We start from the raw sequence: 72,089 nt of genomic DNA, 5'->3' as shown, positions 1-72,089 counted from the left end.
CTGACTTCGACTCAGGTCATGATCTCAGGCTCATGCGTTTGAGCCCCGAATTGGGCTCTGTACTGACAGCTCGGAGACTGGAGCCTGCTTTGGATTCTGTATCCCCCTCTCTCTCCTCCCCTCCTCCACTCATGCTCTCTCTCTCTCTCTCTCTCTCTCTCAAATATAAATAAAGAAACATTAAAAAAATTTTAAGAAAAAGGCAAACAATATGAACAGGCAATTCACAGAGGAGGTAATACAAATTTTCAGTAAACATAGAAAGAGGCTCAGTTGTACCATGTACAATTGTTTACCATGCTAAAGCACAAACTTTCATGAAATACCTTTCTTCACCCATCACATTGCAAAAGATATTAAAATTTGATTTTTAATTTAATTATTAGCAAGTGTATGGGTAAAGGGACTTTCTCATGTGCTGTAGGTGGGACAAAAAATTCCATAATATTATAGAGGACAATTTTAAAACTTAGCATAATTTAGTGTAATTTTAAAAATTAAAATAAAACATTTTATGATCCAGAAATTTAAATTTTTGGTGTTCATTCTGGATAAATACGTGCATGTGTGCACAAGGAAGCGTATTTAAGGCTGTTTATTAAAGCATTGTTTGTAACAGGAAAACCTTGTAAGCAGCTTAAATGCCTAACAGAGTTTAAAAAAAAAAAGCGTATCTACCTATCATAACTATGAAGCAGTTTAAGGAAGGTTATGGGGTTTTTGTGGTTGTTGTTTTTGTTTTGTTTCAGAGAGAGAGTTAGCGTGCAAGTGGGAGAAAGGCAGAGGGAGAGAGAGAGGGAGAGAGAGAGAGACAGAGAATCTCAAGCAGGCTGCACACTCAGCACAGAGACCAATGTAAGCTCTAACCCATGACCTTGGGATCATGACCTGAGCTGAAATCAACAGTTGGCCGCTCAACTGGCTGAACCACCCTGGCTCGCTTTGAAAGAGAATCTCGTATTTCACTCATGTGACCAACCTTATCCAAATCTGGATACAGCACAGCTCCTTCCTGTTTCCCCTCACTTGCTGTCTTTCTCAAGGAACCCTCCTGTTGACATCTGGTCACCCCAGGTTCTTCACTCTGCCTCTAATTGTCCAGTCTTCTATGCTTCATTGATGCTTACCCATCCTTTGACCCATTCTTTCCAGTGGTTACCTGACTACTATGATAGACTAATTTCCTATAGGGAAACTCGAGTTAGCAGCTTACTGTATTATCTCTCAAGGATGAATTGTGTAACTTAACAGGGATTTTTGGTGCATTATCTTAAAGAATGGATGAATGGCGATAATTTTAGGAAAGTCGATGTGAAAGACATTTGGGAGAAAAAAGAATCCCCTTCATCAAAATATAAAGTCTGCCTTCCATTCGTATAAATGACTCTCATTTTATTGACTATCAAGTTTGTTTAAAACTGATTCATACAGTGAATCATAAATGTGCAAAAATATTCTTGCATTATCTATGAACACTATAAGTAGGAAATAAGATAAAATTTATTTTGCAAAGTATGTATATTAGCTTTTTCAGTCTTCCAAATACGGACGGTTTTAATAAGCTATACAATTTATACTTATGCATTCAGTGTGGATAAGTTTTCCCTAGAGGTCCTTTCAAGAGACATAAAGCAGTATAGTTTTATAATAAATATAGCTGATATTTACTCCTTTTTTTAAATGCTTGGTATGTACCTTCTGACATGCTAAAACATCAGCATGCCTTAGAAAAATTTGGAAAGCCTTGAAGTAAGCTTGTATTTTGAAGAAATTGTTTGTTAGACCATTAGATACAGTGGTTGCTTATATATATATGTGTATATATACATATATAATTAATATATTATATATATATAAATTAATTAATTTTCTCAAACGCAATACTTAGTGTAAATAATTCAAATGCAACAGTAAAACACAAAGGAAAAGAAGTAAATATCTTCAAAATCTGATAATCCAGAATCTATCATATCTTAAGGAAAAAGAAATCAATCATTTTTACCCTGAAGAGAAGCAGGGTAAATGTTTTATCGTAATATTAAGTTAAATTAAGTTACATGAATTTGGGGGATTAACCCAGCCTGGATGACCTGTGACAGCGTCACAGAGGACACTGAGGTTCCTAAAGCAATAGGATGTTTTGGCCGGGCAGGAGCCTAGGGCTCAGATAACTTTACAAGTGGAATTATGAATTATCCCGAAATCCTTAACAGCAACTTCTCCAGCTGTCAGCGTTACCATTCTCTTGAATGTCCATATGGCAATGACTCAGATCGACCATGTAAGTGACGGCAGAGAGTGCAGTTTCTGAGTTGCCCTTCCCAAGTTATCTCTAAGAGTCTCTAGAGGTGCCTCCGTCCAATCAATGGATTGCGCTTGTTCCTTGCTATCTGCCCCCTGGGGCTTCTCTCCCTACCCCGCAGGGATACACCTCTCTTCTCTCCCTCCCAATTTAGGAGGTGTGGACCCAGGCATAATCTAAGTCCCTACAGCGCAGTCGCCATCACCCTCTGATGTTTAACAACACGTTGCTCGAGGCTTGGAAATCGTAGCAGACAATGACAGCTGAGAGAAAGAAAGACCATGTAAAACCAGCTGAGCCTGCTCCCAAAGTCTGTAGGTCAGGCTTCCCCCCATGAAGGGGGCTTTTTAGTTCCCATCTGGCTGCCCTGTTGTAAGGGCTACTCTATCCCCCTCTCCTCCCCCCACCCTGGGAGAGTTACAGAACAAGCCTTTTTTACCAAGGAAAAGTAAAAAGCATATTCACCAAAGGGAATGACCTCTACGAAGGAGCCCAGGTACCCAAGGTATGGAAGGAACAGCTTGGACATCGATATAATGAATGGTTCCGATCCTCATTTCTCTAAATTTTGGTTTTGGAAGCAAACATTTTCCTTGCATTTGCATAACCAAGGACTCTTCTTAAGTTCTTTTCGAAATTAATTAATTAATTAATTAAATGATAAAGGGGGGAAAAACACGGAGCAGGATATTCAAGCTTCCGTGCATAGATAAACAGGAAAATCAGCAGCAGGTTTGAAATGATGTTTCCTTCGGCTTATAAGGTATCAAAAGTTGTCAGTGTCCAGTCTCAGGAAGACGCTCCTGGGTCTTGGCTGTTGTTGGCAGGTTGACAGACCGAGATTGTCTCACCTTCCAACCATCTACTATGATCTACAACTTTATATAGGAGTCTCTTCCTGAAAAGGAGACGGGCACTTTCACTCTCTTTGAGGGTTAGGTATAACGTACATGATTTACGGACTGGGGTGGGCCCTGATTACAGCAAAGGGCCACAGAACTCCTAAAGGGACCATTTTCGAAGGGAGGAAGGACACTGAGCCAAAAAAATCGGACCCAGAACCAAGACTAGCTGTTGGAACAAGGATAGTGTTGCAGGTACAGCATGGGGTTGAGATTAAAATCCAGCACGGCTCTGTCCCACTGGAAGGAAATAGTTAGGTATGTGTGAATTCGAAGAACCCAAGTCCGCAGGATCGGGCGGCTTTGCCACAGGCCCTCTTGGCTGGTCATAACACAAGGACGGTGCATCCTTCTCCTTCCTTTGAAAGGGATAATTTGAATATCTAGCATCTAGAGTGGCTGTGGTGTCAGATCCGCTGTGCAACGAGGGTCGCAGTAAGGACGCGTGTGCAAACCGTGCAACTGCTTTAGTAGTTGGCAGTATTTCCCCAAATGGAACAAATATGAACCTGATGCTTCAGCAATCAACTGATCGACCAACCAATATTTATATGTATAATTCTATGTAAATATGTGTATGCATTCCCAATACATGCAGTGATTTCGCGGTTAAAGTGACTTTGCGGTTAAGTACATAACCGAGAAAAATGAATGCATGTGTACTGAGTGTGGAGTTGTGGGAAAAAGCACGCATAAGAATATTCAAAGAAGCTTTACTTTTAACCTGGTGTAGTACAACGGAATGGAATGCCATTCAGCAATTAAAAAAAGAATAAAATCAGATGATGTGCCACACTGATGACCCTCACAGAAATAATATCGAGTGAAAGAAGCCAGACAGAAGAGACTACCTCCTGCTTGGGTCCCTATATTTGGAGACCAAATGCAGTCCAAAACAAATCTGTAGTGATACAAAGACATTTTTGCAGCGGTTATCTTTGATGGATTGAATGAGAGAAGTTCAGGGAGGCTTCAGGAACACTGAAAACATGGCATACCTTGATCTTGGTTGTGGTTGTGTGTGTGTGTGTGTGTGTGTGTGTGTGTGTGTTTACTAATCTGTACGCTTACGATTTGTGCAATTTATTGCATGTGCGCTTTGAATTATTTTTTTAATGTTTATTTATTTTTGAAAGAATGAGAGACAGAGCATGAGCGGGGGGCGGGGGGGGAGGTGCAGAGAGAGAGGGAGACACAGAATCCAAAGCAGGCTCCAGGCTCTGAGCTGTCAGCACCGAGCCCGACGCGGGGCTCGAACTCACAGACCGCGAGATCGTGACCTGAGCTGAAGTCGAGTGCTTCACCCCCTGAGCCATCCAGGTGCCCCCAAAAACTTTTAATAAACTGAGGACAATGGGAAATTTTCCACAGCTAGCATCTTGCCTTAAGGAGACTGACCTTAAGAGTAAATTGTGATTGTCCCTTTCCCCAACAGGTGGTAAAGGAAACAGATTCACAGACACGTAAAACTCAGGGACTCTTCAAAATGTTTGGGGAGGTGAAGCCTAAGAAAAGACTAGATTTCTAATTACTCAAGCAGATGGAGACTTCGAGTATTAAGAATTCGCTAAATTTTCATGATCGCATTGTAACAAGGGGCCAAAGAGAACCTCTCTGAGTCAGCTATGCATGAGATCCATGTTTGACCATATCTAGTTTGGCTGTAAAGCTAGCTCAGCTCATTTCTGATTTTAAAAGGCCTTACCGAATGATTCATCAGCCAAATGCTTTCACAAGAATGAACAACTGATGAAGAGAAATGGCTTGGGTAGCTTGCGCTTCTCCGTTTACAGGTTTCCAAAACAGCCCTTTCTGCCAAATAATTCACTTCTCTCTCTGATTTTTCTCCTTCACCTGTACTTTATGCGGCTGTAGTGGCTCGCAATTCATTTAAAGGGGATCGGATTTGAAGGCAACGGACCCAGTCAAGAGTATATACAAAGGCCTACGTGGCTACCCTTTGCTGTAAGTTTTCTGCCTTCTCCAATAACCTCTGCTTCTGTTTAGAGCTGCCAGGGATTTTTTTTTTTCAACGTTTATTTATTTATTTATTTATTTGGGACAGAGAGAGACAGAGCATGAACGGGGGAGGGGCAGAGAGAGAGGGAGACACAGAATCGGAAACAGGCTCCAGGCTCTGAGCCATCAGCCCAGAGCCTGACGCGGGGCTCGAACTCACGGACCGCGAGATCGTGACCTGGCTGAAGTCGGACGCTTAACCGACTGCGCCACCCAGGCGCACCATCCAGGGACTTTTTAATGCATAGAGAGACAGAGCATTTGGTCTACCCCAAGTTCCTCGTGTAGTTATGCAAATGACAACAACAATGACCACAAGAACACAATAGCAGCTTGTTGTTAGCAGCAAACTCAGTAATAGTATTATCGTTTAAGGGGAGCAGAGTTGCTTTGGAGCATCTTGTTTCTGCCCTGAAGGGACGCAATTTCTCAATATAAATATTTCTGAGTTCCAGTCCTGGATCAGCCATCCATTTATTAGTTATACGACCTTGGGCAAGTTATTTAACTTCACTGAGCCAAAGGTTTTTTCATCAAAAAAAAAAAAATGGGAAAACAATATCCCACCAGGTTTTATGAGTTGGAAGTGCCTTAACACTGTAGGAGTGTCTCTCGGGGGCAGTCATCAAGGAGACACGACTGCCTGTTGACCCGTGAGACGGACTCTGGCAATTGGAGACTTCTCACCCCCTCCCTTGTCCTTGGAATGTGTGTTCCGCTTGCCTTCCCTGTTCCCAGAATCTGCCCCAAGGATACAGCCGTGAGATAGAACATGTGGTGTGGAGAGTATCTAGATGGTATGTGATTAAATCTAATTAAGGGCTTTTTAGGCAAACTTTTACGATTTGATGGCTGGGTGTGGAAAACTCTCATCTTGTGCCCACGACAAGCTTTGTAAGTCACTTCCCTTGCTTATTCCTAAAGCTTCCATCCACCTGTCTAGAGTGGTTTTCCTCTTTCTTTGGTCTCTCCCTGCCCTCTGTGTACGGGGGCGGGCTTCAGAATATACTCAGAAGTCTCCCAAGGAGGTTACAAGCAAACGGTGTCTCGTCCGTAAAAGGCAACAAATGTGCTTTCTTTCCTTTGTCCCAGCTGTATCCTGGCACCTTTTTCTGTAAAGGCAACATCCAACTCTTCCCCAATGCGCACATCAGTCGTGCTGCTTTTAGACTGTTGTAGCCTTAGCTGAGGACCAAACGTTTTGCCTTCTTGCATGAGGTCACTACCTGACAGTCAAGGGGTAGGTGTGGACTCCTCGTAATGTGTGTGTGCAGCAGGGGTGGACGAAAACGTTCGAAAATAGGGGCACCCGGGTGGCTCGGTTGGTTGAGCACCCGCCTCTTGATTTCAGCTCAGGTCATGATCTCACGGTTTGAAAGATCAAGCCGTGCGTCAGGCTCTGCGTGGGCAGTGTGGAGCCTGCTTGGGAATCTCTCTCTCCCTCTCCTTTTGCCCTTCCCCCACTCATGCCCTCTCTCTTTCTCGCTCTCTCTCAAAATAAATAAATAAAAACTAAAAAAAGAAAATGTTTGAAAATATTTTACTGTATCAGAGCTTCTTATTTTATAAACTAATGATGAAATGAAAATATGAAAGATGAGAAGCTGGCTTATAAACAAGAGTGGATAGGTCTTATAAACAATACATTTGGAACAAAGGCGTAAACCGTTAATCATGCCAAAGCTGGGAATCTAGGTGTTTTTGTTTTTTTTTTTTTTGAGAGAGAGAGAGAGACAGAGCATGCGTGGGGGAGGGGGAGAGAGAGAGACGGAGACAAAGAACCCGGAGCAGGCTCCAGGCTCTGAGCTGTCAGCACAGAGCCTGATGCAGGGCTCGAACCCACGAACCGCGAGATCATGATCTGAGCTGAAGCCGGACACTTAACTGACTGAGCCACCCAGGCGCCCCAGGAATCTCTAGTTTTGATCAGATATTCATTGGCCTATGGCAGTTCACTCAAAAGAATGAACAGAACATTCGAAGTGAAAGAATGTTTGTGATACGTTGGAGCTGCATCATTGTGTCTAAAGGCAAGGTATGAGTCAGATTTCTACAACGTTTTTAGGTTTGAGGGAACAGCCTTGTCCTTGAAATTAAAGGACTGGCTATAATGATTTCATTCACCACATATTTAATTATGGGGTCAAGGATTCCTCACTTTTACCTTAGGTCCACTTGAAAGATTGGATCCCTCAATAAATAAACTAACAACTTTTACTGAGGGCTTCTTATGTTCAAAATACTCAGCAATGTTACTCAAAAGGAAGCAAGAACCATTTTGGGAGCCATCTTGGTAGCAGGATATTCGGCTCCGATCTCTTGCTACTCCTCTCCTGCAGGCAGAGGCCTGTCCTTTCCTGTTCTACCAGCAGCAGTAATGGCTTAAAAGGGAAATCTAAGAGGATTTGCATGAATCATGTGGACTTCTCAAAATACAAGCAACTAAATCCTCTTAGAACACTTGCCGCCTCATGGGAAATTTGTTGCCCACTCTGTTACTGCAGGAATGCTGAAAACTTACCGGAGAAAATGAAGAAAAGTTCTCAGAAGCTGCCAGTTGGGGAAGAATCATGAAAAGGCACTGGCCTGTTACAGAAGGAAGCCCTGGAAACATTAGGCATCCTCTGGGGAACAGGGACTCAGGAAACACTGGAAGAACTGAATTTAATTGAACTCCACTTGAGGTGCTCCACTTGAGGTGAAGAGGCCAATTTAAGTAAGGGTAGTAATTTTAGCTCCAAGGCCCTGTGACCATTCTCATGTGGTGGCACAACATTATCCTCAGCATCTCCTGAGGGCCAGGCACTTTTCTCGCCTCATGGAGACATTTCCTTTATCCTTTCTTGGTCCGATTGGGTCTCTCTTCTTTTCAATTCTTCCTTCTTTTCCCCTGCAAACACAGAAATGCACCCCCGGTCCCATTCCCTTATAGAAAAAGTGATGGCCAATCTAAAAAAAAAAAATGTTTCCAAAGTATATGTTCTATGGAAGGTCTTTCTCCCCTTCATTCTCCCGAACAACCCAGTACTCCCAGTTACCATCTTCCAGCCTTATCTACTGGTCCCCCAGAGCGACTTTGTCCCAGAACTGCACACGTTCCTCCTGCTTGGATGTGATGTGCTCGCAGTTTTTGTATGTGCCTGTTATTTTCATTTGAATTATTCGCCTTCCGAGCACTTTGCATTTAAAGAAAACTTAGCAAGCTACTTCAAAATATTTGTGACTCTGCCCTAGCTAGTGTTCCCTGCAGAGAAAAGTTTCCCCATTATGGAAGAAAAACATGTTAATTCTGTATTTTTTGCAGCAGAAACCGGCCTTGAGAGTATTAACCTAAGAGTTCACAAGTGATTATCGGCATAACTCAAAATAACACCAAATCCTTCCAAGGGGAACATTCAGTTACTGGAGACTGGTGATCATAATTCTGTCCTAATTGCTTTTCATAGTTATGGCACAGTTGAAAATCATTGGCTATTCTTTTTTTTTTTTTTTTTACTTTACTTTCTTTAATGTTTATTTATTTTTGAGACAGAGAGAGAGATAGAGTGTGAGCGGGCAAGAGGCAGAGAGAGAGGGAAACACAGAATCTGAAGCAGGCTCCAGGCTCCGAGCCATCAGCACAGAGCCCGACGCGGGGCTCGGACCCACGAACCGTGAGATCATGATCTGAGCGGAAGTCGGACGCTTAACCGACTGAGCCACCCAGGCTCCCCAAATCATTGGCTGTTCTTGATTGGGATTTCTTTTTTTGCCATTGGGAGACCATGAGGAGATTATGTTGGCAATGGGGAGCTTTTGGGCCACACTGTCTTCTGAGATGTATACACCACTCCAGACAGGCCAGGAAATGTGGGCATATACCAGTTTGAGCTAATAAAACAGCCTGTCTGGGAGAAGCACAAGGGCAACCAGTGTGGACTAGACTGTCTCTCTAGCTTATAAACAGAGAATAAGTGACTCCCCAGTGACTCATGGAATGGAGTGACCTACTTTTCTCAGACACTCCATAAACTATTGACACTGTATCCTCTGAAATACACGGCGTCACAAAAACATTTCTGCAGTGGGACGCAAAAGCAGACTTTCGGAAAACAAGCTGCAGTGGTACTTAGAAATACTTGGACAAGAATGTACTCTGGGAAAAACTGGGAACACAGAAGTGTGAAAGATAAAGTTACCTCCACGGGAAAACTGAAATGTTTGTGATAAAGACATCAGGAAGCAAGAGCCTCAAAAACTCACACTGAGGGATGCCTGGGTGGCTCAGTCGGTTAAGCGACCGACTTCGGCTCAGGTCACGATCTCGCGGTCTGTGAGTTCGAGCCCCGCGTCGGGCTCTGTGCTGACAGCTCAGAGCCTGGAGCCTGCTTCAGATTCTGTGTCTCCCTCTCTCTCTGCCCCTCCCCCGCTCATGCTCTGTCTCTCTCTGTCTCTCAGAAGTAAATAAACGTTAAAAAATTTAAGACAAAACAAAACAAAACAAAAACCTCAAGTAGACTGAATTCTGGATTGCTTGGGCAGCCTGGGACTATTGTTTATTGTTACTGTTAGTATTTCAGAAAGTCCAGGTGTCCCAAAAGGATGATAGAATTAATATAATTAAGTTAATTCTAAATGTCCAAGATCATTTGTAGCTATAGATAACTTCAACGCAACTTTTCGCACACAACCATAAAAGGAAAACTCGAATGAAAATAGGCAAACTAAAAGTTATTCTTTTTTTTTTTTTAATTTTTTTTTCAACGTTTATTTATTTTTGGGACAGAGAGAGACAGAGCATGAACGGGGGAGGGGCAGAGAGAGAGGGAGACACAGAATCGAAAACAGGCTCCAGGCTCCGAGCCATCAGCCCAGAGCCTGACGCGGGGCTCGAACTCACGGACCGCGAGATCGTGACCTGGCTGAAGTCTGACGCTTAACCGACTGTGCCACCCAGGCGCCCCTAAAAGTTATTCTTAAAATGGCACTCCACTCTTCCCCTTCTCCACCCGAACAATTTGGTCCAAAACCATCGGCTGAGGTCGAGCCGGTTGGTGTCCATACAGGTTGGGGTGGGGAGCACAGTGGGACGTCAGAGTCTGACCGTGTGTGCAAGCTGTCCACAGGAGGGAGTGGCAGCTTGGTGTGAGCTCTGGAGCCAACAGGAGCTTAGAGGGTGCCCCTATAGGAGGGGGACGCGACTTGGGGGGGGGTCAGAGCCCGAGGAAGGGGAGTAGGGCCCCCACGAAGGGAAGAGGCACGAAAAGCAAGACGACATAGGTTATGTACCGAGAATTGATCCAATAAATAAATATTTAAGGTAAAGTGAGGAGGTTTCTCAACTGTTGGCATAAGGAGGCACACTTATGACCGGGAGACAATAAGAATCTACTGAATTGGATATAGGGATGTCAATGTAAATTTGTTTTTTAATCTAGATAAATGAGAGAGAGAGAAGTCTCTGTCTCCATCCACTAAGAGGTCTTGGGGGCAGTGACAAAACCCAGCAAAGCAGTACAATGCATCACCCACCATCCAACCTTACTCTTTACGTACCATCGTCCACTAAAAGGAACCAGGGCTTTCTGGATAAATGGCTGAGTCCAGCATTAGGTTCAAAGATGCTCAGAGAACATAGGACCGTGTTTCAAAGCGCGTAGAAATCTGATGAAAGGGGCTCTCACATACCAAATTGGGGACAATTAGAACACCAGAATAGATAATAATGGTAACATTAGAACTTCTTAATGGATGTGTACTGAAATAAATGAATGAACAAATAAATTGAACATTTAATGAGAAATGGTATATTCACGCAGCCTCCTCCGCCACCCCCATACAACAAATACTTATCAATGATAGGGAATAAAGAGTAATTTTACAGTGGAGAAGGCTGACAGAACCATCTTAACAAGTGATCGAAGTTAACTTTGTTAGTAATAGGACAATCTGAAATTCCGTGTCATCTAATTAGAGTGTAATGAGAACATATCGTTTCTGTGATATTCCTGCCAACGATGTGTAATCTGCCTGGACCCATGAGGAAATATTAGACAAACTGACATTGAGGGACAGTCCACAAAACAACTGGCCTGAAACCTAACACGTCAAGGTCATGACAATCAAGGAAAATACAAGGAACTTTCCAGATTGAAGGATACTATAGAGATGTGTCAACTACATGCAGGACGTGATTCTGAACGGATCTTTTTGCTATAAAGGACTTTCGAGTAAATGGTAAGACTTGAGTGAGGTCCAAGGATTAGACAGTACAAGTGTATCAGTGTTAATGTCCTGATTTTGATGGTTGATTGTGGTTATGTAGGAGAATAGCTTTGTTTATAGGAGTACTAAGTGCTAAAGTATTTGGGGGTGATGGGGCAACGTCATCAGTCATTTACTCTGACCTTGAAGCTTTTCATTAAGTTTGAGATTGTTTCCCAAATGTGAAACAAAATAAGGTAGAATGATACATATGACAGCAGTACAAAGAAGGTTCTTCCAGTCTTTTAGTTTCTCAAAGACTGCCCAGAGGATAAGCAGGAAAGCTTGATTGAAATGAATTTGAGCTCCGGGGCACCCGGGTGGCTCAGTCAGTTAAGCACTTTGGAAGTTTGTGAGTTCAAGCTCCGCCTGAGGCTGTCTGCTCTCACTCAGCACGGAGCCTGCTTCAGATCCGGTGTCACCCCTCCCCCCCCACCGCCCCTCCCCTGCTTGCGCGCAGTTCTCTCTTTCTCTCTAAAAAATAAATAAACATTTAAAAAAAAGAAATGGGTTTGAGCAGATCTTACAAATTAAGCACCTGGTTTGAAAGACTGGAGACCAAGTTCTACCATGAGGACAGATTTTGCTCCTGATCTGATTTGCTTTGGGTTTCCCCTCTCTGCAAAGAGATATCCCTAAAGTCTCTTCATCTTCTCCTGCCATCTCCTCACACCGGTGACAGCGAAACATCTCTTTCTTTCGTTTTGCCAAGCTATGAGGCCTCCTTTGCCAAGGCTACTATGTCATCAGCCATCATTATGAAGATAACTTTTCAATCTGAAAAAAAAAATCTCTACTTACATTTTATTTTAATTTAATTTAATTTAATTTAATTTAATTTAATTTAATTTAATTTTATTTTATTTTATTTTATTTTATTCTACTTACATTTTAATAAGATTGGTAAAGCCAATCAAAGTAAGTAGATTCCCACTTTTTAAGTAGCAAACACAAAGGAGCTGGAAAAGAATAAAGACTATGCTATAAATAGTAGAGTGTCTTGAATAAGAAAAAGTCCGGGGGCGCCTGGGTGGCGCAGTCGGTTAAGCGTCCGACTTCAGCCAGGTCACGATCTCGCGGTGCGTGAGTTCGAGCCCCGCGTCAGGCTGGGCTGATGGCTCAGAGCCTGGAGCCTGTTTCTGATTCTGTGTCTCCCTCTCTCTCTGCCCCTCCCCCGTTCATGCTCTGTCTCTCTCTGTCCCAAAAATAAATAAACGTTGAAAAAAAAAATTTAAAAAAAAAAAGAAAAAGTCTGGAAGGAGAACCCCCAGGCCCCGATCCTGACCCTGTCACCTCCTAGCTTTGTGCCTGGTGGCCAGTTTCTCATTCTTGCCATGTCTCAGTAGTCTCGTTTTTAAAAAGGGTTAAGATTAATAGTCTCCTAATAGAATTTGTAAATGTAAAGCACTTAGAATAGCAAGTAGGAGATAGTAATTCTTCAACAAGAATTAAGTATTAGTAGTATTATCTATCAACAATTTTAGGGATGCCTGGGTGGCTCAGTTGGTTAAGCATCTGACTGTTGATTTCAGCTCAGGTCTTGATCTCATGCTCATGAGATCGAGCACCAAGTAGGGCTCTGTGCTGAGTGTGGAGCCTGCTTGGGATTCTCTCTCTCTCTCTCTCTCTCTCTCTCTCTCTCTGTCTCTGCACCTCCCCCACTTGTGTACGTGCATACTCTCTCTCAAAATAAATACAATTTAAAAAGAAAGAATTTTCTTTAAAAATTTTTAAAAATATTTATACCTTATGATTTTTCGATTTTCCTTTTAGGCTTCACCTCAGAGAAACACCCGTGTACAAGGGTGTCCCCTGCAACAATGTTTGTATATAGAAAAATTTTACACCTTAAATATTCACATGCCTACACAATTTTTTGTGCTGAAAGTAAAGTGAGTCATTTTCATGTCATATTGTGAAATGAAAAGGCAAGCTGGTACACCCGATATGGTATTTATGTGCTAAATAATGCTATACATCTGTGCGGGTCTACCTGTATGTAATGTTTAGCAAGATATCTGGAAGGATATGGGGCGCCTGGGTGGCTCAGTCGGTTAAGCGTCCGACTTCAGCTCAGGTCACGATCTCGCGGTCCGTGAGTTCGAGCCCCGAGTCGGGCTCTGGGCTGACGGCTCAGAACCTGGAGCCTGCTTCCGATTCTGTGTCTCCCTCTCTCTCTGCCCCTCCCCCGTTCATGCTGTGTCTCTCTCTGTCTCAAAAATAAATAAACATTAAAAAAAAAAAAGGTATCTGGAAGGATACCTAAAAAATTGTTAACCATTTGTTACCTTTTGGGGAAAAATTTTGATTAAAGCTATAATCAAAGGGAGTTTAGTTTCTCTTCTAAATCCTAATCTTCTACACGGAGAATATATTTGTATATTATCTATATAATTAAAGATTGGTGATAAAAATCATGTTACATTGTTATCCATGCTATTGATATAAATCTTCTAAGCACGTGATTGATTATTGATCAGCATCATAAAAGAAAGGGAGCAACCTTCTTCAGTCTGAAATGTTGAGTTGGAGAAAACACTTAACATGTTTTACTCTGGGACCTAATACATGCTATTTGCTCGTTTGCTTTTGCTCCAGTCAATTTCCAGCTCTGTGTCTGACAGAGGCTAACAAAAAAAGTTGTCCATGTCCTGACCTTAGGCTAACGGGTGATCTCTAGCCCAGCTGGGAAGAACGCGGGTCGAGAGAATGTAACATGTGCTGTAGATCACCCTAAGCTTTAGCTAAAAGGTGACGATTTCTTTCTTTGCTTTTTGTTGCTGCTGCTGTAATGTGAAGCACTGGACTAGTACAGATTTTGTGTTCCAAAGGTGGTTGTGTTGAGTGGCCCTTGGAATTTCAGTGACGAGAATGACCTTGGAAGTGAACAGGTTTGGTTTGCTCAGGGGTTTTCCCTCCCCTGTGCTCTTTGTCATGGTGAGTACATGTTTCAGAATGGGGAGCCGGGCCCCGGGGTGGCTCTAGTGGCTACACATCCGACTTTGGTCATGATCTCCTGGTTTGTGAGTTCGAGCCCCACATCAGGCTCTGTGCTGACAGTGGAGAGCCGCCTTCGGATCCTCTGCCTCACTCTCTCTCTGCCCCTCCCCTGCTTGTGCTCTCTCCCTCTCTCTCTCTCTGTCAAAACTAAATAAAAACATTCAAAAAAAAAAAAATAGAATGGGGACCAAACTTGTGGTCATGCAGTATTACAGCTCAGACCTTGTCATGTTTGTTGGGTGCCCCTTTGGCAGATTTTGCACCACTACAAGGAGTTGATTTGTAGCACAGAAAGGGGGATGACCTTGTTGGTAAATGGTGATGGGAAACCAACAGCAATGGCCTCAATTCCTGGCTTGGGAGATTACTTGTGCTTTTAGCTCTGGGACATTTAACCTCTCACTTTTCCCACTTGTAAAATAGGAATGATAATAGCACCAATAAATGTAACCCGATGCTGCATCTATACAGCACTTACAACTCTTGGATAAAAAATAGCTTAGAAAATGTCTCCGCGTTACTCATTGGGATAATGGACCAGGAATATGCTTCCTCTGAAAATGTTAAACTAATAACACTTTTACTGGTTATTTGATCTCAACATTTGTGCCAAATGCAATGGAGATAATACAATTTCTTATCCTGCTTACATTTTTATTACTAAGCCGTAGAAAGTTCAAGTCAAACCTCTACCTATTTTTGGAGATGGAGAAAAGCAAAATGAAGCAATTGTCCATATATCCATGATAAAATTGAAAGCTTTGACTTCAACGAAAATACAATACTTATATCCATTTAGTCAAATGCCTTAAAATAAGACTGATTTAAGGGACATGAAGTTAAGGAGTTGGCAAAAATTAGAGACAAGTGTCATGCCAGATTTCTTGATGGGGTCCAGGGAGAAAATGGGATGGAAAAAGCCAGAGAAACCCAAAGCTTAAGGGTGAAGCAGAAATCATTCATCCACAGTCGGTCTCAGAAAAGCTGAGTTTGAGGGACAATGTCAGTGTCTTCAGTAGGTTTGACACTTACACTATGTCCAGGATCTTCTAGCTCTGCTCCTTGTCAACTTTAAGGAATTATTCTAGATTCCTGGGCATTTTCTCATGGAAAATTACCTTCAGGTTTGGATTTGGAAGTTGGTTCTCATCCACTAAAGTTTACTAGCAACTTTTTTTATTTTTCTACCTAGAATTTGGATAGAACTCAGTGCAATTAGTCTGTACTTTCAGACAAGGGCTGGCATATTGTCTCTAGAGAAAATGTTATGAACTGGCCATGTGCTTACATGCCAGCAACTGGGGAGGATTTGCTCTCCTCCTGAGCCCAGTAACTATACCACATCGGCATCAACACAGATTTGCATCCACAGTAACTTATTTTGATCCTAGTGATCCTAGGTTTGGGTAACTTCTACCTGAGCAACCACTATGTAAGTGCCGGTAGTAGGTGTTTGCGGAGGGTTTTGGATGACACGGAAGTTATCCTGCCCTCAATGACTGCTTCAGACTGCCCCTGACAAATGAGAATCTATCCTATTTATTTTTATTATCACTTTTAAGGAAGGATGTTATGTTTAGCCATTCCCCAGAATGCATTCCAGAGTTGACTGAGCCACAACCCACACTGTTGGAAAATCCTTCTGTGTAAAGAGACACCTGGCCTCTCACAAGTGAATTTGGGTGGGGTTGGGGGACATGGGGTGAGGAAGACCAGGGGAATGTCTATTTCCAGAATGTGCCCCAGGCCAATGTGACACGTGCTGTAATATTGGTTGAAAATAAATGCTGTGGGGCTCTTTCCAGAGAATTCCTTCATCCCAGTTTCCCTGATGATTCTGCTGTGAAACATCAGTGACTGAAGTCAATAGAGCTCTTATCAAGCCTCTAAGAGAATGGGGTTTGGTCTCCTTGTCTCCCCTGGAAGTAGCCTTTCCAAGCAAGTGAACTACAAACATGGAACTTCTCTATCACAATTAGTTAAAATAGTCATCTGAATGACTCTTCCCTTTTCTTGTTATAATTGTATTTTGCATTTCTTAGTTATTTCAAAGAACCCCAATAAACTTGTGTTTAATAATGTTTGGGCAGAAAATTTTAATGGTAGATTAAAACAATAGGTTATGTATTTTATATACTTCTAATTTTTTTTTTTTAATTCTCAACATCCCTGAGACACCATTGGAAGTGTAAAATGTTTAGAGCTGGAAGAAAATGTGGGGGTTACCTGCCCTGGTTCCTTCCTGATCCAATACTGCTTGCCCCCAGAGTAGTTACAGAGTGTGATGGGTAATTTTATGTGTCAACTTGACTGGGCCAAGGGATGCCCAGATAGCTGGCAATATATTATTTCTAGGTGTGTTTGTGAGGGTGTTTGTGGAAGAGATTAGCATTTGGATAGGTAGACTGCGTAAAAAAGAGAGTCCCTACCAATGCAGGTGAACATAATCCAATCTACTGAGGACATAATAGAACACAAAGACGGAGGGTGAATTTTCTTTCTTTGCTTAACCTGGGACATCCATCTTCCCTTGCCCTGTGACACGGCCACTCCTAGTTCTCGAACCTTCGGACTCAGACTGAAGTCATTGCTGGTTTTCCTGGGTCTCAGCTCGCAGAGGGCAGGTTGGGGGACTTCTCAGTGACTTGAATCACATGAGCAAATTCCTATGATAAATGTCCTCTTCTGCTATCGATACATATCCTATCGGTTCTGTGTCTTTGGGGCATCCCGGCTAACACACAAAGCCACAAGATGGTCATGTCAACTTTGAAGATCTCATCACCTCCTCAGATGTCTTGGAAGCCGACCTCCCTATGGTTTCCACCTGTCTTGCTGCACAGCGCTGCAAGATAAAGTCAATTCTCCTTCCGCACAAAATATTTATGCACAGCTATCAAGCTCCCTGTCTGCGCACCCCCTTCGCTGCCCCCCTCGGGCTAAATACCACCTCCAAACTTCTCCTTTCCCGGCTAGCCATTCCGTTTTTCCTTATGAAATCTGGTTTCGGTATCTTTTGCACACTGCTCACTTCATCGGGGTGGTTTCCTTGAAATATACTGCCAGAAACAAAACCTTCTTCTACTGGTACCATTTCATCAGTAATAATAACTTTTCTTTCGGATGCAGTATTTCTGGTAATCAGTCTAAGAGTGCACTTGGTTTTGGGAAGCTTAATTTGCACTCGACTAATACTAACACTGGGATTGAAATCTATTAAATTGTCTAATTTCCACAAGTACTGTCAAACCCGACCTTTTCACTTTTATAGTCGTAAAATTGATTCTTTGGACTCTTATCTGAAACTTCATATTTCCTTTTTTTTTTTTTTAACCAATTCTCATTTTGCTTAATGCTTTCAGTAACCTTCTTGAATTCTGACTCTGTCATACGTCATGTTATAGTTCCTTTTTTTAGCCTCAAGTTTTAATGTCAGGCTATCGACTTGTTGGTTTGTTTTGATTAATTGGCCAGTTGTCGCGAATCCAAGTTTTATCATTTCCGCTTTTCTAGCAAAGAGATTTTTTTAAATGTCTGTGAAATATTACACAAGTGAATCACTCATTCGTTTTTCCAACAAGCATGTATCGAGCACTTGCTATATGCTAGGCATATGGGTACTAGGGTTTTAATAGATATCAGAAGATAAAGTCTCTGCCCTCAGGGAGCTTATATTCTAAGAAGAGACACAAATACATAAATAATGGCCCAGTGTGGGGTGATAAAGGGAATAAACGTGCTAGGGAGACAGAATATAGAGGAGATGCTTTAGATAAGGTAGAGTAATAGGTAACACAGCCTTTCGGAAAAAGAAAAGTACGAATGGAAAACCTGGAGACAGGCAACAGCCGGACCACTACGTCTAGGGCCTGAGATACATGATCTGGTTCGGTGTCTGTCTCTCTGGTCCCAACTATAACCTTGGCCCCCAGGACGGGACTTCTCGGGTCTGCTCCTGGCTTCACATTTCAGAGCACGGTGAAGACGTCTTTCCCCAGAGCACAGCCCTGAGCACAGAAGGCGGGCTGACTGCTCAGCCCGACCCTTGGCCCTCACCTGGCAAACTCAGGACTCCTCTCTCATGGGGGATTTTCATTTGAAAGAGCACATGGAATCGCGGATTCCAGGCTGAGCAGCCACTGTACAGAAACAGTGCGAAGTATCCCTTTTTTTTTTTTTTTAATTTTTTTTTTTCAACGTTTATTTATTTTTGGGACAGAGAGAGACAGAGCATGAACGGCATGAACGGGGGAGGGGCAGAGAGAGAGGGAGACACAGAATCGGAAGCAGGCTCCAGGCTCTGAGCCATCAGCCCAGAGCCTGACGCGGGGCTCGAACTCACGGACCGCGAGATCGTGACCTGGCTGAAGTCGGACGCTTAACCGACTGCGCCACCGAGGCGCCCCGCGAAGTATCCCTTTTGAAAGGTCCCAGCTGGTGTCAGAACTCAGTCCGGGTATGCGTATGCGTATGTGGGCTAGCACCTGTGTCCTATTCCTGCTTTACAGCATACAGTGCACGGTGGCAGGCATAGGCCTTCCATTAACCTTATTACCTATTTTCAGTCTTCTAATGCCGCAGAGTAATGCCAACTCAGCTGCAAAGTCATCTGGAAAATTAATATCAAGGTCTAGTGACACCGGTCTCTTGCCCAGATTAGCTTTGACTTCCAATTTTCCTCTTCCTTCCATATCATATTAAATAATAAGCACATGAGCCAAGGAGGGACCATCCAGTGGGCCCTTCTCAGAAGTCTAGGATACAGGGAAAAATTACAAAAATGTGGTCAGAACTTGAGAAGAAAGAAATATTAATAAAAACTTAGTAAGCATGTATGTCCCCAAGTAGACAATATAAAGTGATTTCATATTATTTTATTTTATTTTAACTGAGTTGTTCTGATTCTAGTAATGTTCACAGAAGGATCTGAACCTCCCCAACTTTCCCTATAAAAATGAAGAAGAGGTTGACATTGGCAGTCTTCAATTTCCTGATGTCACATAATGTGACTGCCAATTGGCGGGATATCGTACACAGTGAAATATGTTCAAGGTCATAGAGGAGCATTTTTCATTGGTCACTCTTCTGACTGGGAAGTGATCGAAATATGAGGGCCTCTGGGGTCAGCAGGACCTGCCTTGAATTCTTTCTTTGCCATTCCCTAGCTCCGAGGAAAAGTTATTTATTCTTACCATTTTCAGCGTCTCCTCTATAACTCAGGGACAACGTACTTACCTGATAATAAGATAATGCATCTAACATCCTTGTAGGTTTCAACAAATGTTAGCACTTGAATCTTTCCCTCCTTTCTGAAATATTTTGAGTTGTATGTACAAATGTGTGTGTGTTCTTATAACTGGAACAACACGTGATACATTTCCTCTGCTCATATGTAAAATAAGGGAATTATTTGGAAGTCTGTCTGCACGGCAAGACTTGTAACAATTTTGAGAAGTCTTTTCTGTTAATATTGTTTAGCTATTCCGCAGTATGCATTCTTTTCAATGGGATCTAAAGAGATGCAACCCAGAGAGTGAGAGTCATAGATTTTAGTTCCATTTCACCTTTTAACTAGTGGTGAGACCCAAGCTAGCCAATTACGCATTGCTTCCTCCTTCAACTGACCAGTTGGATTTATCACATCTGTTTTACTCCAACTCTTGGGGCGAATAAACGAGAATTTAGATATAGTCACTGGATACCTTTGAAGAATAAGTGGCACACATTTGCATTTCCACATCATCATGCCATACACGAACGTCTCAAAATTACTAGCTTTCTCTTATTTTTAAAAATTTACTTTAAAAGTTTTTCTCATTGCTTTAAACTTTATGTTCCATTTTAGGGGTCAGTAAATATGAGTGATGCAATAAAAGTCATATAACTTTTGATCGCATGATGCTTTAGGCAAAAAAAAAAAAAAATTAAGTAGGCTCCCCGTTAAACATGGGGCTTGAACTCACAACCCTAAGAATCACACGCTTTACCCACATGCTTTAGCCAGCCAGGCACCTTTAGGCAAAGCATTTATTAATCGCCTATTATATACCTTGTGCTATATTAGCCATGGCCTTCCCTCTTCAAGGTAGGTGTTATTATCTCTATGTGACAGAAAATGAAAAGTGAGTGTCAAGGACTAAAATCATTTGCTGAATGTCACAAGCATAGAAAGAGATCACAGGATTTAAACCCTGGTTTCTGACTCCAAATTCTACCATTTCTCACCGTTATGCTATAACATGGAGGAAATGCCTTTCTTCTTCCCATGATTGTCAGATTTAAACAAAAGAGCTTCAAACCCTTCTGTTACAAGCCCCCTGCACCCCAAACACCCAGATATACATGAGGAAAAATTAAAACTCTTGCTGTTTTGGGGGAAAAAAAGAAGAAATAAATATTCTCATTTTCTGAGCTAAGTGAGGCAACATTTGTGTGGTTACTTAATTATCGTATGTTTTTCTCATTAGATTTCCAAGCTCCGTGAAGCCAGGGACCACATTCCTTTGCGCTCATCATTGAATCCCTAGCACTGGGCATGATGCCTAACATCAAAAACATGCAATAGATTTTTACGAAGGCATTGATATGTGTACAAACGAGTGAACTACAACAAGAAAAATTTCAAGTGTGGACTCGGCAATTTGAACTACAACTTACGTCAAGAAGGAAACAGGCCTCTCCAACAACACCCCCAGGTTGTTCCTCTTGCGTTAAATAATAGCTGGGTTTTAAGGCAAACACGTGGGTTGCAATTTTGACAAGAACAGCCACCCAGGGTGAAGCATCGCAAGGAAAATATGGGTTGTGCTCTGATCTTCGGCTCCTTTTTTTTTGGTCCTGACTGACTTATGAAAAACCTCATATAAACAATTTTTATAAATCAAAAATAGGGAAGAAATATACCGACTGTGAGCCAAAGGCCTGAGTAACAGTACCTGTAATACAGGTAATGTTTACCACCTGAGAACACTTAAAAACATCAAGCATTAGTGTATCCACTGGGTGGCGCTGCAGGCTGATGTTGATGTCATTCCACAAATTGTTAAAGGCAATCGGGAAATATTAATAAGACAGTCATGCCTTGTAATGAAAAACTCTTCTCATTTGAATCACACACCAGTTCTAGGAGGAACGAGGAGTATGTGTTTCTATCTCTTAAACGCAGACCTTACAAACCATGGAAACATGAGAAAACTGCCTCTCAGGGGATTGATGGAGCCAACCCCTTTAAAGCAGCCCATTTGAATTTGAGCTGCAGATTCCAAAGTTATTTACCGGTGACCTTCGGTTCCTTTTTCCATTTTCAAGTGTCCGTCTGGAAACCCAGCGATCTCTACGGAAGGGAGACCGGACCAGCTGACCTGGACATTCCATATGGTGGCTCTTGCTCTCACCACTCAGTAAACATGCCAGAATGCTTCACGAGAGGCTGTGAAAAGAGAAAGCCTCTGGGGTCAGAGCAGTAGGTTCAAGTGTGACTCTTTCACGTATTTCATGGGTGTCTGCTCAGGTAAACTTCTCAGAGCTTCAACTTTAGCACATGCAAAAAGGGAATAGAAATACGTTATCTTGTTTGCTTCTCCCGTCTTATCAGAGGATCGCGTCAGCAGGTGACAGAGTGCGGTGCTTCGTGGATGTAGGTTGTTATCACGTTCTCTGGAAGCTTGGGCCACGTTCATCAAAATCCTCCCCATTCCCCTAATCCTGCAAACCCCGTGCAGAAGACTCTCTGAGCTTTGCAAATCAAAAGTTTTCTCTCAACGTGAGGTATCTGCTCATTAATTAGCTAATCGATGACGTGATAGTCTTTGATTTTTTTTCTATTAGGTTTATAGTTTTGTCTTTCAGTTTTAGGTTTTCCGTCCATCTGATGTTTATTTTTAAATGTAACGTGCAGTAGAAATCTAACTTTTTCCCCTGCATATGATGAGCTAAATTTCCTAACGTTATTTGCTAAATAATCCATCGTTTCTCCATTGATTTGTGGTGGCACTCATCTCATATTCTCTATGCCATCTATTCCGGCCCATTTGTCTGTCCATATGCCGATTGCAGGCTGCTTTAATACTGTTTTGATGTCTTTGTAATATGTTTTAAGATCTGGTAGGTCTGCTTTACTCTCTTTCCTTTCCATTTTCTGTTATCGTGGACCGACTTTCATGTAAATTTTATATGAAATATTAGTGGAAAGATGTAAGCTTTCATGTATATTTCAAAATTGATGATTCAGTTCCCCCTTAAACAATCCTTTTGGAATTTTCGTTGGAAATTTACTGAAACCTGTAGATAGATTTTGGGAGAATCAATACCTTTGCGAAGTTGTGATATCCCATGCATTAACATAATACTCCCTTCATGTAATCAGTTCTTTTAATAGAGGCAATTTCCTAACCTCTGTTAGGTTACTTAATTCCTAGGTTATAATTTTTGCTATAAATATAAACAAACTATTTTTTTTCTGTTGGGTTATTACGGAGTAGAGATACATTATTGAATTGTGCAGGTAGATACTATGCGAGGCAACCTTACTGAACTCCCCAATGAAGTATTATAGTTTGTGGATCTCCTTGGTGTTGTTGTAGAATCACATCATCTGCATCATTGACAATTTTGCCTTTTCTTTCCTGATACTTTTACCTCTTATTACTTTTTCTGGTCTTTTTATGTGGCTGGGTCCTCTAAAACTATGTTAAATATGTTGCATAGCAAAAAGGATTCATATTATCAGGATCTCTCTCTCTCTCTCCCCAGTGTGTGATTTTCATTTAAATAAAACTGAAAGAAAAGTAAGATAATGATTTATTTAGTAATCATTGTCTTTATTTAGTAATACCTTTTATACCTTATATTGTATTTTATTTTTTTAAGTTTATTTATTTATTTAGAAAGAGAGAGAGCGCACACACAAGCAGGGGAGGGGCAGAGAGAGAGGGAGGGAGAGAGAGAATCCCAAGCAGGCACCATGCTGTCAGCACGGAGCCCGACACAGGGCTCGATCTCCTGAACCCTGAGATCATGACCTGAACCGAAATCAAGAGTCCACCGCCCAATTGACTGAGCCACCCAAGCGCCCTTATACCTTATATTTTAAATTGGTTGTTCACATACAAGATTTCATCATGTTAAGGGTTAGTAGAATGAAGAACAATTCTTCATCTCTGAGTTCGGGGAATTAATTCCTTGAAAAACCTTCCTGATTTTAGATGGGAAGAATTTTCAAAGGCGATTCAAATAAGCATATGCATTAGATATGTTTAAAAAGTAATTTCTACTAAGTAACAAATCTCTCAGTAGGACAACCTATGAAGAAAGTCTTAACAGACTCCTAGAGGTCTGAAGAATTAAAATCGAAAGTCATGTAAACTGGTACAGTTCAAGGCAGGCTGTTTCCTGAGAAGCACCCGAAACTAATTGATCACTTCCTGGTCAGCAAAGCCCATCCTCGTACAGCGTTTGTCTTGTTAGATCTTTGCTCTGGCTTGTAAAGAAGGCACAACAGTTAGCTGTAGCCCCGTTTTATGGAAAAAGAGACTTACCAGATGACCAAGGCAGAACCCAGATCTTCTGGTTTATATCCAGATATGCCCGCAACAACCCTGGGTTTCTTCCAGAGATTTGACCCTACTGATGTTAGCAATGATGAAAAAGTCAGAACAGAGTGTTTTTGTGTAACTCATTTCTTCTGTCTTTAAAGAAAAAGTTGACAGGCATAGTATCAGGCTGTTGAGGGCTATGCCACTCTTAGTTGGTGGCTAATGGGACACAGTTCACCCTTATTTTATGGTGCGTGTTTAAGAAACCTAAAAGGAATTTAATTTGAAAAGTTTGAAAATCCTTTGGGACTATTAGAAACACCTTGAACTCCATATACTTGGGACATAGGATTATTTACCTAAATATTATATTGTACCCTTCACAACCTGTCTATTGCAGCTGGAAAGTAGATATGCCTGCGGGGAGGAGGGGGACAGAATCTGAGGACACTTGGTCATTTTCTGTTCTCTTAAAGATGCACAGTTGGAAGTGTTGCCTGGAAACAGTAAGTTATGAAGCACGCAGAAGGTCTGAGTGGTCCCAGTCCCTCAGCTCCCCCAATCAAGTGCCAAGAGCATTGTTCTTTACTTGTTGAAATACATTTTTCTACAGGCTGAAACATGTTAGCCCAGATCCTCTATAGTACAGAAGAAGTGCTTTTAGTTCCAATTTGGGAAAGAAGGGAGAAGGCTCAGGGAGACTAAGAAGTGGAGATAGGTGTGAAAAATCAGAGGTTTTCCTGATTTACTATGCTGCCTCCCTCAATACACACACACACACACACACACACACACCCATTTTACTTCCTGTTCATTGTAACTCAGGATAGTTTGGCCAAGCTGGTTCCTTATCCTTTTATGGCAGACAGAAAATTCTTCAGATCTATTTTCCCTTTTGAGTGAGTGGTCTGCTAAAAAGGGGGCCTCGTAAAAGCTCCTAGATCATATACTAAAGAGCCTGTCTGCTTCCTTTCCAAAACTGGCTATGGAATTCTGATGGAAGTTGGGGCCTCTAGGCGTGTGAATATGATGGGGAGCTGGGGACAATCTTTATCAACCTGGAAGGATGGACTCTGGTATGTAATGCCAGACTCCTGTCTGGAGAAATGGGAGAAGCCCATTTCTCCCTCACTGTTGTATAGTGGAGAGAAGCAGAACTTTCAATCTCCAGTGTTTGGGGTTTTGTTTTTTTTTTGTTGTGCTGCTCATAGATAAGGAATGGCAAGAATGCAAAAGAGAGGGTGGCTCGTTGAATTTTACATAATTGCATATGAGATTGGATGAGAAAATTTGCAAATATTTCTGCCCCTAGACTCATTTTTACTTGGCCAACACAATTTTTGTTTTTGATCTTAATTATTTTAATGTCAAGGCTTTTAAGAGAAAATGCGTTGTCAGTGGCTCTGTCTTATTCTAATATGATTTACAAGTCTGGTTCCTAAAGGCAGTGCGTTTATGACCCCTAGACCTAGTAATCTTTCCCACCCTGACATTTTTATGATTCTGTGGAATTGGAAAGCCAGGAGAGTTGATAGGGAGAATGACTTAAAGGAATGTAGGAATGGTTAGAAGGGAGAGTCTTATCCCCCAACTAGGTAACTTGTGTGAAAATATTCAAGTATGCCCTAGACATGAGACGGCTCTTTAGTGACTGGAAAATGGAGATGGTTTCCAGCTGTTTTAGAAAGAGTGTATCTACAGCCAAGTTGCTGAGCTGTTAGGTTCCAAAGACTGTGGGCAAGGCAAAAATTGTACATAGTTGCAAAGGGCAACCTTGAAAGCCAAGTCTTGTGTCTCAGTGAGGCTGTTTGTTTGTTTTTTCTGCAACATGAGACCAGATTGCTGTGTCTTCATTCAGCACCAAATGAAAAAGTCCACAGGCAGTGTTAAAGAGTTCTGTTGCACCAACATATTTTGAAAGCACTAGAATCCCGCAAGTGAGACTTTGAACTTAGAAAATATGAACAACTAAGATAACTTAAAAAAAGAAATCAACCAGAAATCAAGACACGCCCTCTGCTCCCTCCTTTAAAATTCTAATTCTGTGTTATTGGAAGGAAGCTTTTAGGCTTGTACATGCATACCATCTTTCTGAAAAGATACACCTGAAGGCTTACTATTTGTTATTTGCAGTGAGGGGAAATTGGGGTGGGAGTGGCTGGGAGAGGCAGTCACGAAATTATCCCTCATTTCAACCCATTGTGTGTTTATTTATTTGTTTTACTGTGAGCATGTTATCTGTCTATAAATAAAGGAAGGCATCATTTCATTCGCATGCTTTCCTCTTCCCTGATTATTTCATCTTTATTTTGCTCTGCTTTTCAAAGAGTTGTCACCTATATGTTTGATTCGGCAAATTCTATTTTCTCTAAGTGTATCCCCGAATGTCCATTGTTATTAGGTATCATGTAATTTAATTCAAGGATCAGATCGTCACTGTATGCTCCTTCTTCATGATCTTTCAGAGGAAAATATAATCACTGTTTTTTATGTGGACTCCAGATCAGTTCCATGCAACTTTAATTAATTTAATTAAGTAAAACTTTAATTTAGTTGATTATTGCCGAAACGAATAGATCTATATTGCGTTTTGCTAGCAACATAGCAACACAATTTCGAATCAAACAGTTTAGGTCTGGTTGGGGAAGACAATGACTTTGGCCTCTGGAATGCTACATTCAGAGTGTATGACTATCCAAAGTGGCAGTAAAATAAGACAGAGCAGAAGTGTGTTAGGATTATCTCGATATCATGAACAAATTGGCTGCCACTCATCTCTTTTATATGGGTGTATGTAAAGTGACACTATGTCTTTATGCTTATGACCCTTGATCTATTGTTCACAAGTAGTGATGGTCCGCATTGTATATTTTCTTGGAAACAATCTGTACCTTGCATATTATTGTTATAGTATCATCATCATGCTTGCTGTGATATGCTTAGGTGGAGCACAGAACAGACAACACAGAAAAGAGGAAACCAAGAACCCTATCCTTTGTGGTTCGTGGTTTCCAAGGTATCCAAATACACAAACTTATCTGTCTGAACACAACGTTGTAGGCAGACACTATATAAACATCTAGGATTACCCCTCATCTTGGTGCCACCGTCTGTCACAGAAAAGATGCGGGAAGCAGAAAAAACATGAATAAATTAAACGTGTTCTTATATACGAGTACGTGAGGCCAAAGTGGACCGGGAAAGATCACATATATGCACAAGTAAAGTCTAAGCTATAATCATTAATTGTTGGTTTTGGTGACTGGATAACAATTCTCGTGCAGTAAGAGGAAAATATTTAATTTCTCAAATTTGGCTTCATTAATTTAGATGAGTGTATTTTTTCTTAATAGAAGTGTTATACTGATCAACACCAGGTCAAGTTTAACATCATCATGCTCCTAAAACAAAACTTGAAGCATAGGGAATAGAATTCCAAGGGCTGTTTGATGGATGAAGCAAGAAATTTCTTAACAGGATGGGGTAGGAGTGACTGCAGTGTGTAACATCCTGCTTTGCAAGTCATGCTGATTGATTATTGATCATTTGGTCCGTCATGTCTTGGGAATGTTGAAGAAACTGGTGGGTGGGTGGCCTTTGTCCTAGATGTTACTATTGCAGCTATGACAACCGCTTCAATAAGTTAGGTCAATTACATTAATGAAACAAACTACATTAACCGTGCCTTGCCTTGGATTCATCCTTCTTTCTTCATTCCCAGTGACTCACTAAACTCCATTGATTTGGGGTCTGGCAAACATCTCTTCTCTATCCTTCCCTCACCGTCACCAATGGCTCTCAAGAAGTCTCCAGATGGCTTCCTTTTTTTTCCTCCTCCTCCTCCTTCTTCTTCACCTCCCCCTCCTCCCCCTTCTCCCCGCCCCCCCCCTTCTTCTTCTTTTAGTTATAAAGCCCTCCCTGCACTCAGCTCTCGGCAAGAGTCACCCGAACACTCCTTTCAATCACTTCGTTTTCCTTGTGGAAAGCAGCCAAATGCTTCCTGTGGCTACCTTCTGAGTTCTAAACTTCTCCGTGAGACTTTCAAGAACAGCAGTGACAAGGTCTATCTCTCTATTCAAAATGACTTCTCACTGCTTTTTAATATCCTTTTCTCCCCTCATCGAGTAAAGAGGAGGGGAAATTGAGAAACGTAATGAGTTGGGAAAGAAGAAATTGATTTGCATTCTTGGCATTTCAATTCCTTCTGACCTTGTCTCACAGATCACTGTGAAGAGGTAGGTTAGAAGAGAGTTACTATGTGTCCCCAGCTAGGAAGCTGATCCGTAGGGCTGGGATTCTGATGTAGATCTGACAACTTTCCTTTTCCAATATTCCATCCACTAGTTTATGCAAGCTGCCCCCTCGCTCCCGGACCTCTACCAGCCAGCACCTGAGAGGCTTCTCTTTCTGCCTCACTTCCACGATCCAGTTTTCAACACAGCCTATCTGAACACTCTAGATCTCCCTAAGCGTCTCTGGCCTCCACTCTCTGAAAACTTAGTCCCCACCCCTCAAATCAGGTAAGGTGCCCCTCCTCTGTGTTCCCATAAATGTCCTGTTTTGATTATACTACGTAATTTTTTCTACATATCTTTTTTTTTTTAATTTTTTTTTCAACGTTTATTTATTTTTGGGACAGAGAGACAGAGCATGAATGGGGGAGGGGCAGAGAGAGAGGGAGACACAGAATCGGAAACAGGCTCCAGGCTCCGAGCTGTCAGCCCAGAGCCTGACGCGGGGCTCGAACTCCCGGACCGCGAGATCGTGACCTGAGCCGAAGTCGGACGCTTAACCGACTGCGCCACCCAGGCGCCCCTCTACATATCTTAATAAACATTTTTTGAAGCATCACAGAGAAAAGGGCACCTATCATAAGCATATAACCTGATGAAATATCAAAAAGCAAAACTACTCCCTGAGACCACCAGCCAAACTGAGAAATCACCAGCCCCCAGGAGACCACCCCTTTCACGTACCCTCTTAATCATGATCTCCACCCGCGTCCTCTCCTCAGAGGTGATCATGTCCTGACTTCTATATAGATTCGTTTTGTTTGTCTGCTTTCAAAGTTTATATGCGTTAAACCATACAGTCTGTTTGCTGTGTTTGTGGGGTTTATTCCCTGGTATTGTATGTAATGAGCATCCGTTTTCAGTGCAGTATAGCATTCCCTTGTATGAAATCATGCTAATTTATTCTACCCTTGGTGGACAGTTTGAATTGTTCCCATGTGGGGCTAAGATGAATAGTACTCCTGTGAACATTATTGCAAATTTTTTTTATTGAATACATGTACATTCTTTGGGGTATAAAGCATGGAGAGGAGCTACTAGGCCAAACGTTATATGCATGATCATCTTTTTTTTTTAATTTTTTTTTTCAACGTTTATTTATTTTTGGGACAGCGAGAGACAGAGCATGAACGGGGGGAGGGGCAGAGAGAGAGGGAGACACAGAATCGGAAGCAGGCTCCAGGCTCCGAGCCATCAGCCCAGAGCCTGACGCGGGGCTCGAACTCACGGACCGCGAGATCGTGACCTGGCTGAAGTCGGACGCTTAACCGACTGCGCCACCCAGGCGCCCCTATATGCATGATCATCTTGAGCAAATAGTGCCAAGCAGTTTTCCAAAATGGTGGTGCTACTTTACACGCCCACGGTAATGTGCTTTGTATTTCCAGCTGCTCTTAATCGCACCAACAACTGATAGTGTCTACATTATGCTTGCAAATCCCAACCCCCTTTCTCTCTCTTTCCGCATAGCCTGACGCCTGCAAGATACCTCCGTAAGCGTCTGATGAAATAATAAGTTAATGGTTAACAAACGCACAGGGGTCCGCTTCTAGATCTGTTGTCACCTGTCAGGCAGAATAGCATAATTGTTACAAGCATAGTCTCTCGAGACCCCTCGTGATTTGACTTCTAACGTCACCACTTACTAACCGGCAAGTTACCTTTCTGTACTAGTCTCTTCGCTTTTGATAATCCAGGGTGGTCCTGAAATAGCCTATACTGTACTTAGACTAACGTCTCGTGTATAGTAAGAGCTCACTAGCATTAGCTGTTAGTGTTATTATCTAACCCTGAGGGCCTGCACCCAATTAGACTTCCTACAAGTAGAATCGGTCGGTAAGAATCTTTGGTATCCCCTCTGTGAAGCCTGCTCCAGGCAGCTGATCCCACGGAAGCATCTGGACTTCTGAAGTTCTCTTTACCCCTCCTTCGGCACCTGCTGTGCACCATGAGTAGGTGCCCTGTCTCTCCAAGTTGATGGCCAATGCCCCAAGCACAGTGACTGACTCAGTCTTCGTGGTAGCAGTGGTTTCAGAGTCCCCTTTTAACCCGGGGGAACCGTAGCTGAATACATTGCCCCCAAACCCACGGTTGAACAGATGCACGGTGAGAGGGCGATGGAGAAGCGTACTGTCCCTTTTTGCAACCGCCAGGCTCAAGCTGTAGTTTCCAATGCTGGCAGGGAGGTACTTTCCTCTCCCAGATAAAAGATACCTCTGCTTGTATGCTACCTTACATCACAGTACTTGGTAAATATTTGCCCTTTCAAAAAATTGACCCCCTGTTCTTTCTTAGCTTCCTTGTTCTTACCTTGTTCCCTTCCCGCCCACTTGTATTTGATCTCATCTCTCACTGTTTGCGTGACAACCCTTGGGACCCCTCTGCTCTTATCATTTCCCAAGCAACAGGATCAGATCTTATACAGTGATTGACTATAACCCAATAAACCAAGTGTCTATCCTTAAAAAAGTAAAAAGCTCTGTCATCCATGACCAGCCCCTGTGACTTAACTATGGTTAGACTGGAGATTCCCAAGCCTGCAAGAACTGTGTTCAGATAAACAGGTAATTTAAGCGCCTTTGGTTCAAGAAGGAGTTTGTAACTGTTGTTGATAATGAGAATGAGGGGAAGCTCTGCAAAAAGCCCCCCGGTCAGAGCTGGTGTCAATGTCTATTAGGAAAATGCAGGCTTTAGAGTCTCTGTGACAATTCGGACTCAAATTTCGATGGTATCTTAGTATCTTCATATCTTTCCCTCTTCTACAGTAGATATTCCAGCGGTACGAGCCTTAGGAGTGGCCTCTACACCCCAGACCAGAGCATGGGGGTCTACACCGCAGACCCAGAGTCGGCTGGGGCCATGCACTGCCGGGTACACACAGGCTCAAGAGGCTTCTGGCCCGTGCCAGGGACTGGCTCCCTGGGGGTCCTTCTCGGAGCTGGCACGGTACTCCATTCAGCTCTTGGTGCTCTCAGCTTCGGCCAGCTCAGCTTCTTGGGAACATAGTCGTTCAGGACAGACATCCTCACCCTCTTGAGTGGCATTCTACTTGCAGACTATTATCTTGACTTCCATTTCAACAAACTGCTTTATTGAAAAAGCGTCTTTCCTATTAGGCTCTGTAAGGGCAGAGATTTGTCTGCTTTGCCCACTGCTATGTCCCCAGCACTCAGAGCAGAGCCTGGCCCAGATTATTTGTTGAAAGAATTACCTGCCAGGCAAACCAAATGTCAGGACCAACAGCCAACTTCGTAGGGTGGGCAATAAATACAGGGAACATTGCTTCGTGGTTTCCTTGTGAAATGCATTGGTCTATGGAAAAGGATTTATTTGGATGGGTTTATGAACGACTGACATCATAAGACCACTCTGTAGCCCCCTGGAGTCTGAACCTGACGCTCTTGGAAGCAAACCACCGAGCTGGAAGTTACAGCAGCATTTCCCAGGTTTTAAAATTTTAAATGGACCCATTATTACTTACCCTCCCCCCGCAACCAAGATATACAGAAATAACACACGTGACACAATTTATGTAAATATTTTTCAAGGTTTTATTGCAAACCAAAGTTGGTTTATCGCACACAAAAAAAAGTTGTGTGGTGGGGAGGGGGGGGAAGAATTGTACATATTATAACCATGTTAATTACAGTACATTAAAATGGTGGTTTACATTACAAATAAGCCTGTAAGTTTAAATATACTAGTGTTATAACCCAATGTACAGACTGTCTTTATACAATACATACAGTTATCAGGAATGCAAAAAAAAAAAAAAAAGAGGAACATAAATAATGCCCATTTTACAGGTGACATTTTAAACAATGAAAATACCAGGCTTTGACCGACAACTGGGGCATTGGTCCATAAAAACCCTTTCTAAAAATAGAAATATTTGTAGCAGCAATGCTTTCTTTAAGCATCTGGATACAAGTCATTGCAAGACCATTTTCAATAAATTTTAGTTATTAGCTGTATCTTACAGAAGAAAAAAACGGTCTACACATAAATTTATCTTCCAAATATGGAAGAAACAAACAATGTCCCACATTGTAGTATCCTGCAAGTGTCACATTGATGCTTATAACGAAATCCATCTGTGATCAAGCATACCACATTCATACCACTGTTCACACAGTAAATCCACAAGGGGAAGGAAAAAAAAAAAAAAAGAAAAAGAACTGAAACACTCTGCAACAGGAAAAGCTTTGGAGCTAACACGATCTCATCAGAAAAGGCACATTTCATCAGATTCGACATCACGGCCCAGACAGACCCTCAGAAAACCCTCCTTAGAGCTGCGTCGTCCTAATAAGACTACTGCCTCTGTCTACGGCGGCACGCGAACGCTCACTGCAGAGATAGCACCATGTTGGAAGGAAGAATAAAAATGAAAACCTCATGAGCTCACTGAGAGGAGGATGTGCTCTTCGAAAAGCTTCCGGCGAACAGTGTGCAATGAGATTGCCAAGACGTGCAAGCTTCCAGAGATGTGCAAATTCTCTTTTAAGACGTCCTGTCAGCTGGCGGCCCCGCCAGAAGGCTAACTAGAACACTTAACACACACACACACACACACACACACACACACACACACGAATCCTTCACGACCAACCCTGGGACCGTTCAGAGGAAAGAGTCCACAGGGGGTGCGTAGGAAAAGCCTAGGAAGGCCTCGGCCGCTTCCTTGACGCTGGCTGTGAGCAGGATGCTGTCAGGGGACCTGCCAATGGAGCTGGGGACCGGCTCTTCGGTAAATTCGGGATCAAAGTGCCTCAGGTCACTAGGTCCACTCTGTGGCAGGAAGACAAAACAAAACACTCAGCGTCAAGAATTCACGGTGGGTACAGGGCAGGGAAATCCTCATTCGGGCTTTAAATCCCGGAGCTCGACTCTTCAGGGCACTCTATGGAAACTCCCGTAACAGCCATCCGTTTCAAGCACAGAAGCCAAAGGCCACACAAAGTTTAAATAAGGCGGAGGGTGTTCGCTTTTTAGCTTTTGGTACTTGAATTGGGAGCTGTGGTGAGAAGTGATGTTAGCTTGGCTGGGACAAAAATTCCACTTTTCACCTAGGGAAGGTTGTGGTTTGTGAATAAAGGACCCGCCAAGTTGTTCCTTGAGGGCCCTCCCCTCCACCACCACAGCCTCTGACTTAAAGAAATGCCCTTTGGGCCCTCCTATACTTGGCAGAAAGAGACACTCACCACATTTGGGTTAAAAGGGGGAGTAATCTTCTTATTAATGAGATCGTCCCAGTTAATTAGGGAGAAGAAGACGTGATTCTTAATCTCCATCTGTCGAGAAGAAACAGGAGGTTAAGTCAGACAGGTGGAATTCGAGAAGGGCAGTGAGGTCTAGGGCGCTTCCCAGCCCGCCCACAACAGGGAGAAGGCACTCACAAAGTCGTCCTGGGCGCCCAGCCTCTTGGTCCTGTCCTTCTGCAGGAGGCCCTCCAGAAGGTGTCTGGCAGAATTGGTAATGTTGGGCTTCAGCTGGAGGGGCTTGTTCAGAATGTTGTCGTACATCTCAGCTGTGTTTCGGCTATAAAAAGGAGGCTGAAAGAACAGGGGAAATCAGCGCTTAATCGGGGGTTTGGTCCAGCAGACATTACCAAGAGAGAAATGCACTGTGGTATGCTAGATGCGACAAAGCCCTTCCCTTAATGGGGTTTCTCTGCCCTGGATTTTTCACTGTCTGTTTCGCAATCCTCATCAGAGAGGAGACGTTAATAAGCCACATTTTTCCTCACGCAGGTTAAGTGTGGTCATATCTAGAAAATGCGAGTTTACCAAAAAAAAAAAAAAAAAAAAAAAAAAAAAAATTCACTAAGAGCTTGCTCTAAAACACCTATAAAATAACCAGTAGGCTTCTCTTATCAGCATCTGATAAGGTTATTCATAAAGGGCAAGACACAATGGCCAGATGGGACTTGTGTGCCCAGACAAGTCTGGGTTTCAAGAGGACTGCGTTCTGGGGAGCATTATCAAGCCAGGGCGGTAGTCCATGACTCTCAACGTGCTACTCACCAGGCCATACAGCATCTCATATAAGACGGCCCCCAGGCACCACCAGTCCACGGTCCTGTCGTAAGGCTGCTTATGGAGCACCTCAGGTGCAAGATACTGAAACACAAAGCAGGACAACAGTGTTCAGGAGTCCGCGAAACCAGGGATCCCAAGACGAGGCATGCACTTTGAGAGGGCCGAGAGACCCTGGGTCCACCCGCAGGACACATGCCTTTACGTTACTTCCTGAGAAAACTGCTGGGCTTGGAGGCTGACGGGCCAGTTAGGTGTACTGATGTTTAGGAAGCTGTTGGGCACCCAGCAGATTATCCTACTTGGGAACTGAAAACCTTTTATGCCATGGCTTTTGCAAACAGCTTGTCTTAATGAAAGCAACATGAGGCCTTGGGATTTCCCATGCTGCATCAAACAGCAAATGTGTTTTACTTGCGCTGAATGGGACTGAGAAATCTCTGAGAATGATCTACTCTTCTGGTAGTTTAAGTATTATTGCACTTGCCTCCCCCTGGAAGGAGGGGCACAGACCAGTCCCCAAATCAAGAGCGCTCTTACCTCGGGCGTGCCACAGAAGGTGGATGTTGTGCCATTGTGTTCGATGTTCTCCTTGCAGAGCCCAAAGTCAGTAAGGACAATGTGTCCCTGTGAATCCAGCAAAATATTCTCTGGTTTTAAGTCTCTGCAAGGAAAAAAAAAAAAAAAAAAAAGTAGTTGTGTAAGTTAATTTCACTTCATAAGAAATCCTCTGGGAAAATAATAGCTTGGGGTATTAGAAGCATTTTCAATTCACTGAGGCTGTACAGTGAATACAAAAAGGGAGTCCTTGTTCTGCTAATCTATTCTGGATTAGGCACAATCCTAGCTGGCCAGTTCCCTCGTGGCACGGAGTCAAGGCGGCTCACATGCTGGGGTATCCGGTTTTAGGTGACCAAGCTGTACGTAAATACAAATTATCTTAAGGCTCCGTCAAAGGCTAGGGCTATGTCTTCTTTGTACCCAGGAAGGTAACCTTGAGAGCCCTGCAGCTCACCTATAAACGATGTTCAGAGAGTGCAGGTAACCCAAGGCACTGGCTATTTCAGCAGCGTAGAAACGAGCCCGTGGTTCCAGGAAGCAACGTTCCCTCTGAAGATGGTAAAACAACTGTAGGAGACAGGACAAGGTCAGCTGGGTTGCCAAGGCTTGGTAACAATGCGTTTCATTAGACTTGACATATATAGCTAAAGAGAACAATTGCAGGAAGCGGCCCTAAATAGTCTCTTAACTATATGAAACTCTCAGGTTAAAGGAAATGCTAATTCTGGTAACTTTTCCCCCCTAAATATCATTTAAAACCTCTCCTCTCAAACTGGAAACAAGAATGCTATGCACAGACACCCAAAGGTTAGCTCCCATTCCCGCCGCTCACCTCTCCACCATTAATATAGTCGAGGACAAAGTACAATTTGTCAGCGGTCTGGAAGGAGAAGTGAAGGCCCACCAGGAAAGGGTGTTTTACATTCTTCAGTAGAACATTCCGTTCCGACATAATATGCTTTTCCTAGAAAAAGGACAATTAAGATTTAGTGGCAAATTTCAACGTGGTACCAAAATTCTAAGGTAAAACCACCCAGTGAATGTCTTATCTCCAACTGCAATCCATCACATTTCATACCTCCTTCTTTTTCAGAATCGCTTTCTTCTGTAAAACTTTGACTGCATAGAATGCTTCCTCTGCTTTGTGTCTTGCTAGAAGAACCTGAAATTTCAATTCAAAAAATCATTTTGCTGTCCGCATCCACTGAGAATGTCAGACGAATGCATGAAAGACTATCAAAAATGAGGTCTTCAGATCTGAAATTACCTTTCCAAAACTGCCTTTGCCAATCACTTTCAAGAAGTGAAAGTCAGATGGTTTCGCATGAGGATTGGATGACGGGCCAAGGTTGATTTGCTGAGAGGGACTTGGCTGGAAAAGAAAACGTTTTCTTTTAATAGCTTTGCCTCAAAGGAAGACAACAATCACCATACATCCTAAACACAATCAAAACTACTTTTCATCCGTACACAGTAATATTTCACATGGGAGTCTGCAAATGGTACACAGTAATGTTGTAACCAGATAAAACTTTTATGCAACATGCCTTTTAAAATACTGCACTGACTCAATACTTAAGTGCTTATGTCACTTGTTATGCCATTAACTGAGGCATTCCTACCTTGAGACTAATTTCTAGAAAATGCTATTTTAATCCATCACGGTAGGAATACTAACTGACTCATTTACAAGATGCCTCCACGGAAGCATCACAAATAGAGAATACTTACTGGAGGAGAAGGGTTGGCATTCATAAGCTCAGGCTCCTGAGGTTGGGAGATTTTCAAAATGGACTGAACTTCAGGGCTGCAGAGAAAGGAACAACTGAGAACCTCCCAGACTCGTCGCAAGGGGGCACACCGACACCAGTAGTTAAGGTTCGGGCTCGACTTTTCCCGGACAGGTCCGAGTGTTTAAAACTTAAAACCACCCAAATAAATGACTCAGTTAAAGAAAATAATAGCCAAAGAAAATAATAAGCCCACTTAAAATACAGCGATGAGGGCTGTTTTTCATGGAAACGGGGTGAATTAGGCAAACAGGAAAATTTTCACCTTGCAGCTCTCTCTTCCAGGCCAAATCAGCAAATTAGTTTTAATATTTAAAATGTTCTAAACTGGAATTGGAGAGAGAAAAGGGATCCCACCCTCGGGGAAGTCTTCGGCTTCCTGATCGACACCCCGACGAGAGTGTGTCTTCACTGCTGATAAACAAGCTAGGCTACTTATTTTTTATTTCCCCCAGTCCTCCCCCAAACTTACTGTTTGCATGCGTAGGAGTTATTGGCAATCTTCTGAATAAAGTCGTTCAGGCCCATCCTCCTCTGTTTCATGAAAGCTGTGAATTAAAGGAGAAATAAATAAACGTCTAGATGGCTTCGCAACGGCCGACGCCACACACACTGATTTGACGCGTGACCTTAAAAAAGTTTCCACTTCGCACATCCTAGAAGTCCCTATAATTCCTACACTCACCGATGAGAATTGCTACCATTCCCCTCATTCTGGAGTAAGTGAGGGTGCCCCTAGCAGCCTCGGTTTTCACCGTCATCTCCGCAGAGAGAGCACAGTGAGACGTTACAGAGGAGACACCGGCTCAGCCAACACTAGGCGCGCGAGGCGCCGCCGGCTTTATACGCCCCGAGCCGCCGCGGGGCGGGGCTCACGCCACAATGAGGAAGCGGCGCCGCCCTAGCCCCGCCCCCTGGCCCCGCCCCCGGCGGCCGCGCGGCCCACCCGACCGCTGTGTGGCGGACGGCGGCGAGCGGTTCGGTCCCGGGCGGGAGGGCAAGCCCTCCCGGCGGGGGCGGGGGGCGCGGGGACTGCCCGGGAGGCCCGGCCGCCGGGCTGTTATCTGCCTCTTTCAGCGACCCCGCGGGACCGAGGGAAACCGCAGGCGGAGGGGGCGGGGGCAGGGAGAGTCCGGGGTAATTTTCCACCCTTCTCATTTATTCCACCCGGCTGGGAAATCAGAGTCGCGGCACTGGGGCGCTTTCCGCCCGGCGCGCGGCGAGCCGGTGGCTCTGTGCCCGCTCTGGTTTGTCACACCCTCACTGGCGATCCCCTCCGGGTCCCGGAGCCGGCCGTCCCCCCCCCCTCCCCAACCCCGCCGGCAGCCTAGCAGCCCCCGGCCGGCGGCCGCGCACAACCCGCCCGAGGTGTCTCTGTGCCGAGGGCAACCCCGCGCCCCCTGATCTGCGGGGTCGCCGTGGGGCCGGGACGCCCGGCGCGTCCCCCGCTCCCGCCGCCCCCTCGCCCGGCCTCGGTCCCTCCACCCTGAGGACGAGCACCCACCCCCGGCCCCTCTCGCCCGAGCCGAGCGACTAGCGGCGGAGCGGGACGGTCCCCGCGTGGCGGCCGCGGCGCTTACCCAGGCCGGTCAGCAGGAAGGACTCGCTGCGTTTCTGCGCCTCGGCCCTCTTTTTGTGGCGGGGCCGAAGCAGGGACTCGAGCCGGGCCCTGGCCAGCGCGCCCTGCATCTCCCCCATGGGCAGCGGCGGCCGGCGCGCAGCGGGCGAGGGCGACAGGAGAACACTGACGTTTCCTTGAAGGAGCCGCCGTGACTCAGGCCGGGCAAGATTTCCTGCCCCGAGACCCAAAACAAACAAATGGCCCTTGTGCACGGCCGAGCCGCTTCCGAAAACGCCTTTTTTGTGCTTTTGGCCAAAGCCAAGCAAGGCTGCAAAATCCCAGAACTTGGAAGCGGAGGAAGGAAGGAAAGAAAGAGGGAAGGGGGAGGGAGAGGTCAGGAATGTGTAGGGGAGGGGGCGGAAATAAAATTCGTCTCTGCACTAAAGGGAAAAAAAAAAAAGTACAATCTGCATTTCACTTTTTTTCCTCCCTCTAATCTTTGAGAACATTCTGTCCGTTCCGCATGTAATTTTTCTTGCATCTTTAATCTCGGCCACGCCATGAACACGTGAGGTAGTGGCACGTTAGGGGAGCGGTGGCTCCGCGCAAGGCGCCGACCTGGCGTGACCCCGGGCATCGGCGACTCCCGGATTCCCTGTCCCGCTCTCCCACCTGAAAACTCCGCTAGGTCGCATTACATCGTCGTAAACACCCTTAGTCTGTCCTCGTCTTCCCTACCCCTCCTCCGGTTTATTTCAGCGCTGACCCGGGAGTCTTCTTACAGTTTAACCACCTTGCTCTTTCTCTCGAGTCCCAGGTAAACGGGGACTCGTGGACGCGTGAAAGATTAGCCGGGTGTCCGCTCTCCAGAGAGCAGTGGAGAGAGGGGAAGGCCTGCAGAGCAGCGGCGCGGTGCCTTCCAGTAACCCCGCCGCTGGGAGATGCCTGGGCGCTGCTGCAGCCCGACCGCCGGCGCGGGGACGCGGGCCAGCGCTGGCGGGGAAGCCGAGAGCACAGCGACTGGGCCGGGAGCGGGAGGCGGCTGCAGGGAACTAAGGTTTGTAGGGCCGAGTACCTGGCACTTGCTGGTGCTGGCCGCGGCTGCCCTGCCGTGGCCCCTCACTGCCAAGGGCCCTGCCATTTTTGAGTTACATACTGGGTCTGACACACTCCGAAATACCAGCTGTCAACCCAAGAATAGCCTGTGAAGCGGTTTTTTTCTTTCGTCCCGGGCAGGGATTTGTTTTGCAGGCACAAGCACCTCATTTGCCCTAATATGACCTGTAGCCTCAGCTGCTGCTTGGTTTGCTCAGTGACAACAGCCCCAAACTGGGAAGGGAACACACATTCTCTCTGCCAGAGACTGGCTGGGAAATTTTGCCCGGGACTCACTCTTTAAAACACTTCTCAAGGCCTGAGATGCCTGAAATTGATGCTCCAATCTAAAGCAAGGTTTAGGAAACTCCAATTCACAGTTTAAGTGGCCCATTACTGCTTCCTCTTCCATGGATCCTTCATAGAATATGACTTTGTTACTGCCAGTGCCCCCCCCCCCCCCCCCCCCCCGCGTCAGGTTCCACTCCAACTAGCCCAGCCGGGCCCTGCTCCCACACCATTCCGTCCCCTTTGAAGACAGCAAATTTGGCACAGATTGTCAGGAAACACCGACCTGTACCAAGATTTCTGCGTGTTTGTTCTTAAAGCACGGAGTTGAGAAAACTTTTATCAGAGACCCTCCCCTGCGACTCCACACCCCACGCCTTCTGTAGGCCAAGTAATCTCAGATCCTCTAAAGCGTCTTCGTTTTCTCCATTCCCTCCAAATTATAGCAATAAAATCACACCAACCTTTCAAAGGGGATTTTATAGCTTCCTCTTTCATTCTTCAGGTTGCCTAGGATGTGAACGTTGGGGATTACTTTCTGGAGGCTGAAGGTAGAGCTCAGTTACGGTTGGGATAGTCTCCCTGCTTTGTGCCTGATAAGGCTGGAAGCTGAGATGATAGGGAGCAGGAGTCAGAGGCAGCTGTCCTGCTCTGTTATGCACCCCACTTTATATAAAGGCAATTTACATACAGGAAGGGAGCAAGCTGCAAAGTTCAACACTGGGCCGTTTATTCTCTCCATTGCAACATCGCTCAGAAAATTACAGTCATCAGCGTCCTGGGTTTATTACACCCCCAGCAAGACACACAAGAAATGTAACTGGACTGATCATCATCACAAATCAGTCCAGAAAAAAAAAAAAATTCAAAACACATGCACGGGGATCATTTTTTTTTTTTTTTCAAAGAAGCTGTACCACATGCATTCCAAGAGGAACGTGGAATTCAAGTTAGAGGGCTCTAAGTGGAAGAGAGAAGAGGCACAACCATATGATTTGTGGTTGGAACAGAAAAAGGACGTCTGATGTTCTCCTTCCTCCCCCTACCCTAATGTTCGGCGCTTGGAGACGGACGGTCTGCTAAACTTATCATTTAACGTAGAGAATCAAGTTGTTGAGACTGGCTTTTCTTCCAACCGGATACCTGAAGGGTGGAGCAGGCGCCCCCTGTTCTGTCCCAGCAACCTACGAAGACTTCCGAACAGGAAGGTGACACACAGCGGCGGGTGGATGGGGTATGCGGTGGGGGGGATGGGGGGGGGAGGTAGACGAGGGAACGGTGCGTGACGCGCGCCTGTTAACTGTGCACTGGCTTTAGGGTTGCCCTGTGGTCGCTATTCAAACGCTTCGTCTGTTCTTCCTTCCCGTCGCCAGCCTCTTTCTTTGGTCCCGATAGTCTTCCTACCGGGAGGAATCCGGCCCCTTTCCTCTTACTCCCCGGTGGCGAAGCGGCCAGAGTTGAGTCACCAAATTCAGCTTGTAAATGCAACCCAGAGGGCGATCGCGTTCTCTGCGAGAACCGCTCTGGAGTGCATGATTTCCCCCCACTTCTCCTGAGGTTTAATCAGTTCCAGAGAGTTTCTCTGCAACACCTTGTGCAGTCACAGAAAATATAGACGGCTTGATAGGAGATAGGCTAATTACCTTCCCACTCCCCCCAAGCCAGTAATCTCATTTACGCCTCATAGTGGGGAAACTGCAATCAAAACACTCAAATGGAAATGATTCACCCAGATGTAAAGTTTGCACTGAAACAAATCATTTTCCAGTGCGTGTGTATTTTCATGCTTCAGAAAAATCATTTTAGTTCTACTTTAATTTTCCTTCATGAGGGGCTGTAAATACTAAAACCTGAAGGCTTTGCTAAGATATGACCCTTTTCATTTAATTTGAGGGTTCAGGAAGGAAATTCCTGATATTTCTCTACATAGTGAAGTAAATATTTTGAAAATATTTTTACAAGGACCTAGTTATAGCCCCTCCTGGGCTACTTCTTAAATGTCTCTGCTAGACTATAGTCTTTTCATTCCTCAGATACAGTACCTTCCACGATAATAGGGCAATACAATTGTTTTGCATTGACCAAAGTGCCAAATATTCTAGAACAATCTTGTGCACAGTTTAGGTTCCCATACGTATTGATTTATTCATTGATCCTCATAGAATCCTTTCCCTGGAGCATCACCAACGTAATTACACGGAAACACCCAAAACCATAACGATTACTCCAGAGAGCAACTAAGTCAATCAGTTTCTGCTAAAGATCGTCACCGAGCGCATGCCTTTTTTTTTTCTTTACGGTATTTGTCAAACAGAAAATGATAAAAAATGAGTTTATTCATAATGGCTATTATAGGTAAGTAATTAGTAGTGGTTAAATGTCTATAGATCACAGGTTCTGTAGTGATTATTATGTTCTGTATTCATAATTGTCAAAAGTGAAATGCATAAAGACGATGAGAATGTGATCGAATAGATGATAAGAGAAGAACACAGTACTTAGAATAATAGTGTTCAGTGTTGTTAAAACCCACAAAACTACATGCTTTATTTATGCAGGGCTTAGTTCTTTTCCAAGACAGCGGTTTTGTTTGTTTTTTTTTTTTATTTTTTTTTTAACGTTTATTTATTTTGGAGACAGAGAGAGACAGAACATGAACGGGGGAGGGGCAGAGAGAGAGGGAGACACAGAATGTGAAACAGTCTCCAGGCTCTGAGCCGTCAGCCCAGAGCCCGACGCGGGGCTCGAACTCACGGACCGCGAGATCGTGACGTGAGCCGAAGTCGGCCGCTTAACCGACTGAGCCACCCAGGCGCCTCAAGACAGCGGTTTTGAATAAACAAGACTACACACTCTAAGAACCTTGAAATAGGGTTTCGCTAACTAATATACACGTAGCTGTCTAGTAGGGAGGCTTTAGGTTGTTTTCTCTAGCAGCACTTTTAAGTTATTAAGGATTAAGCAATTTTGGTTGCTTTCCTTCGGAGTTGAGCCGATGACAGGCAAACTTGTGAAGTATCAAAACTTGCTTTTGGGACCAAATGTATCTCCTTCCTATAACCCTTCTCTCTCACTGGAGTGAACTGCTGGGCCTCTCCACTTCCCACACACAGCACTGGCACACGCTGTGGTCCTGAAAACCCTGGAATATTGCCTTCTGCCCTCCTCTCCCCTAATGCCAACTGCCTCAAAGCCCTGCTCTCAGCTAATCGCCCGCAGGAGGTATTGACCTGATTCTCCTTCTCTAGCTCCCTGGCTTTCACCCTCCTTCCCTCCCTGCCTCCCTTGCTCCCTTCTTCCCCCACCTTCCATTTGTACATGCAAGCATTTAATAAGGATTTATTAAGTAAGTATAAATATTAAGATCAAGGGACACACATACGAGTAATCCAGTCATCTGAATGCATAGAAGCTGTCATTTTCGGTGGGGAGCATACGTATGAATGATGAGGCACCAGGAGGAGTGTTACCCCATGATAAGTGTTGAAACAGAGGTTGGGACAATCTACCACAGGAGAGCGGAGAGAGAGGACTGTTCTACTGGGGAGCAGCAGCAACCATGTGCATGTCGAGGGAAGTCGCCACAAAGAAATCATGTTTGGGCTGATCCTGGACGATTCAGCTGGGAACACGAGAGGAAAGTCATGCTAGGCAGAAGAAATAGCACGAGTGACTAACTCTCAGGTGCTATTTAGCACCTCTGGAACGCTGTGGAAATATGGTCCATATTCAGACCTTACCCACAAGCACAGTGTAGAGCTGCTGTTGCTGCTGCAGTGGAGAAATAGCACTTTCAAGGGAGATAAAGATTCCAGAGGCACAAATCTGTCTCTCCCTTTCTCTGCCTCCTCCTCTCCAACCCTGATATACACGGAATTAATAATGTCTTAAAAATGCATTCATTTAAAGGACTGCCAAGCATTAGCCTGCATAGGTATCTTTGTGTCTAGTATAGCTCTAAATACAGCTGGAGCTCCTTGGTCCTGATCAACAGATTCTTCTAGAACTCTGCTTCAGACACCACTAGACGCAGGAGGTACAGTGACGAACATGAGCTCACATGGGGAGGGCCGGGTAGGAAGTTCCCCACGAAGGTAGGTTGAGCCAGACTGAGAAGGGATTCAAAGCCACAAGGAAAATTATTCTACCAAAGCTTTTAGAGAGACATATTCCGATGTGTTTTGGAAAGTTCATTCAAACCAACCCATGATTCATAACTCAACTCTTAATCCTTCAAAGGATACTTGCTTTTTTTTAAGTACCCCTAGCTCATTAAAAATGAACAAATTTGCACGCACAAACATGTAAGGGAGCATTGGAGACTGGAATGGGAGATTTATGTAGTTGGAAGATGCATGAACATTTAGACAAGCATAGGTGTAATCTAACACGGGGATTGGCAATCTTTCAGAGACAGTAAATGACTCCAATGTTCTAGACCCATCTGCCTAACAATAAAGTTGGTGGGAGGATGGGGGCATGGTTTTGTAGTGAATTTTTTACTTCAGTCAGGAGACAAATCAAAGAAAGGAAGCCGGTGGTCGCTCTTGACACGGTAGGAATGGCAATCTAGCCAAAGGGTCTATGACAGGCTGAAAACTCACCGTATCCCCATCTTTGGGATGCTGTAAATGTCTGCTATAGTATGATCGAATGAGCAATAAATAAAAATAAAAAATAACCATCGGGGCGCAGGCTGTCTGGGTGGCTCAGTTGGCAAGCTTCTGACTCCAGGATTTGGCTCGGGTCATGATGTCATGGTTTGTGAGTTAGAGTCCCATAGTGGGCTCCATGCTGACAGTGCGGAGCCTGCCTGGGATTCTCTCTTTCCCTCTGTCTCTGCCCTTTCCCCGCCCACTGTCTGTCTCTCTCTCTCTCAAAAATAAATAAATAAACTTAAAAAAAATTAAAAAAAAAAAAAAAGAACAACTATCAGAGCACCTGGGTAACTCAGGTTACCTTGGATGTCTGGCTCTTGATCTCAGCTCAGATCACGATCTCACGGTTCATGAGATCAAGTCCCGCATTGGACTCTGTGCTGACAGCATGGAAACTACTTGGAATTCCCTCTCACCCTCTCTCTCTCCCCCTCCCCCACTCGCTCTCTCTCTCTCTCTCTTTCTCAAAATAAATAAACATTAAAAAAATAATTTTCAACCAGAGAATTAAGAAATGATAAATGTAATGATAAAATGCCAGATATTGAGGCAAGGAAAGCCAGAGAGCTCTGACCTTCAGACCTCCTTCCTTGGCTCTAGCCATGGGGAGTCCACACCTGCACTTACTCTCCCTCTCAAATCTCACAGCCCAGCCTGGCATTCAGGCAACACAGGGCTTGAAATTTCCTTGCAGGCTGAATCCTTCTTGGGGCACACATATTAAGGTTGTGACCTACATGCACACCGGATAATGGGCAATCTTTCACCCCCCTCCTCTATAAATGCCAAGAACAAATAAGGAGCCTGGATTTCTGGCAGACATCTTTTGCCAAACTTAAGTGAAACCTGAAAGCTTCAATTTGCTCAGTGTGAATGTCTCCTCCATTTCTGACCCTATAATTAATCTAGTAAGAAACAACAGAAACTCCCCCCATCAAGGATTGTTTCCAGTGAAACTTGCCTACAAATTGCAGTAACAAAATAACATTAATGTAACAGTAACCAACATGGGAAAACCAGGAGCACGATGGTTGGCGGAAGGCTGATTGGCATGATTTTAATGTAAAGCAGTTTAGTGAGCTTCTTTTTCTTTTAACTTTTTTTTTAATGTTTATTTTTGAGAGAGAGAGAGAGAGAGAGAGAGAGAATCCAAAGCAGGATCCCAGCTCGAAGCCCCACGCAGGGCTCGAACCGTGAGGTCATGATCTCAGCCCAAGTCGGACACTTAACAGACTGAGCCACCCAGGCGCCCCAAGTGAACTTCCTTTTGATTTCAACCCTGAATGTAAGCTGCATAAACATTTATGTCACCTTCCTCAACAGGCTCTGAAGTGTCAGTAACATGCTGAAGGTGGGGCTCCCTGTGGTCCTCGTTAATCCACTACAGCTGAGGCTCATTACCTGTGACGCCTTAGACAAGGTATTGTCTTAACCTTGAAAATCTGTATAATGGGGATACTAAAACTTGATATACATTGCAAAAAAAATAATTGAAATAGAGAATTTAGTAAGTTGGAATCTCACATGGAAAATAGGACACATCTGTGTTCCTGTCCCCTACCCTACACATGTCACAACTGGAAACAGAACATATCATACAACTCAAATGGCTCCCACAAATCGCGACAACTATGGTTATGTACTGCGCTTAAAGCACATGAAGAATATGAGCCACTTAATCTGCTGGGCCAAGGACAGGCCCATGCGATGGCAATTCCACCAAGGGCCTGAAAAGATGATCCATTTAGTTCTTCAGACTTCTCCCTCCTCTCTTGGTCTCCCCACGGGCAATGCTCCAGAATGGGTTGGATCAAGGAACTAGATGCCCTGATAACCGAATAAACACTTGTTTATCAAACAAAGGCTAAAGTTTAAATCGAAAAAGCAGAGAGTAAGCCAAAAGCTAACCCAGAGGAGTTTTTAGTTGCTCAGGGTGGATGGAAAACAATAGAATGTATGTTTGGGCCTATTGAGAGGGTGGCGTCATTGAAAGCAGGTCCTACAAGGCTAGTCAACACAGAAGATGCTTTCCCTGGGTCGTTCCACCTGTCCTCAGGGAAAGAAGAGAAAACTCCAACGGCCTGTGTGTGGCCTATTATGTTTAGTCCTTCAGACCTCTATGGGGCACTGCTTTTGTGCCAGGCAGTGTGTTGAGTCCTGGATCTAACAAAGATATCCAAGGTGGACAGCATTGCCACACTCGAGGAGGGGATGGTCCATATTTCTTTAGCTGAATTGAATAGCTTCCCAAAAGCAAAGATAAGCTTACAGATATTTCTACTTTTTCTAAGACCCAGCTATGCCATTAAGAGACAGCCTTGGGCAGGTCTAACCATTTAGAATACCCACTTCTTCGAGTGAGGAATGAGCCGGAAGCCCTCTTGTAGCTGTAATATTGTGTGGTGCTGTGACATCTGGGAAAAGATGAATCTGAAAGGAACTTCTGGATGCCCAGAACCACCTCCTATAATAGTGCCCGGCTACTCCTTTGGAGCCCTTCCCTTCTGCCCCTCATTGTAGCCTTTAGTCAAGGATTTTGTGGCTTAGTTATTTACATCTCAAGTGTCTCTCTGGACTGTTGAGTTCTTTGAAGATTAGACCACGTGAGTGAGATTGATGTTTCTTGCCTACCTAACATTCTCTAATCAGGCCCTTCTCCAGCTCCCTCTTCCCACTCTCTTTTGTTCTCCAGGCTGACGCCATCTTGGCTCTGTTCCTTTTACAAAGCCAGTCTTGTGTCTGCCTTTGGGACTTTGTCTATGCCACGCTGTCCACCTGGGATGCTTTCCTCCTGGTGCTCACATGGCTGGATCCTTCTTGCCATTCGGATCTTAGAGTAAACATCATTTACACAATGGACCTAAACCACCCAGCTGGCCATCCTTTGCCACTCACCCTATTTCAATGATCTGCATATTAGTTTTATTATCTGACATTTTTCTTGGGTTCATTATCTCCTTGCACTAGAAAGTAGCCTCTGTAAGACAGGGATGATATTTGTTTTATTCTTCATAGTATCCCTGATGCCCGGAAGAGTGTGTGGCCTAAAGGAAGTGCTTAATAAATGAAACAACTTAATAATATACCCCTTATATATTGCTGGGTACATAATTGTTTCTCAATAAATTATGGTTTTCCTCCCTTCATCTCACAATCAAGGGTACGTTTTCTTAGCAATCCCTTTACACCTCACTATAAAAAGCAAGACAAAATCAAACCAAACAAAAAGGAAAACTCTTGAATTTAGGTATTTTATTATATATTACATATTATGCTACTCAATTCCTTCAGAAAACCAAAGCACTAAATTTTATAAATGATGTACAAGGAAGATTTTGAAATCAAGGCTGTTCTTTTAGTCCAAGGAGGTCATTAAACAATCATAGTGAATAACCATTTTTCAAGAAAACTGAAGTAGATACTCTTTTTTACAGACCACATTCAATGGATACTTTGTCAAGTTCAGAGACTCTTACGATTGGGAGGGGGGCCATCTAAGGCTTTCATCTGTCCATCTTGGTAAAATGCCAGTGTTGCCTCTTATTCCAAGGACCACAGATAATCTTCCAATGAGTCAGAAAAATGTATCCTCTCTTCTCTCTCCTTTTAAACTTGCTCCCTAAATTCTCCCTTGTCCCCTAATTCTTTGCCATCTATTAAAATAGTATTTTAAAATGAGAATCCATTAGGCCCCATGATTCTTTGCTTCTGCTTTTGGGTGAAGGCCTTCTGGCCTATTCCCTTCATGAACCTCCCCGGTTTTGCAGGTGCGGACTGATCATACTCATGAGACATTGGCCGTTAACTAAGGAGAACTCCCCTTTGTTCAGAGGTTAAAGAAATGGCAAGCTAACTTTCCCAGAGTAGCACAGCTCAGACACAGAGAGAGCCTAGTGCTCTCCAGGTCTCTTCCCAGCATTCTGTGATTGTCCTGCAGAATCTTTAAAAGTAGATGTATCCTCAGTAGATGTTGGTAGCAAGATGTCAACCTGTATTTGTAGATACGTAGGAATAAAGGGAGGGAACACTCTCTTCATTAATGACACCATATGAATTTGGTTTATAGGAAAGAATGCTGTCATAGCGTCTTCGACTTCTATCATTCAACCGCCTTTCCCCAAGAGCTTCAGAACCTCTCATCCAGCCTGAGGACACACAGGATAACCTGGTCACCTCACGGAGGGCTTTCTATCTTGTAATCACAAAGTCTTTTATAACCTTCATATTGCCAGAAAGCCTGAATGAACATTTATTACAAAACACTTCTACTTTCTTTTCTTTTCTTTTTTTTTTAATGTGTATTTATTTTGAGAAAGAGAGAGAGTGTGTGTGTACGTGAGCAGGGGAGGGGCAGAGAGAGAGGGAAAGGGAATCCCAAGCAGGCTCCATGCTCAGTGCAGAGCCCGACACAGGGCTCCATCTCAAGACCACGAGATCATGACCTGAGCTGAAGTCAGGAGTCAGACACTTAACCTACTGAGCCCCCAGGTGCTCCTACTTTATTTTCTTTTAAAATATCCTTCTCGGGGGCTCCTGGGTGGCTCAGTCGGTTGAGCGTCCGACTTCGGCTCAGGTCATGATCTCACAGTCTGTGAGTTCGAGCCCTGCATCGGGCTCTGTGCTGATGGCTCGGAGCCTGGAGCCTGCTTCTGATTCTGTGTCTCCCTCTCTCTCTGCCCCTTCCCTGCTCATGCTCTGTCTCTCTCTGTCTCAAAAATAAATAAAAACATTAAGAAAAAAAATTTTCAATAGCCTTCTCTACGCAACGGTAAGGCCTCGATGAAGGGGTCCCTATTGTGCAGTGTGCCTAGCGTGTAGTTCTGCAGCCACGGCAGAATGACCGTTGGGTTGTCAGAGTGGCGAGGCACATGCACAAGTACCAAGTTGGTAAGTAATTATATTTTCGTATCTCTGTGTATGCATATTTACATATATGTGTCTACGTGTGTGTGTATATACAGAGAGAGAAAGAAAGAGAGAGAGAGGAGAGGGAGAGAGTTTATTTTTAAAAAACTGGCTCATGTGACTGTGGAGGCTGTGAAGTTCAAAACCTATAGGGTGGGGGGCAGGCTGCAGACCCAGGAGAGAACTAATGTTGCGGCTAAAGTCTGAAGGCCATCTGCCGGTAGAATTCCTTCTTGCTCAAGGGAGGTCAGTTTTTTTGTTCTGTTAAGACTGTTCACTATTCAACTGTTCACCTGTTTGGTTAAAGCTCACCCATACCATGGAGGACAATCTGCTTCACTCAATGTGATTTAAATGATAATCTCATACAATAAATACTGTCTTGAAACATCTGAGATAATGTTTCGCCGAGTATCTAAGCATTGGGGTCCAGCTAAGCTGATACATAAAATTAACTATCACAAGTCCACCTCTTGTGAATTTGGCAGCCACATGCATCTTATTAATTTGTGTTTAATCTCCACATAAAGACAATAATAAGGTCAATGCTGCCACCTAACACGATGCAACTATCCTGCATAGAACTGAAAACCTACTAACTTTTCCCCCAGAAGATGTAAAGTCTTTGTGGGATGTTTATTCTTCTTCGTATCCTATAATGTAAATACTATGAATGTAAAGTTCACAATTATTAACTACCGTGGGTATACAGTCACCACATCTTATGTTACAGGACAAGGAGACAAGAGAGGGAAGAAAACGAAGAGATTGATATACACGTACAGAAACACAAGCATATTCATAACAAATAAAGAAGGAATACTCATGACAGTCATAGTCCTTGTTTCTGTAACTGGTCGCGTAGTCACGGCTGGTATTTATAACTATTTTATGCCACTACCTATTTGTTTTCAGTAAGCACCTCAGCTAGTCACGGTGCTTTACCTAATAAGGTGAGGCAAACCTTTCTCCCCAACAAGGGAGTAGTGGTCCTGCCTGGGCCATTAGTTGTCCTGGCTGGATTGGGTTGTTGTCTTTTTCCACTGACTTTAATCACAGGGCCTGGTCATACTAAGAGACTCCCTGAGGGATCGCCTATATTCCAGACAGACTCTTCCTTACGTCCACTGTGGAGTAGCAGTCGAATTTCTCCTTGGTCGTCAGGCCCAGTCATCCCAGCCAGCATAGTCCCTCCCTTCTTTGCCTGTTGATTTCGGGGCACAAAGAGCCCAAGGAAGCTGAATGGTAGTCTTAACTCCAGTTCAATGAAATCCTTGTTGGGTCTTCCAGTGGAAGCATTCCTCCCTTCGGAACCAAGGTTTTAGGCCAGCAAGGCATCAAGTTGGGAAGACAGGAAGCAAAAATGTTGCTTGTAGGTCACTAGGGCAAACAGGGAGTGGCACCAGCACCAATTCTACTCCTTGATTTTGGAACCTGTGAATCCCAGCTATGGGAGAGGCAGCACCATATACTGGATGCTGATTTAGAGCACATATAGTCTCCCGGAAAACCTTGCCCCAGCCCTGCAAAGTATTGCCATCTAGCTGGCACTGTAACTGCATCTTCAAAAGGCCATTGTACTATTCTGTCAAGCCAGTTGCCTCAGGTTATTAGGGAATACGGTTAAGACCAGTCAATTCCCTGAACATGGGGCCCAGTGGCATACTTCGTTTGCTATAAAGCTAGTTCCTTGATCAGAAGCAGTGCTGCATGGAATACCCTGATGGTGGATGAGGCATTCTGTGAGTCCACAGATGATTGTGTGGGGAGAAGCATTGCATAAAGGAAGGGCAAATCTGTATCCAGAGTAACAAGAGTCTGCCCCTTCCATGATGGGGGGGTTGGATGTAATCGACCTGCCAGATGGTTGGCTGATCACCCTGGGGAATGGTGTGACATCAGAGGCTCCGGATTGGTCTCTGCTACTAACAGATTACGCACTTAGCCACGGCTGTGGTTAGGTTGGCCTTGGTGAATGGAAGTCCATGTTGCTGAGCCCATGTATAACCTCCATTTTTGCCACCATGGCTATTCAGTTCACTAGCCCTTTGACGACAGGGTGACTGGGAAAGAGGCTGACTGATATCCACAAAATGAGTCATATTATCCACTTGATTATTAAAATCCTCCTCTCCTGAGATCACCTTGGAAATTACTCACATGGCACGCAAATATCTTCACATTTTTTGACTATGCAGGGAAGTTTATCCATCTTACTCTTCCCCAGACTTTCTTGTCACCCACTTTTAAATCATGCTCCTTCTACTTACAATTGCTTGACCATCCTGCCAAATCATTAGCTGCCCTCCCATGAACGGGTATAGAGTCCCATGTCTGTCCAGTTCTCCTTCCAAGCAAAATGAGCAACCAGGTGAATTGCTCTTAACTTCTGCCCACTGAGAGGATTTCCTTCACCACTATCCTTCAGCAATGTGCCAGAAAGGGACAGTAGCATTGCAGCTATCGACTTCCATGATTGTGTTTATACGTGCCAGTATCTCAGTGGTGTCATTCATAACACGAGGGTATCACACACAGGCGTCATCTCACACAGAAATATGAAAAAGCACTAACCCACTGACTTGGTTCTAAGCATTTGGATTGGTATTTCCTGAGGATTCAACATCATTTGCTGCTTTCTTAGTGCTTAGTAGACTTGAGTATATTTCACTATTTTTAAAACATTCCTGGCTAGCTTTGATATTTGGATTTTGTTGCTTTTCTTGTATGCCCACTCTCCTTTTAGCTAATAATTTACAATACTTGTAAATTATCCGTAACCTTGTGAAAATTGGGCACTGCCTCAATTTACCAGGCAAAATTCAAAGAAATATTAGTGATGCCCTAACTATATTACTGCTTGACCATCCGTGTAATATATTTGAGTAAATGTTTGGAAGGCATTGTTTGGGCACTGGATAATTTTTTGTAGAAAATTCAGAGGGTCACCTACAGCACATTTTATGTTTTATTCAGTAGGACCACAACTTGGCAATTCGAATACTCCATGTGCCAGGGTGTGGCACCTTAGTTCCTCCGGTTCCCAAAAAACCCCAAGAAAATGTGACTGCTTGATATCTGTTACTTTTGGGAGGTGTCCATTGTGATTCCATAATCGGCTACTCCTAGAATTTCGGGAGATGTAGCAGGAACTTCATTTTCCATACAGCTTATTCTGAAGTTTTGAAGCTCTTCCCCAGCCCCTGAAGACCCCCAAGAGGCTCATGGTCTCATCCCTGCTAGTAATGACCCCTCAGCTAAGCAAGGATTTTAGGAATCTGTGCACATGTTTACGCTTTTCTAGTAATTTGAGACGCCAAAATAAGCAGGATTATTTGGTACTCTTGTCTTTCCTTACTTCCTAACATATGCATCGCACATTAAATGTTCAGTCAATTTTGGACATATTTAATGAATAAATCTCTCTGCTGGGCCCACCACAAATTTTCCAGCGTATCTATTCGTCAGCTTTAAAACCCTAAGATAAACATTAAAAGCCACGATCCTTTGCTCAGGTGACACATTATAGTGGGAGATGTTTATTCTAGACTAGTTAGTGGGAGGAAATTTATTTTTGTTTTTTATTGTTATATCCTGGATCAGAACAATGTTTAGCTGTCACAGCCAAATTTTCTAACAGCATATGGTCTTATTGTCAGACACTTTTGATAGTACTATCTGTTTTTGAGTTGTGATTACCAAATCTTTTTAACAAATAAGATTGGTTGTCCCCCTGGGGCGCCTGGGTGGCTCAGTCGGTTAAGTGGCCGACTTCGGCTCAGGTCATGATTTCGCGGTCCGTGAGTTCGAGCCCCGCGTCGGGCTCTGTGCTGAGAACTCGGAGCCTGGAGCCTGTTTCAGATTCTGTGTCTCCCTGTCTCTGACCCACCCCCGTTCATGCTCTGTCTCTCTCTGTCTCAAAAATAAATAAAAACGTTAAAAAAAAAAAAAAAGATTGGTTGTCCCCCAAAAACTATTTGATGGTTTGGCTAAGAGTTTCAGATGTATTAACTACTTCTGGTGTGTGTGTGTGTGTGTGTGTGTGTGTGTGTCTGTCTGACGACAGCAACCTTGTTTCCTAATCACCCCTTCACAACAGATACAAATAAAATCTAAAAACAAAAATGAAAATAGGCTTTGTATAAAACCACAGGAAAATCGCAGACAAGAAATTAAACAGATGTGAGCAAAAGGTAGGAATCATGAATAATACCTCACTTTCTAAGCTAAGTAAATACGGTCACTTGAAAAAGTTGCTGTGTTTTTTGCTTATAAAACTCTTATGTTTAAAATTCCACTAGAGTTGATCCTCATTTAAATCAAATGGTATTCCAGAGAGACAAGACTATTACTGTCAGTATCTACAATGGTTCTATTTCACAATTGGTAAGATATTGCTTAAAAATCTAGAACACGAGCATAGATCATCATGATAGACCTGTTTGCCATTCATTCTCCAAATCATGTTGTTTATGTACCTTTTTATATGCCAACATAAATCTAGTTCGGCACGTGCTGTTTAATAAACCTTGAATTTACCTTTTAAGAGCAAAAGCATTTCCCCCTCTTTACTGCGTGGTAAATACTGTAACTTTATATCTACAGGCTGCTCTCGGAAGCCTCACTGATGGCCCACTGCCTTCTGGTTTTTCCTTTGACAATGGGAACAAATAGCCAAAGGGCAGAAAGGAGCCCAACGTCTGTTTTTGTCTAAGCCCACTTACAACTCTCCTCTGCCTCCTTCTTATTTCTTCCCACTTCCTGTTTACTTTTCTTAGGATTTTCATTTTCTGTAGCATTATCGGTTTCTTTAAAGTTAACGAGGACCTTGTAAGGTCCTTCAGAACTGCCATTTTTTCCCATATATTTCCTTAAAACAGTTTTAGAGGATTAGAATTAATATTACACACAATATATCGTGTATTTATACGTTATATGTGACATACATTGTCTATTACATTAATGCTATTAAAATATTAAATTGTTAATAGTTTGAGAATATTTGAAAGCACATTTCCATAAAGATATCAGAGAACAAAGACAGTAGACCTAGCTAGATTACTTCCGGGAAAACAGTGAAAGTATCTCACGGAAATGAACATGTTCCTCCCTGTAACTTCTACTGCGCATCTATTACAATAGCTAACATCAAATGATTATACTAAGTAGTAGGCACTATGCTTCAGTGTTTTTTTTAATGCAATTTCTCAGTTAATCCTCATAATAATCATGAAAACCTTACTTATATGTTCTTAAGATCTGAGGCTTAAAGAGGTAAACATTAGTTGTGTGAGGCAACACAGCTAGAAGTAGCAAAACTAGGCTTCTCTGATGCCAAAAATTCTGCTTCTAACCGGTGAAATGATCTGCCTCTCCATCTGTTCCAAATGACAGTCCTTCACATATCCGTAGGCAGCTGTGCTTAGTCTAACTTGGCTTTACACGATTTTGTTCAGTCTACCTGTGTCTGTCCAGTTTATCTACTTGAACTTTCAAGGGGAACACTGTTGCCCCTTTCCCTAGAAGCCAGCAGAGTGCTGGACAGGAAGGGATATAATATAGCTCCTTCGTTGAAAACAAACCCTGCATTTACCTTGCTTTCTCCCTTTTGCCAGCTCCCCCTGCCCCGTGGCAAGGCTACATCTCGTCCTTGACTTTCTGCTCTTTCCTTAAACATTTGCGTCCACATTCAAGTGACTTTCATTGCAAAGCTCCCCTCTTACCTCCGTGAAGCTATAGCAAGAGAACTGGAGGAATTTCCAGGTCACTTCTGTATTTTAGTATCGATGACTCAATATCTTGTTTTTGGGCAAAGCACTTCACTTCTTCAAGTAGCCTCTGGGTTAACACCCATTTTGCCAATCCCACGGGGCAATTGGTAAAAGGTGAAAGATTTATGCGATCTGAAGAGAAACCAGAGCATTCCCACAGGGCAACTGGAAAGATCAGCTGAGGGGAGGTGTGGGAGGACAATTTGAAAACTCAAGTTTTCAAACTCAATACCTACAAGAACAGTGCAGCTGAACTCTTAATATTAAATTGTTCTCTCGGAGCCAAAATTGTAATCAGTGGAAGAGGTGATGGCCACGTATTTGTGAGGAGGCAATGGTGGGCTCCCAGAGCTACACTGCTCATCAAAGTCCATTGCCAAGGTCCCTAGCCCACAAGGAGCCATTTTTTTCTTTTCTAAATCCATTTCCATTCGCTTTTCGCTGTCCACTTGCATTTTTGTCGAATGAGTTTCTGTTAGAGTTGACTTACTTCCATTACCTCTCATTTTACAAATGAGCTTTGCCGAAGGCTCCCGTCCTGACTTCCATTTCTAGTCTCATTTCTGAGCATCCCGCGTATAAAACCTTCTCCATATCTTCATGCTCCTCCTACCCCCATGCATCCACCCTTTATGCCCAATACTTCCCTCTCTATCCTGCACTTGTCCCTTTCCATGGAACATTTCATCCCCGAGGTAGCCTGTTTTCATTTATTAGTCACTGACCTATTCTCTTTATAACGTACAATTTGAAAATTGAAAAATTATTTTTCTTAAAATATTTTTATAAACTATATAAACTATATTTATAAACATATATATATTTAAATATTATATATGTATATATATGTTTATAAATATAAATATAAAATATATGTATGTTTATAAATATAAATATAAAATATATATATGTTTATAAATATTTTATAAACTATATAAACTATATTTATATTTGGCTAAACAAAATGCTTCTGTTATTAAGACAATAATCCCCAACCCCCTTTTCATTTATTTTTCCTGTTACGGACATATAACCTCCCGAAATAATTGTCTCGTGTATTACATATGATGTATTATAGGACACTCTTCTTGGGGGAAAAAAAAAGCCGCCAGAGGCAGAATATCTCAGCATGTTGAAAATAATAGAATACACAAGGACATTTTAACATCAGCTGCAGCCAAAATCCACTACATTTAAAAAATCTGCTGTTAGGGGCACCCGGGTGGCTCAGTTGGTTAAGTGTCCAACTTCAGCTCAGGTCATGATCTCACGGTTTGTGAGTTCGAGCCCCACATCGGGCTCTGTGCTGACAGCTCGGAGCCTGAAGCCTGCTTTGGATTCTGTGTCTCCCTCTCTCTGCCTGTCCCCCACTTGTGCTCTGTCTCTCAAAAATAAATAAATGTAAAAACATCTGCTGTTAGATTAGTCTGATGCAAACTAATAAAATATTCATCAAAGTGTAAGAAAAATAACTTTGCCAAAATTATGAAGTTGAATTTAATCTACTTTCCTTTTTTTCAGTGAGAAAATTTTCTGGTTTAATTTTAGCCATAATAAAATGCCCTTCAATGCTAGGAAAATCACAGATTTTAGACATGAAATGAATGATCTGGATAAAATGGGCACAAGGAAACACTGTGTGAAAACATTTAAAAAGAGCCCTGGGAATCAGAAAAATCAGCTACTGTGAAATACTGTTAGTTTAGCCTTGGGTAAAACAGCAGAAGTAACAAGTAATTTGGGTCATAACAAAGAGGAAGAGAACATTTTGAGTTCAACAAGGGCAGAAACAGATTTTGTTCCAACTGCAAAGCTTCAGAAAGCTAACCTCTTAATTTACACCTTCCGAGGCAAAGAGACGGGGAGCTTCTCCGTGCTGAGCTAACCTGAGCCTTGCAGTCACATATTCACACACTTGGTAACAGGACAATCAGAAGGATCGGATTTGATAAACTTTAGCTGTCAAACCTAAATGCTAGATGAGCATGACTCTATCTTTATTTATTTATTTTTTTAAAACATTTATTTATTTTTGAGAGACAGAGTGAGACAGAGTATGAGCAGGGGCGGGGCAGAGAGAGAGGGAGAACAGAATTCGAAACAGGCTCCAGGCTCTGAGCTGTCAGCACAGAGCCCAACGGGGGCTTGAACTCACGAACCGCGAGATCATGACCGGAGTCGGAGTCAGACACTTAAGCCACTGAGCCAGCCAGGTGCCCCTAGCATGACTCTATCTTTAAAGAGAGGAGTTTTGAAATGATATTTTGCTACTCACTGGAATAAATAACCCGTCCTTGAACTAGGAACCCTCTAAACCATTGTAAAAGGTTAAAGTCAGGTATAAACAAAGTGTCTTTTGCTTCACAGATCCTCATGGAAGGTGATATTTTATCTAAATGACTAGGCCACGTCCAAGGTTCTCCCCAGCTTCAGGATTTTATGTCCAGCCATATGTCTATTTTCAGGAAGCTTATCAGTCTTATGTCTGGGGAGCCAGATAGCAGTCAACAGCGAATAATGAGCTTCGGGGTTCAGGGAGAAAAAAAAAAAAACAAGCTTCAGGTCCAGTAAAGTAGGAGATAGTAACGGCAGTGACAAAATAAAATGTTTTCTTCTTTCGACCCATGGTTTGTAAACCCTAAATAGAGCAGGGGCCTCTGTGTTCAGGTTTCTATAAATGACACATTTCTGTCTACAAGTAAGAAGAGCTAACATAAATTGGCCATGAGCTATATGTCGGACATCGTTTTGATGACTTTGACCCGCATTATTTCCTTTAACCCTCCCCAAACTCTGTGGTCCGCATAAATATTCCATTTTTGCAGGCGAAAGAAAAGGAAGTACAGAAGGGTGAAAATGTTTGTCCAGGTCACACGGGTAATAAGCCTTGAAGGTGGTGGCCAACTCAGGAGCCCACAGCACTGACCACAGCGGGGGGGTTAACCTCGCGCGCGCGTGCGTGCGTGTGTGTGTGTGTGTGTGTGTGTGTAGGGGGAGGGGCGTTCCTGCTGCTCTACGCATGCTCACTGGCAAGCATGGCCAAATGGCTTGCTGGTCGGCTCTGACGTGAGGGAGTCCAGTGGGCTGGAAGAGATGTGGTTTACAAACCGAGGATGATTGTGGCTCCCGGATCTATGACGGAGGGGAATTAATACCGTTTGATGTTGAAACAAGTTTGAGTTAGAGAAACAGGGGCAGTCAAAAGTGCGTCGAGCGTAGAGTCCTTACGACTGTGTCCCTCCCTGGTCCTTCCAAAGCCTTAGTTCCACTGCTGCTGCCTTTGGTGGCATTACGTGAACTCCGGGATTCCTCACTCTGGTAAGATGACCTTTATTACTGGGACAGCTACCGTTTTGTAGTTCCGACCTGAATAAATGAGGTGAGTCCACTTAAAAGATCTTCACGTATCCATAGATTTTTACTAAATGGTTTATCTTTAATCGCAAGAGGCAAAGTCTACACCCAGTTGACTGGTGTCAGATGGCGAGTTCCTGTGTAAGCAGATCATGTCGAACTTGTATCACATTTTTCTTTTTTGTTAGATATGCCATACTTTGAGGGATGAAACAACTGTTTTCTAGATGGAAACATGAGAGTATTTTGCTTTTTAAGAAAAAAAATCTAGAAATTAGGTTTCTTCGCTTTTTAAAATCTACATAATGAAGTCCTCCCTCTCTTTATATTAAATCACTGATCTAATTTTGCATATTCTCTGGAAGACTGAAATAGTTCTGCAGTCCATATGTTTTTAAACCATGAATCATTTTGTTTCTACATTTGGTACATAAGCTATTACGGCTGCTCAATAAATACAAATATACCACTTTAGAGTGATTTCTGCATCCCCAGAAATTTGGGCTGAATTTTAAAATGTGATGACTCATTAGAAATTGTAAAGAAACAATGCATGATCCTGAAAAACGTAAGAGAAAATTCATTTTTATTCCTCTGGGAAAAATGTGCACAGTACTGATTCTCGCTCTTCAATTTTTGCTTGAGAGAAGTGTAGACATTTTGAAAATCTCAAAGGTAGAATGCCATTTTCTTGTGAAAACGTGACTTAAAAGCCCAGGAAGACCATCAAGGGGTTACATTTTCCTACCTGGCAAATCAAGTGTCCAGTTAAAATCCTGGCCTTTGCAAAGGAAACCTTTTTGTTTAATCACTTTATTATCTGACTTCCTCTAAGCAAAGAGCATTATCCGTGTTATCAGTAACAGTACTGGGAAAAACACATATTTTGAAAGTGTGGAGAAACTCATCCTACCTTGAGATTCTAATTTAAGAGAATGCCACAGGCCTCAGCAGGACCAGCAATTGAAAACCAAAGGTGTGCAAAAACAAACCACTCAGGTTTCAAAGCCTAAAAACAAAGAAAATAGGACAGAGCCTAAACTTGTGAAGCCTGTTTGCTCATTGTCAGAACAAATGCTGAGAATGCTGGAGAGTCCAGTCCAACGAAAACAAGTGTGGGTGGTAGGATTACGGGTGATTAATTTTCTTCCTTTCTCTATTTTCCATTTCTCTCCTATGATGAAATGCTACTTCTATATTATGGTATTTTCAAAAGCTTTTGAAAATTACTTTTGTTTTTCCAACTACTGTATCTGCACATCGTAACTGAGCAAGCCAGTTCTGTCCTCCGACAGTCATGCAAAAAGGCAGGGAGTATGATGGGCGCGGGGGTGGCTTAGTCCGTTGGGCGACTGACTCTTGATTTTGGCTCAGGTCATGGTCTCTTGGTTCATGAGTTCAAGCCCCGCATCCGGCTTTGTGCTGACAGTGCGGAGCCTGCTTGGGATTCTCTGTCTCCTCTCTCTCTCACCCTCCCCTTCTCGCATGCTCTCTCTTTCAAAATAAATAAATAAATATAAAAAAAGACAGTATGAAAATCTAGACACTCTCATCTGATTTCAAGGTGCATGAGCCCTCAATAATTCTTTACTTCAAAACAAACTAGTTTTAAAATTTAACATTTATTTCTATCAGACTGTGTGGCCTAGTTACACCTAATATTTAACTCTACTTAAACTGTGTTTCAAGAGTCTATACATTATGTTGAGTAAGTAAAATCCTCTGATGACGGCTGGCTTCGAATGAAAATAGGCAATTTGCTGAAATGTATTTTCCGTAGGAAATGATGGAATAATCTTATCACAATTATTTCAGGACTCGGTAAAAGTCCACATCATAAAATTCATACTGTGACTGGAATATTACCTTTGTGAAGAAGTCACCTAAAGGCTCATACCTTTGTGTGTTGCGAAAGGATGGCTATAAAGTTGCTTCAGCTTGTGTTTACCCTTTACAGAATTGAAGGCATTTAGGAAAAGTTTTGGTTAGAGTGGTGATATGCTGAGGAAGGACAACATTGCTACAGTGCAGAAACCACAGCAGAAATAATTGCATCCTGGGGCGCCTGGGTGGCTCAGTCAAGCGTCCGACTTCAGCTCAGGTCATGATCTCACAGAGCCCGCTTCAGATCCTCTGTTCCCCCCTCTCTCTGCCTCGCCCCCACTGGTTCTTTCTCTCCCAAATAAATAAACATTAAATAAATAAACAAACAAACATTAAGTAAATAAGTAAACATTAAAAAAATAATAACTGCCTCCCTCAGGTTCAATTTCGAAGCAAGCTACTAATAGATTAGAAGGATGTTTAACTTCGTCAACCTGAGGGGTCTACATCTTAAAGAACATAGATTCTAGTTAAGACACATCATAGTCAAACTGACAAAAGCCAAAGATTAAAAAAAAAAAAATCAAAGCAGCCAGTGAAGGACAACACATTATATTATATTTTGTGCTTATGGATTGGACAAATTAATATTGTCAAAACGTCCATACTGTGCAAAGCAATCTATAGATGCAATGCAGTCCCTAACAAAATACCAGTAGTATGTTTCACAGAACTAGAATAAATAATCCTAAAATTTGTATGGCACCACAAAAGACCTGAATAGCGAATGCAATTTTGAGAAAAAATAACAAAGGTAGAGGTATCACCAGGCACCCTTATATTTACTACAGCATCATTTACAATAACCAAACTATGGAAGCAGCCCAAGTGTCCACTGACAGATGAATGGATAAAGAATAGGGGGTATTAGGGGGTGTATATATATAATATATAATATATATTATATATTATATAATATATTATATATAATATACAAATATATATTATATATTATATATTATATATTATATATTATATATTATATATTATATAATTAATATATTAATATTATATAATATTATATAATAAATATATTAATATATAATTATATATTATATATAATATATAAATATATATTATATTATATATTATATATAAATAGATATTGTATATTATATATAAATATATATTATATATTTATATAAATATATATTATATATTTATATAAATATATATTATATATTTATAAATATATTATATATATTATATATAAATATATAATATATATAATATATATTATATATAAATATATGTTATACATTATATACAAATTATATATGTATAAAATATATTTATATTTATTAAATATATTATATATATTTTATAATTATATATTATAATTATATAATATAATATTATATATGTATATAATGGCATACTATTGAGCCATAAAAAGAATGAAATCTTGCTATTTGCAATGACATGGGTGGAACTAGAAAGTATAATGCTAAGCGAAAGAATTCAGTCAGAAGAAGACAAAAGCCATATGATTTCACTCATATACGGAATTTAAGAAATAAAACAGATGAGCAAAGGAAAGAGAGGAAGAGAGAGACATACCAATAAACAGACATTAACTATAGGGGAGCAAACTGATGGTTACTAGAGAGGAGGCGGGTAGAGGTTTGGGTGACATAGGTGATGGCGATTACAAAGTGCACTTGTCGTGATGAGCACTCGATGATGTATGGAAGTGTTGAATCACTATATTGTATACCTGAAACTAATATAATACTGTATGTTAACTATACTAAATTAAAATGAAAACTTAATAATAAACAAAGATGGAGATATCACAATCTCACATTTCAAGATATACTATAAAGCTGTAACAATCCAAACAGTATAGTGTACTAGCAGAAAAACAGACATACAGATGAATAGAACAGAACCCAGAAATAAACCCACAATCATATGGCCAATGAATCTACAACAAAGGAGGCAAGAACATACAATAGGGAAAGACAATCTCTTCAATAAATGGTGCTGGGAAAACTGGACAGCTACATATGAAAGAATGAAACTAGACCGTTATGCACACTATACAAAACATAAAGTGAATTGAAGACCTAAATGTGGGACTTGAAACCACAAAACTCCTTAAAGAGAACATTGGCAGTAATCTCTTGGATGTCAGCCTTAACAACATTTTCTAGCTAGATGAATCCTGAGGCAAGGGAAACAAAAGCAAAAATAAACTATTGGGACTACACCAGAATAAAAAGCTTTTGCACAGCATAGGAAACCATCAACAAAACAAAAAAAAAAAACAGCCTACTAGTTGGGAGAAGATATCTACAAATGCTATATATATTTTGGTTAATGCCCAAATATATAGAGAACTTACACAACTCAACACCAAAATGGTAATAATAATAATAATAATAATCTGATTAAAAAATGGGCAGAGGACCTGAACAGCCATTTTTCCAAAGAAGACATACAGATGGCCAACAGACACTTGAAAAGATGCTCAACAGTACGAATCATCATGGGAAAATGAAAATCAAAACCACAATCATCTTACACCTGTCAGAGTGGTTAAAATCAAAAACACAAGAAATAACAAGTGTTGGTGAGGATGTCAAGGGAATTCTCATGCACTGTTGGTGGGAATGTAGATTGGTGCAGCCAATGTGGGAAATAGTATGGGGGTTCCTCAAACAATTAAAAATAAAAATATCATTTGATCTAGTAATTTCACTACTATTTACCCAAAGAAAATAAAAACACTAATTTGAAATAATATATGCACCCTTATGTTTATTGCAGCATTATTTACAATAACCAACATATGGAAGCGATCTAAGGGTCCATTCATAGATGAATGGATAGAAAAGATGTGGTGTATACATTCCTTTTTATGGCTTAATAATGTTCTATGATATATCTATATGTAGATATAGATATAAACATTCTGAATAACAACAACCACAACAACAAAGATTGCCAGATTGGATTTAGAAGGAAAACCCAACTAGAAGAGACGCACTTTAACTGTAAGACACAGATAAGTTGAAAGCAAATGGATAGAAAAGATACACCATGTGAAGCGTAGACATGAGAAGGCTGGCTTGGCTATATTAATGTCAGAAAAAAACAGACTTCAGACAAAGCCTTTTACCAGAGATAAAGTGGGACATGATCAATTCATCAGGAAATCGTAACCATTGTAAGAATCTATGTGCTTAATATTAGAGCTTTGAAATACATGAAACAAAAATCGACTGAAGTGAAAGAAGCCAATGATAATTCTACCACCATAGATACAGATTTTAATACCCCTATCAAGAATTGACTGAACGATGAGCCCAGCCCCTGTCCTTTGCCCCCAAAATCACTAGACATAGACCCTAGTGTAGGAATTGGTTACTGGGGAAGCTCCTCATTAGAGAAGCTGCTGCAGAAGGGATGTGGTGTCTTTGTAACCCCATTGATGACACAAAAATAATAAAATAAAAGTTTTTTAAATGAACGGATCTGAAGTATTTCTATTACTATTTCTTTGCATGTTCTGCATCAGTTTTTGTCGCAACATAATTTTCCCAGCCCCCCAAAGTGCACGAACGCTGTTTTCTAGACCTGTCTTGGACAGATTCCCTCCCCATTCCAGTCTCTACATAATTTTAAGAACACTTATTTTTTAATTGTGATGTTTCGTTCTACGTAGCTTCCTCACGCCGTATGTGCTGCAGGTCTGAGTAGGGGTATTAGCCAGAGGCTGCCTTGTTTATTTTGTGGTGGGACTATACTGGCACCAAGATGATGGCATAAATAGGCCAATTCATTTTCATGTTTTTCATCTCTGTTCAAAAGGCAGAAAACAAGACAGAACAATTTTTTTTTTTTTCACTGACGATATTGAGAGGAAGTTTAGACTATGAGCCTGGTCTTTGGAAAAAAGGCATCAGAGAGTTTTATACTCCCGTCCTGCTTCTGCTAATAGGCATAGTCCCTCACTCCCTTTTATAAAGAAAAGATTAAAGCGGGGGTTTAACCCACGTTGTTTCTCACAAGACAGTTTTGTCTTCTGAGAAGCGTGTTATAGAATTAGGCCAGCAGGCTCTCAGACCTACTCCCAGCCCTGGTATTTTCTGGCGGTGAGCTTTGGATACGTCGGCTAACCTCTTTCAAGATCTGATTTTATCTCTCACCCAGGGACAGTGAGGATAGGCCACCCCTCCTATTTCACAGGGCTGCCGCACCCACGATATTAGATTTTTGTGAACGCACTTCCTTCATAAAGCCGTGAGGCCTAATGCAAATATTAGGTATCGTCTCTACTACTCTCCTCCTGCTCTCTATTTAATTAGATCCTATTTAATTAGAAAAGGTGAAAGCTCTAGTAACACTCTCTTAAGTATTTTAGCTCCTTTGGCTTAACTTTCTTCTGTTATTTCTAGTGGGTCTTTGCCTCATGCAATTAGGCCTCGTGTCTCCACGGTGAATAAAAACAAGGAAAAAAAAAGTGTCTTCTATTTCCCGTAAGAACGGCCCATACTCTTTGAGGGTAATTTTAAATTACACAACCTGAAGCATATTCTCTGATCTCAGAAAGTGGCATGCCTCTGATTCTGAGTAGATTTAGACCCCTGGATTGATAGGATAAGTCATGCCCGCCCTCCATTAAGTAGTCTCAAGTGTGGCTCACCATGGGTTTTTTAACCCTCTTCTTCCTCTCGAAGAGAAACTTGGGCCAGTGTACTTGCCCACCTTATCCTTCACCTCTGTCCTCCACCCCAGGAAAGAGACTCATTCCTAAGTTGCCCCCAACACTTGAAGGTATTTCACGCTCCATAAAGCTACCCCTGATCATATAGGTGCTTTAGACACTAACCAAGAAGATAAATTAAAGGGACTTGTAACACACACATACATGTAAAATTGATCGTGAAGTATAGTCAAGTGTTAGACTAGGTATAAACAAATAAATAAATAAGCAAATAAACAAGCAAAACACAATGTCCCCCCAAACCTTGCCTTTGGGTAGGGCTTTACTACAGAATGCTTCCTGTACATCGCGGGGCCTGAGTGTATTTTGCCAATAATACCTGAATCATCATTAGTCCAGAAGGCTCTTGGGTCAGGCTTGGTCAGGATGCTGGCATGATTACATGGCTCTTTCGCCTTGAAAACATAAGGAGAAAAGAAGTGATGTGAAAATGGATTCGCCGTTTTCGCTGTTTCAGACCTACAATTCTATAGGCAGGATTCCAAGGCTGAAGTTAGCACATATGGAACATCCATTCAGTGCTGGGCACACTGGGCTTGTGGGTGATCCTTGACCTGATGTCGATTCGCTGTCAGGGCTCGTGGCCGGATAAGCACATGGGGGCTGGCGCTAAGCTTCCCCTCGCTCCTTTACCCCGTGCTTTTTTTGCAGTGTGTAAACTATACAGCCGTATGCAGAGGCCCTGTATGATTGGCAGTAGATCAATGTGAGGACACTTCGCACATTAAAAGTGTTTTTGGACTTCTCCATAATAGAAATGCTACTTTTAGTATATACGCTTGGGGAAATATGTAATAAGGAAGAGCTATTTTTAAATTCAGTAGCACTTTAAAATGAACTCTTCTGAAACTAATATTGCACTTTCTGTTAACTAACTAGAGCTTAAATAAAAACTTGAAACAAAAAAATAAAAAGAATTCTTATTTTTGTAATCATAACAGAATCTATTTTTTCAATAGGAGCACACACACATATGCTATATATATATATATATATATATATATATATATATATGCTATATACATAATGCATTCAACCTCACAGTTCTGCCTAGTGCATATGTAAATAATAGATTCTCCACAATAATTTCCAGGGAGCAGCAATGACCCTTTGGTTTTTTACACAACTTGACACTAATGCGGTGTGTGGCTTGCAAATATATTTTCCGTCAAAGAAATATAAATCTTAGTGTTAAAAAGGACATTCCATTCATAGGTATTTTGTATCTATAGTTTGATTACCATGAAAAATCTCTATGACTATTTAACGGATAAATTCCTTCCACTGCAGCAATACTCAAAAGACTCAAGAATGTCAGTAAGTAGTTAGTTTAGTTCTGCCGATGTTTTCTTTCCATAGCAGGTCTTTACCTATAAAAGAAGCAGTGCGTCAGTTTATAGTCTGGCACGAGCTCCTTCTCTTGTTGTGAACCACTATCAAAGAATGTGTGGAAATCAGGATCTCCCTCATGTTCACTGCAGCGTTATTCCCAACAGCCAGGAGATAGAAACAGCCTCAATGCCTATGGACAGATGAATGGATGAAGAAACCCACCATCTGCAACAGTATGGATAAACCTTGAGGACCTTATGCTAAGGGAAATAAGCCAAACGTAGAGAGACAAGTCCTTCATGGTATTATATATAAGCGGTATCTAAAGTAGTTAAATACATAAAATCTGAGAGTAGAATGGCAGTTGTCAGGAGCTGGGGAAGTAGGAAGTGGAAGAAGTGGGTATAAAGTTTCAGTTACACAAGACGATTAACTTCTAGAGATCTGCTGAACAACGTTGTGCCTATAGTTAATATTACTGTGATGTACCTTGAAAAATCTGTTCATAGGGAGGATGTCATGGTAATTGTTCTTACCACACAAACAAAACCTTATGGGGAGGTCACCATCCTCCATCTGTTCATATATCAGAGACGTAACCTATTTGATAAATAAAAATGGAAGTAGTCAACGTTTCATTAATGGAACTTTCTGGTAATCTAGTCTGTTTTTAATTGATAGGAAGTATGAGTTTAGAAGTAAAATTGTGGTGAAAAAAGAATCGTTAAAATGTAATCCCAAGTGGGGGGAAGAACAGTGAATGGACCAGCACCATTCCGTGGACGACATTTTGAGCAGCCATGCAAAAATCCCTCAGACTTCAAAAAGTGGCCTTCTGTATAAATTCCTTCAAAGGAATAACATATTCCACTAAAATACAGCTCTAATTGTTAGAAAGTTAGAAAGTTCTTTACAAGTTGAGTTGAAATCTGGATCCTTGGAATTTTGCCCCCTGGTTCTAGATCACTCTTGAGTTACGTAGAACATATCTGCTCTCCTTCAGAAACAATACCTCAGATATTTGACAGTGGCTATTCTGTCTCACCTTAGGCTTCCGTTTCCAAGCTGGCAAGGCTCCTTCCTTTCTCTGTTCCTCATGAAATGAGGTCTCCTTACTGAGGTAAATGTTTCAAGCACACGCAAACGTAAACAGTATAATAACCACTTATGTACCTATCAGCCGGCTGTTAACAATTTTCAACATTTTACCATTTTACTAATCTTAGTTCATCTAGTCCCCTCTTCTTCAGGCTGGAATGTTGTGACGCAAACACCATACATTGTGACATTTCGTCTATAGTTTCTTTAGAATGTTTTCAACTGACGACATGTTTCTTTTTTGTATAACCACGTGTCATTAGTGGAACTAACAATTTCAACAATTAGGTGTATTAAGCTTAATGAAGGCTGGTGAAGCTTACTTATTTAATAAGTGACAGCATAAACATCTTGAAAACCACAAAGAGCACTTGCACGGTTTTACATACAGAGCGATTTGGAATTGATGATTTAAAAAGAGATCCTTAAAATTGTGAGTTCTGCAAAGTCAGTGGAATTTGGTCTCATTGATTTTAAATCCTTATAGACATTTTGAGGAGAGGCTATCTTAAAAAAATATTTTTCGGGGCGCCTGGGTGGCGCAGTCGGTTAAGCGTCCGACTTCAGCCAGGTCACGATCTCGCGGTCTGTGAGTTCGAGCCCCGCGTCAGGCTCTGGGCTGATGGCTCAGAGCCTGGAGCCTGTTTCCGATTCTGTGTCTCCCTCTCTCTCTGCCCCTCCCCCGTTCATGCTCTGTCTCTCTCTGTCCCAAAAATAAATAAACGTTGAAAAAAAAATTAAAAAAAAATTTTTTTCTAATACAAGTAGTGCTCTCTTTCAACTTATCTCTAATGTGTCCCTGGAGGCAAAGGAGGGAAAATCTTCTTGACCTGATAGAATTGAAAGTGTTGGAGGTTGAAGGTGAAGGAAAGAGGATTACTTCTGGAAGGTCATTGCTGAATGCTTATTCCCTAGACTTTTGAGATCTGGAAGTACTTTCATAAGTTACTATAACCTGAGAACATTAGAAAGATAAGGGCATTTGAACAAGGATAGAAGTAGTTCAATATTAGAAGGTAGGTTATATCAGAATATCCCATTTAGGGAGATGTCAGATGTTCAGAAATTTTGAGCAAGCTCTGGGGAATGAACCTGGGAATAAATCATTAGAGATTCCACTGACATGAATAATGAGCCAAATCTTACTTTTACAAAATGCCTTCAATTAATGATAAGCTGTAATATTTGTAGGATTGCTAGAAAGGAAACAGCTATGGTCACCTTTCTTCACTCCATCTTATCCTGATTTAAAGAACATTGGTCCACAATAAAGAAATATGCATGCGTATATAAATAATTTAAAAATTACCTGTCGTGATGACACAGGAAAAATAAGTCAGAACATAGGGATTCGTCCCTGATTTACTTTTGATTTGTGTATATTTTGTGTATGAGTTATGCATCCTGCTAAAGTCATTAGTTCTTCCTAAAATACAATAGGAACTGTCACAGTGCGTGTTTCTAATTAACCAGCGTCGTTGATTCTCTCCCATCTCAGGTTATGTGATGTTCAAAAGTAAGCAAGAACACTTCATATCGAGGGAAATAAGATTTTGCTTCTCAAACTGCGTTAGTGAGACTTTAGAAAATGTCCTCTGGAATTTATCATAGGGTGTAAAGCCATCCTGCAGATATTAAGTTTAAATTCAGTTCTGTGTATCCAGGGGAAGAAAAGTCTTCCTTGATTGTTTTCTCTTGGATGGGTTTATTATATCCAACACATATTTATTAAGCTTTTGTTTAAGTCCAAGATGCTACCCTGGTGGTTCTAAGGACCCAACAGAAACTCATTGGTTACTAGGACCCTGTATTCTGATTTGGGAGCAGGACACAGACACCCAAAAAGATGTCTATGGAATCTGATATTAAGGACCTCTAAATCCAAGGTGAAGAATGCCATACAGCTATTACATTTTGTCCTTAGTTTAAAAAGGAAGCAACGGTGTGGGCAAAGTTGTTGAGCAAGGTTTAAAGGAAGAGGGAGGACTCGAACAGGTTTTGAAAATACTGGCAGCATTTGGATTGGTGGACAGGCCGTAGAAAGGCATCCAAGGTGGGAGGGGCAATACAAACAAAGATATGGGAGCCAAACTGAATAAGGCAGGGTTGGGCCACTGTTGGTGGAACAATTTCACTGGAATACAAGGCTCCCAGGAGAAATGGGTGGGAATTAGGAAGAAACCAGGTGGTGAAAGGCTTTGAATGTCAATGAATCCTTCACTCTGAGAGCATTCAAGAGCCTTGACTGTTTGTATGAAAGACCAGAGTCACAAAGGGCCAAAACTGAGGGGATTAGGAGGCTGCTGTACCAGCAGAGAAATGTGGATGAGAGCACGATGAGCAAGGGCACCTCGGTCATGGAACGGGAGGGATGGGTGTGAAGGGCAGCCGGAATGATTTTCTAAGATTTGGTGAATGTCTGAAAATGAGGGAAGATGAGGGCGTCCAAAATATTTCAGAGCTTTGGAGCTCAGTGACCGGGAAGGATGGTCAAATGTGGTCACGACGGTCCACGGTCTCTGGCAGCTAAAGAAATCGCTCTCCACCGTGCTTAAGCTACCATGGCAGGCTCGGGGAGCATACGTGGGCCCTAGTTTGTGTGCTGCACCTGCAGTCCTTCTGGAAGCACCTGCTGCATCTCTGACCTACCCAGACCGTGTCATCTTTGGGTGCTTCCGGGTGAGGCTTCACTTACAACAGGTGTGGGCAGGTGGGTTTCTCTGGCCTCTACCTCTGGATGAACCCTTCATCTTGCACATGGCAGGATGAGAACCCATCTGTACGACTTCACTACAACAAACATCCCACGACCTGTCTATCTGGAATCACCAACCTCCACCCTCGTGAAGATGACAGTGTCTGCAAGGACAGCAGGGGTCTCGTCCAGAGATTAGTCAAGGAATCTCACCAGGGATCACAAGTCTTCCAGTTCTGGGTGAACCAATGATTTATCCTCATTCAGTTGTTTGACATTAATGACATCCACGTGACGTGGAACAAAGGGACTATTCTCGGCCCTGAAGAGACTGTGATTCTAAGCGAGTAGACAAATGTTCTTCTTTTGGAGGCTTTCTTTCACTTGCCTTCTTTTTGGCTTTTTATATTTTTCAGTTTGGCCTTTGTGACTGTGAATTGCTTAGGACGATTTGCTGTCAACCCCATTTTGCTTATGCATGTCTCCTGCCTGGCCCAGCAAGCGTCTCAGTGGCAACCTCTGGTCTACATACAATCAGGACGTCCAGGCTAAGCCTCTATTAAATCAGATGTTAGTAGAGTTGAAAGGATCAGAGATTTGAGGAGCTGGAAGAGATCTTTTGTCACCTGCCTCCTTGCTTCACAGATGAGGAAACTGAGGACTAGAGTAGCTTAAGTGAGTGACTAATCTAGGGCTAGAGTCCAAAGCTCGACATTTCAAGATGTCTGTTGAGCACTGATATTGGTTTCTTAAAACTTAGATTTACCCTCAGGTTTAAAGTTAATTCAACTGTACGTTGCATTGAGTGAGTATTTGTGGATAACATATTGAATGGTAGGCACAATGCTAAGTGGAATAGGTGGGAACCAGATGGATGCATCCCTGCCCTCATAGAACTCGTTTTCTAATGCTGGCAGTTGAGATGAGCACTGTGGAGGCAATATATTGGGTGACATGAGTAGGGGGGTGAGGCAATATGTGGTCATTTTACAAGCTTATGGGATCCCGTCTTCTTATGGATTTTTCAGTAATAGCATCAGAGTCAATGATCACACATCTTCAGTTGTAAGTTAAAACACAAAACAAAGTAGACACACAGAGTTGGTTTGACTGGAATTCGGGTCAAACCTTTATATATTCTATACCAAATTAAATTCTTTTTTAAAAAATGTTTATTTATTTTTTGAGAGAGAGGCAGAGAGAGAGGGAGACCGAGAATCCCAAGCAGTCTCCATGCTCAGTGCCAAGCCTGAAAGGGCTTGATCCCATGACTGTGAGATCATGACCTGAGCCGAAATCAAGTTTCAGACGCTTAACCGAAGGAGTCACCTGTGCACCCCTTAAATTCTTAAGTAGAAATTATTTGAGGGTATGGTGTTTGTAGATTGTGCCTGGTTCAGAAAAGGCAATCACTGCGTGTTCATTGACAACACCATTGATTGGGTAGGACTCAAAAGATGGTAAAGGGGCCAAAGTTAGTTAACGTATCACAGAATAATAGTATTTTGTGGGTAGAATGGATTTCACAGATGACTTGGTTCAGCCCCCTTATTTAACGGATGGGAAAACGAATTCTGAAAAAGGTAAAGTGGCTTACAGAAGGTCACACAGATAGTCAGAAGTTATTTATGTTGTTTACGATACCTCCCCTGTGGTTAAGAGAAGATTCCTTGCATTTATGTTAGATCAAAGTTGGCAGAAATAATTAGAGAAATCTGTTTAGGTCATGGGCTTTGGACTTAGATAGACCTGTAAAACATACAGCAACCCCAGACTTGGCTATGTGTATGACCCTGGGAATGTTACATAATCTCTCTCAGCCTTAGTCTCCTTGTTGGAAAAACTGGCCAAGTTATTGTTAGGCTTAGGCTTAGCTTCCTGTAAGGCTCAATAATTGATAGGAGTCATTACCCATAGTCATACAACCAAAATGTTAATAGAATCATAACATATTGGAGGTTAGAAGAAATGGAATCTTTTGATAGAAAAAGTTTGCTCTGTTAATGAAATTATCTATATGCCAATAGTCCCAGAAA

At 42.5% G+C, this 72,089-nt stretch overlaps 1 protein-coding gene and 1 long non-coding RNA gene across 5 annotated transcripts; one reads left to right on the top strand and one right to left on the bottom strand.

Moving 5' to 3' along the window:
- Positions 1-31,818: 31,818 nt before the first annotated feature.
- Positions 31,819-40,271, bottom strand: SGK1 (serum/glucocorticoid regulated kinase 1). Of its 3 annotated transcripts, none has more exons than XM_047101397.1 (12): positions 40,089-40,271; positions 37,153-37,228; positions 36,622-36,697; positions 36,158-36,262; positions 35,969-36,052; positions 35,723-35,854; positions 35,345-35,457; positions 34,870-34,993; positions 34,318-34,413; positions 33,691-33,846; positions 33,496-33,585; positions 31,819-33,082 (listed from the first exon to the last, which is right to left on the bottom strand). In XM_047101397.1, the coding sequence occupies exons 1-12, from the start codon at positions 40,120-40,122 to the stop codon at positions 32,915-32,917; spliced, it is 1,254 nt and encodes a 417-aa protein (XP_046957353.1). In that variant the 5' UTR covers positions 40,123-40,271; the 3' UTR covers positions 31,819-32,914. The 3 variants fall into 3 exon arrangements, with proteins under 3 accessions (XP_046957353.1, XP_046957351.1, XP_046957352.1); XM_047101395.1 differs by lacking the exon at positions 40,089-40,271 and adding an exon at positions 38,261-39,729; XM_047101396.1 differs by lacking the exon at positions 40,089-40,271 and adding an exon at positions 37,366-37,503.
- Positions 40,272-40,382: 111 nt separating this feature from the next.
- On the top strand, positions 40,383-48,544 carry LOC124528064 (uncharacterized). 2 transcript variants are annotated; one of them, XR_006966072.1, is made up of 4 exons: positions 40,383-40,858; positions 41,787-41,979; positions 45,606-45,702; positions 48,349-48,544. It is a non-coding gene; the product is annotated as an uncharacterized LOC124528064 (long non-coding RNA). The 2 variants fall into 2 exon arrangements; XR_006966071.1 differs by having other exon boundaries at positions 40,384-40,832.
- Positions 48,545-72,089: the final 23,545 nt, after the last annotated feature.

The sequence above is a fragment of the Lynx rufus genome, unplaced genomic scaffold, assembly GCF_022079265.1.
Source record: "Lynx rufus isolate CCGP_SWC_20201006 ecotype Redwood Valley unplaced genomic scaffold, mLynRuf1.p SCAF_6, whole genome shotgun sequence".
Classification (NCBI taxonomy): Eukaryota; Metazoa; Chordata; class Mammalia; order Carnivora; family Felidae; genus Lynx; species Lynx rufus.
Note: the sequence above shows the minus strand (reverse complement) of the source record. Positions and strands in the feature narration are given on the sequence as shown.

Coding starts and splice junctions, on each gene's coding strand:
- SGK1 (XM_047101395.1), bottom strand. CDS start 38,378: ATGGGGGAGATGCAGGGCGCGCTGGCCAGGGCCCGGCTCGAGTCCCTG. Junction 37,229..38,260: donor CTTCCTGCTGACCGGCCTGG/GTAAGCGCCGCG, acceptor TTTAATTCACAG/CTTTCATGAAACAGAGGAGG. Junction 35,458..35,722: donor ACTATATTAATGGTGGAGAG/GTGAGCGGCGGG, acceptor TGTCTCCTACAG/TTGTTTTACCATCTTCAGAG.